We start from the raw sequence: 57,137 nt of genomic DNA on the forward strand, positions 1-57,137 counted from the left end.
AATCCAGTCCACACTCCTCTGCAGTTGCTTTCAATCCTGTGCATTGGAGCCTCCATTCCAGACGGTGGACGCAGCTAGTCAGAATGCTTTCTGCCATACAAGAGCCATTGCTGATATACCAAATCTCCTCAAACCCCTAAGAAAGTAAACGCCTTTCATGCCCTCTTCATGACTGCATCAATAAGTTGGACTAAGATGTTGATGCCCAGGAACTTGCAGCGATTCATCCTTTCCACTTCTGACCCCCACCCCCGCCCCCCGCCCGACCAATGAAGGCTGGTGTATGTTCTCGCAATAACCTCTCCTAGTTACTATTTAGACTGTTGCCAACATGTCAGATTTCCCTCGGTCAACAGAAAATCAGACCATCACGGAAAGATTTGCATTTGCAATCACTGGTACCAGATCAAAGAGAACATCCTAGTAGCAAACACAGCAAGGTCACACACACTGCGATGAGGTAATGCTTTTAAGTTATGCTATCTGTGGGATAAACATTGACCCTGCAGGCTGATAAACAGTCACTGGGGGCTGAAGCCTGCTTTCTGTATCTTAGGTAACCTTTATCAAGCTGTCTCTGACCCTTCATCGAGTACAAATGGAAAGCTTTATTCCAAAGCAGTGCTGAAATACTGCAAAAATCAACTTGTTTAAGTTTGTTTTGTGGTAACTGCATCTGGCTGAGTGTGGATGGAAGGTCATTGACCTATGGTGGAATTTAAATAGTATTCTTGTTCCTCGGGATGTCACAATGTACAATTGTTGTCTATCCATTGGTTCAGATCGCTGCCCTTTGAGTTTCCTCCATCCTGTCTCCTCCTCAAACTCCCATTGTTTTAAATAATGTCATCCATCTTCAAATAATTTATGCATTCATCATGCAGATCTCCAAATCAATTCATCCCATTTCAGAGCTCTTGACTAAATGAAATAAAAATAGCAAACCTCTCTTTCCCAGCTCCGATGCAGTTCCCAGGACTACAACATTAAGCGTTTCACTTTTCACAGGTGATACCTGACCCGATGAGTGGTTCTGGGTTTTGCTGCTGTTATTTCAGATTTCCAGTCCTTGCAGGTTGTAATTTTATTTTCATCAGCCAGCTGTTTCCGAAGAGGGGACAACAAACAAGAATGAGCAGTCATCAGGCAGGGCAGATGCTGCATAGCCTGACAGGTTTTAGAAAGGCTATAAAAGCATCACACACACACCGTTCTGTGCATTGTGTTTACGTGTATATCGGTTTGTGATCACATTGATGCACATGCTCTATACGCGGAGCATATTGGGTGTACTCATCAAAATTAATCATTGTTATTTTCAGGAGTATTTGTGACAGCAAAATATCTTATTAATGTTGCAACAGCCGCGATACTTTCTGTTATATTTGTGACCAGTATATGCTTAAACCTCAAAGATGGAGCATGACTCCTCTTTCTAAGAAAAATTATAAGCTCTACTTTAGGTGTAAAGTTAGTGACCAAAACAAAGTCTGGGCTCTCATATTCGTTGTGCAGCATGCGCTGTCTACCTTAGAGCTTGGCTCAGGGGAACTCGGAAGTCAATGCCTTTCGCCGCCCTGATCATATGGCGAGAGCAGAAGGACCATGTGCGAGACTGCTACTTCTGTCTGACCAGTGTGTTTGCTTTCTCTGCTAAAAACAGGAACTCAGTTGAATACTTCAATCTCCCTTCAGCCATGAGACCTGCGCTGTTTGACAAGTCTTCCCGTACTGCAACTACCAGAGACATGGAGTCTAGAGGAGACGGACGAAGATTTCATGATGCAGGAGCTAGGAATGAAAAACGACACTGATACTGATACAGATTTTGAAACATTTATGTCGAGTGAGCCTCATCTTATAGTCTAATGACATCCTTTCTGTAGCTGGGCGTCCAGAACTGTGCACAATACAGTATGGTCTCACTTTGACTACTACAGTTGTCATATAGACATAGTCATAGTCATAGTCATATTTCATTGATCCCGGGGGAAAATGGTTTTCGTTGCAGATGCACCATAAATAATTAAGTAGTAATAAAACCATAAATACTTAAATAGTAATATGTAAATTATGCCAGGAAATAAGTCCAGCACCAGCCTATTGGCTCAGGGTGTCTGACCCTCCAAGGGAGAAGTTGTAAAGTTTGATGGCCACAGGCAGGAATGACATCCTATGACGCTTTGTGTTGCATCCCGGTGGGATGAGTCTCTGGCTGAATGTACTCCTGTGCCCACCCAGTACATTGTGTAGTGGATGGGAGACATTGTCCAAGATGGCATGTAACTTGGACGGCATCCTCTTTTCAGACACCACCGTGAGAGAGTCCAGTTCCATCCCCACAACATCACTGACCTTACGAATGAGTTTGCTAATTCTGTTGGTGTCTGCTACCCTCAGCCTGCTGCCCCAGCACACAACAGCAAACATGATCGCACTGACCACCACAGACTCGTAGAACAGCCCAAATCCTGCACTCAATTCCGTGACCAATGAGGAAAAATAGACCAGTCACCATCTTCACCATCCTATCTGCGTTGTTACTTTCAGTGAATGATGTTCCTGTATTCCATAGACTTTCTGTTCTGCAATCCTCTCCAAGGGACAAGAATTTACTGTGCCGGTTCTACCCTGGTTGGTCTCATAATTCATCACCTCACATTTATCCAGGTTAACACCTTTTTGCTGTTCCGTGGCCGACGTCGACAGATCATCTTGATCGCACTATACTCTCACATAATCTTCACCGTCCACTCTACCGCCAATGTTGCTGTCATCTGCACACTCAGTAATCACGTTAACAACAATGTCAGAGAAATTGTTAACATCGAAGACAAATGACAGTACCAGCACCGATCCCTGAGAACGTCACTGGACAGAGGCCTCCAATCTGAATAAGAAGCTGCCACGACCACCCTCTGTCTCCTTCACGAACCGTTTGGAAATCTGGTAGTGTGGAGGAAGAAGCTGTTCCTAAAACATTGAGTGTGGGTTCAGGCTCCTGTACCTCTTCCCCAATGGTAGTGAAAAAACGAGGGCAAATCCTGTATGGTCCAGTGGGCAGACCAGACATGGACCTGACATGGGAGGTTTGAAGGGGAAATGTAATCTATTTAATGCCCTGGTAAAGCAGATGGACTTTGAGATTTGATCAACAGAAGACACGGCCTTTTAGATGAGAGTGATAAAAGGCTCTATCATGTCTGCTTCCACCACCGAACCTAGGAGCTCTTCCCACGTACCTACCACTCTGTGTAAAACAAAACAACAAAAAAAAACGCACATCTCCTTTAAGCTTGATGCTATGCTCTCTCGTATTTGACAGTTTTACCCTGTGGGAAACCCAACACCACTTCGTTGATGTCAACGTGCCCGGATTATTACCAGTCTACACAATGCCCACTGGATCACCTTTGTGCTTCTCCTTGGTGAATACTAATGTGAAATGCTTGCTTCGTACCTCACCCATATCGTCATGCTCCAGGCACAAATTCCCTCTTTATCCTTGAGAGGTCTGACTTTCTCGTAAGAAACTGTCTTGTTTTGAATGATTGTATAAAATACCCCAATGATTTCCCGGGAGGGGGGCGAAGATGGCGGCGCGCAGCCACTTCGGTGATGATATCAGTTATGTGTCAAGTAGGGGACCGTGCACAATTCTGATTTGATGCAGAAGGACATGAGAGCACGGAGGAACATCTGGAAAATTTCTGAAATGCCCGCTTCGCTGCCGCTGCTACTGTGTGGTAAACGGAATCTCCGGAGCTGAAGGCCTCGAAATCCTCGGCATTGCATGTTTCAGCGGCCGGGAGAGGTCGAAGGCGCTCGGCAGAGGATGGCGCTCGGGAGGTTCTATTGGAGAAGCTGGTCGGAAGCTCGGAGTTTTGGGACGGATGGACTCAGTGTCGGCTGTGGTCGGGTGCTTCCATGGTATCGGCAAGTTGACGGTGCCTGGAGGTTTATGGCAGGGAGTTTCTCCCTTTTGCCGCCGCTATCGGGGACTCGGGAGTCGATCGACTCGGGACTTTGAGACTTTTTTTTATTGTGCCCATGGTCTGTTCTTCATCAAGTTATGGTATTGCTTTGCACTGCTCTAACTATATGCTATAGTTATGTGGTTCTGTCAGTGCTAGTCTTTGGTCTGTCCTGTTTTCTGTGATATCACTCTGGAGAAACATTATATCGTTTCTTAATGCATGTATGCATTTCTAAATGACGATAAAAGAAGACCGAGTGTTCTCATAATCTAATGACTTATTTATCCTACTCATCAAGGAGCGTTGAGGAGAAGTGTGAGGAGCCAGAAGATGTTATTTACATTGATACCAATGACATCGTCAGGAATGGTGATAAGGTCCTGCAAAGTGAGTTCAGGGTATTAGGTCCGAAGTTAAAAGATCAGGACCTCCAGAATGGTGACCTCAAGATTACTAAACATGCCACGTGCGAGCGGACAAAGTAAAAAGAGAGTGCAGTTTAACACATGGCTAAGGAGATGGTGCAAGATGGAAGGCTTCTGAATTATGAATCATTGTGCTCTTCTCCAGGGCAGGCAGGGCCTGTACAAACAGGACATTTTGTACCTGAACTGGAAGGGACCAATATCCATATGTGAAGATTTCCTAATGGTGCGCTGAGTCGGAGTTAAAAGTAGAGTTATGGGAGGTGGGAACTAGAGTGCTGGAGCAGCAAGTGGAGTGGATCAACATTCCCTCACTTTGTTTTTTACAGGTGCGCGGACCAACCATTGCTCTAAGCAGAAATACGTAACACGACACTTTCAATTAATATTATACAAAAGAAAATTCCGGGGAGAATTTCAGTTACTGCATGGCCATGGACCAGCGCAGCTAAGAGAGAACAGTGGAGTGGATGTGGGGAAAGTCGATGTTAGGCAAAGATAGAAATTGACTGGTTGATGTGCTTGGTGGGGCGAATGTTGGAAATATGACGTTCTGTTCATGAGTGAGACTTGGATGCAGAACGGACAGGACTGGCAGATCACTGTTCTGAGATTATAATGATAGAGGCGAGATAAAGGCACAGGGATAGCATTACTAATCGGAAAATGTCCGGTGAGTCTGTATGTCCCTGTTGTGTAATGACCAGGAGTATATGCAGTACTTCATTTTGGCTGAACTTGTATTTCTATAGTTCCAACAGTACTTCCTGCTCTGGCATTTTGAAATTTCATCCAATGAAGTCAAGTCTCCTTCTTAACTGACCCACGAAACTAAGCACCTATCTTCCGAGATCTGTCCTCATTCTTTCCAGGGTCTCCCTGGCCCTCTGTATTTCTTGTCATTCTACTATTTTTTTGCTATTTATCCCCTGGCCTTCCTTAAATTGTCCTCCTGCATCGCCCGACTTCCCCATGGACATTTACCCTCTAGATTTAAAGAGTTTCCAATTGTCCATCTCTGACCTTCATGAATATTTAAAATCTCAAACATCACTTTTACCTTCCGCCCCTCCAAGAAAATTCAGTCACACAGGACGAATATTATCACAATATTAATTCATATCGTAACAGGAACGATCTGTCAATATTTGAGAATGTCATTCAGCCCCTGTACACACACTGTATACGACGGTGGTTGCGCAGGGTTTGGATTGTGATCTTGTGCATGATGAGCAGGCAGAAGCTGCGAGTTACAGTGACCGGGGTAAAGGAACGCTGAGATCATGAAAACAGCGAGTTCTGGTCATTTGTACCAACTGCCAAAGTACGATGACCCTTCAGGACTCTCCACGAACACGGTGTTGTTCCCTAGTGGGCTGCTCAGGAATTAGGTATACTTGCACTTCCACAGTGAGTTACTCCGCAGGACAGGACACAATGGCAAAACCTCACCTTGTGCGTAATCGCATTTCCAGTAAAATATTCCCACCCAACTGCAGTGGAGCGACTGCACTGCTCCCGGGATCGGTGAGTGACCATTCTGGAATCTATTACTGACTCTGGCCGCTTCTCATCCAGCAGCAAAATATGAATTCTAACCTTGAATTCGGGCTCGGTCTCAGAAGGCCATAACTGTCGTGGATATGCCCTGATCCTCACCACTACAATTCTCTGTCTTCCATCTGCTCTTCCTTCCTGTTATTACCCATACACAGAAAGGACAGCATCAAATGGCCAAACAATGCACCATCCAGCTTGCTTTTTATTCCCACTATCCAACACTAAGTAGGAGGTATTGAAATGGGAAGGAGAAAAGCCAGAGGCGGTGGTAAATGTTGGTACCAACGACATAAGCAGGAAAAGGAAGGAGGTCCTGAAAGCAGAATACAGGGCGTTAAGAAGGAAGTTGAAAAGCAGGAACTCAAAGGTAGTAACCTCGGGATTACTGTCTGTGCCAGGTGACAGTGTGTATAGGAATAGAAGGAGGCAGAGGATAAATGCGTGGCTGAGGGATTGGAGCAGGGGCCAGGGATTCAGACTCTGGATCATTTGGACCACTTCTGGGGCAGGTGTGACCTGAACAAAAACAACGGGTTGCACTTGAATCTCAAGGGAACCAATATCCTGGGGGAGATGTTTGCAAAGGTTATTGGGGAGAGTTTAAACTGGGGTGGGGGGTTGGGGTCTTCCTACCTTCTGTCCAAGACCTAGTTCAGAGTCGATGCCTCCAGAAGACACGGTACATCATTGAAGACCCCTCACACCCTCTCCATGGACTGTTTGTTCTTCTGCCCTCAGGCAAACGTTACAGGAGCATCAAAACTAAAACCACAAGGCTACTAAACAGCTTCCTCCCACAGGCAGTCAGACTGCTAAATAGCTGCTCCACCTGACTCTGCTTTGGACACTTTTAACTTGCACTGGACACTTACAACTTGATTTTAACTGACATGTGGCTGTTGGGTTTTACTATTTATTGTTATGTTTATTATTTAGTGTTGCGTTTGTTATGTTATGATTGCACTGCTCCTGAGAAACGCTACCTCATTCTGCCCTGCAGAGCTGATGTACGGTTAGAATGACAATAAAGTTTTTTTTTTAAAATCTATTAAATCTCTGTATCATTTGAATTGTTAACCGAACTGAAGTGACGGAGGAAAATGAGGTTGCCTCATGAATAGCGAACGCTGGGAGAGAGTAGAAAGCGGAAGATAGGCAGGTGATAGAGAAGGCATTCAGACCCATGGTTTGAGAAGTGACTATTTTAATGTGGGGAGTATTTTGAACAAAGCGGATGAGCTTAAAGCGTGGATCAGCACTTGGAATAATAATGTTGTGGCCATTACAGAGACTTGGATGGTGCAAGGGCACCAAGTGACAGGCTTTGATGTAACAGAAAGGACAGGGAGGGAGTCAAAAGAGGTGGGGGCGTGGCACTGTTGATCGAACATAGCTTCACGGCTGCAGAAAAGGAGGAAGTCATGGAGGAGTTTTTTATGGAGTTTCTGTGGGTGTAAATTAAGAATAGGAAGTGGTCAATAACTGTACTGGGTGTTTTATAGAGAACCCAATAGTAACAGGGACTTCGCGGAGCAGATATGGAGACAGATTCTGGAAAGGAGTAATAATAACACTGTTATTGCGGTGGGAGATTTTAATTTCTAAAATATTGATTGGCATCTATCTAGAGTAAAATGTTTAGATGGGGTTTGATACGTGCATTCTGGAGGGTTTCTTGACACAATATGTAGATAAACCAACAAGAGGAGAGGCTGTTTTGATCTGGGATTGGGAAATGAACCAGGTCAGATGCAGGTCTCTCGGTGGGAGAGCATTTTGGAGAGAGTGATCACAATTCTATCTCCTTTACCATAGCATTGGAGAGGGATAGGAAAGACAAGTTAGGGAAACGTTTACTTGAAGGAAGGGGAAATATGAGGCTATCAGGCAGGAACTTGGAAGCATAAATTGGAAACAGATGTTCTCAGCCAAACGTACGGAATAAATGTGGCAAATATTCAGGGGATATTTATGTCGGGTTCTGCGACGATATGTTCCAATAAGACAGGAAAAGGATGGTAGAGTATAGCAACCGGTGTTTACAAAGGCTGTTGTAAATGTAGTCAAGCAAAAATGAGGAAATGTAGAAATGAAGAGATTACGGAAGGTTTAAAAAGTAGGCTATGATAGAGATCTAGTGGATTCCAAGGCACGCAGAAAGGAGTTTAAGGATGAAATTAGGAGAGCCAGAAGGGGCCATGAGAAGGCTTTGGCGGGCAAGATTAAGGAAAGCCTAAGGCATTCTACGAGTATGTGAAGAGCAAATGGATAAGACGTGAGAGAATAGGACCAATCAAGTGCGACAGTGGAAGAGTGTGTATGGCACCGGAGGATAAGGCAGAGGTACTTAATGAACACTTTGCTTCAATATTCACTAAGAAAAAGGATCTTGGCGATTGTAGGGATGAAAAGCTTGAACATGTAGATATTAAGGAAAACGCTGTGCTGGATCTTTTGGAAAGCATCAAGTTGCATAGGTCACCGGGATCGGACAGGATAGAAAGATAGAAACATAAAAAAAACCTGCAGCACAATACAGGCCCTTCGGCCCACAAAGTTGTGCCGAACATGTCCCTACCTTAGAAATTACTACGCATACCTACAGCCGTCTATTTTTCCAAGCTCCATGTACCTACCCAAAAGTCTCTTAAAAGACTCTATCTTATCCGCTTCCACCACCGTTGTCGTCAACCCATTCCACGCACTCACCATTTTCTGAGTAAAAACCTTACCCCTGACATATCCTCTGTACTTACTCGCTAGCACCTTAAACGTGTGTCCTCTTGTGGCATCCATTTCAGCCCTGGGAAAAAAGCCTCTGACTATCCACACGATCAATGCCTCTCATCATCTTATACAACTCTATCAGGTCACTTCTCATCCTCCGTCGCTCCAGGAGAGAAGGCCGAGTTCACTCAACCTATTCTCATAAGGTATGTTCCTCAATTCAAGCAACATCCTTGTAAGGGTACTATGCACCCTTTCTAAGGCTTCCACATCCTTCCTGTGGTGAGGCGACCAGAACTGAGCACAGTACTGCAAGTGGGGTCTGACCAGGGTCCAATATAGCTGCAACATTACCTCTTGGCTCCTAAATTCAATTCCACGATGTACGCCAGGCTACCGTGGGAAACGAGGGAGGAGATTGTTGAGCCTCTGGCGATGATCTTTGCATCATCAACGAAGAAGGGAGTGGTTCTAGAGGACTGGAGGCTGTTCCCTTATCCAAGAAAGGGAGTAGAGATAGCCCAGGAAATTACAGACCAGTGAGTCTTACTTCAGTGGTTGGTAAATTGATGGAGAAGATACTGAGAGGCAGGATTTAGGAACATTTGGAGAGGCATAATATGATTAGGTATAGTCAGCATGGCTTTGTCAAAGGCAGGTCGTGCCTTACGAACCTGATTGATTTTTTCTTTGAGGATGTGACTAAACACATTGATTAAGGTAGAGCCTAGATGTTTTGTATATGGATTTTAGCAAGGCATTTGATAACGTATCCCATGCAAGGCTTATTGAGAAAGTAAGGAGGCATGGGATCCAAGGGGATATTGCTTTGTGGAAAAAGAACTGGCTTGCCCACAGAACGCAAAGAGTGGTTGTAGACGGATCAAATTCTGCATGGAGGCCGGTGACCAGTGGTGTGCTTTGGAAATCTGTTCTGGGACCCCTACTATTTGTGATTTTTATAAGCGACTTGGATGAGGAAGTGGAGGGACAGGTTAGTAAATTTGCTCATGACACAAAGGTTGGGGGTGTTGTGGATAGTGGCGAGGGCTGTCGGAGGTTACAGCGAGATATTGATAGGATGCACAACTGGGCTGAGAAGTGGCAGATGGATTTCAACCCAGATAAGTGTGAGGCAGTTCATTTTGGTAGGTCTAAAATGATGGTAGAATATAGCATTAATGGTAAGACTCTTGGCAGTGTGGTGGATCAGAGGGATCTTGGAGTGCGAGTCCATAGGACACTCAAAGCTGTTACGCAGGTTGACACTGTGATTAATGAGGCATACGGTGCATTAGCCTTCATCAATCGTGGGATTGAGTTTAAGAGGGGAGATGTAATATTGCAGCTGTATAGTACCTTTGTCAGATCCCACTTGGAGTACTGTGCTCTCTTTTGGTCGCCTCACTATAGGAAGGACGTGGAAAACATGAAAAGGGTGCAGACTGAGATTTTCAAGGATGTAGTCTGGATTGGGAGTAAACCTTATGAGAATAGGTTGAGTGAACTTGGCCTTTTCTCCTCGGGGCGACGGAGGATGAGAGGTGACCTGACAGGGGTTTACGAGATAATACGAGGCATTGATTGTATGGATATTCAGAGGCTTTTTCCCAAGTCTGATATTGGTATCACGAGAGGGCATAGTTTCCAGGTGCTTGGAAGCAGGTACAGAGGAGATGTCAGGGGTATTTTTTTTCTACGCATTGAGTGGTGAGTGCGTGGAATGGGCTGCCGGCTGCGGTGGTGGAGGCGGAAACGATAAGGTCTCTTAGGAGACTCATGGATAGCTATATGGAGCTTAGAAAAATAGAGGGCTATGGGTAAAGCCTTGGTTGCTCTAAGGTAGGGATATGTTCAGCACAACTGTGTAGGCCGAAAGGGTCTTTATTGTGCTGTATGTTTTCTGTGTTTCTATGTTTATGTTGCTGGACTTGGGGGCCTGAAGTACGAGAGAATTGTATACTCTCTGGAACGTAAAGGATTGAGGGGTGATCTGATGCTGGTATATCTGATCATGACAACACTCACAACATGCTGGAGGAACTCAAAAGGTTGGGCCGCATCAGATCATGAGTAGCATGGATAAGGTAAAAGCATAGTTGTTTCCCCAGGAAGGATGACTTTAAAAACAAGAGGGCATCAGTTTAACAACAGAGGTGAGAAGGTTTAAATGTTTAAGAGCTGAGATATTTAATCAGATTACCTTTGTGTTTTAGGATTGCAGATTTTTTTAATGGATCCTGGAGATCTTTCTGTGCCAGCAGAGAGATGGTCCCATTGAGTATTGGTCACGGAGGTATGTAAGGTATCAAGGGATGAGAACTTTGGGACTCGTCAGCACAGAACACAGGATGTTTCAAATCAGTTCTGGGACAGGAGGATGGGTAGTCTAGAAATTATGGCTCATTGCGTTATCACAGACAGCATCTGACAAGTGTGGATGAGAAGAAGTTGCAATGCCTTGAAAAAGTATACAGCCCACAAGCCTTTGTTCACATTATTGTGGATTACAACCAGAGATATTGTTCATTTTCACTGCGAATCTTTATTGGTCAATATTATGCTCTTACTTATACAGTAGAGCACAACAACAGGGAAATTGTAAAACATGAGAAACTTTTTTTTTAGAACTGAGGTATTAGCTGTTTAAAAGTATTCATCCTCTTTGCTCAGCACCTCGTGGAATCACCTCTCACTGCTATCACAGCCAGTAGTTATTTTAGATAACACTCTCTTTGTTTTACACAACATGATGAAGCATGACTTATCCATTCCTCCCTTCAATATTGCTCAAGCTCTTCCGAGTTAGCAGGACAACAATTCTGAGGTGCTGCCAGAGATATCTCGGTTAAGTTCAGGACACTGAGTGGGCGATTCAAGGAAATCAAGTTTTTGTTCATGTGAATCCACTCTATGGTTGCTCTGGCAGTGTGCTTTAGATTATTCCCTTGCTGAAAGACTTACTTCCTCACCAGTTTAAGCATCCTAGCAGGTTTTTTTTTAATTTTATTTTTTATCCAGGCTCTCTCACTATTTGGCAGCATTTATCTTCCATCAATCCTGACTAGATTTCCTTTCTCCGCAGGTGAGAAGTATCCCATAGCATGATGCTAACTCCACCATACTTTACAGTAGGAATGCTATTACCTGGCTGATGCACAGTATTAGATTTACATCACACTTACCGCTTAGAGTTGAGGCCAAAATATTCCACTTTAGTCTCATCAGACCACCAAAACGGAGAGCTGGTCGGATGCTCGAAATTTTCGGACGGACTGAGAGTCTGCCTGTGATCGGGTGCTTCCAGGATGCTGCATCGGCAAGTTTGCAGCGCCGGAAGCTCATGGCAGGGAGAGTTTCCTTCTTCTACCGTCTGCGTGAGATGTTGGGACTTTCGAGAGAATTTGAGACTTTTTTTTACCGTTCTCATGTCTGTTCTTCTATCAAATTACGGTATTGCTTGCACTGTTGTAACAATATGTTATAATTATGTGTTTCTTGTCAGTTTTTCAGTCTTGGTCTGTCTTCTGTTTCTGTGGTATCACACTGGAGGAACATTGCATGCATTACTAAATGACAATAATCTAATCTAATCTAATTTATTCCACATCTTTACAGTAACTTCTAAGTGTCACTTCGCAAACAATATTATTTTTTAAACCAGTGATTTCTTCTTGCTATTCTTCCATTAATAAAATATTTCTTCAGAGATAGAGATTGTGAAATCAGGAAATCCATCTTCAGTTGCAGCCATTGACATCCGCACTTCACTCAGAGTGACTGTTAGAGTCACAGTGGCCTCATTCTTCTCCGGTGACAAAGTTTAGAGGGGGGACCTGACGACCGCAGTGTGGCTTGGTTTCATATATTTAACAATTTTTATTTTTGAGATGGTCTTGTACCCTTCCTCAGATTTGTGCTTCTCTATTATCATTTGCCTGAACTGGCTTGAATGTTCTTTTATCTTCATTTTGGTTTGGTTCGTTGAAAATCTACCATACCTTGGACTTTACAGAGAGATGAGGTGTTGATGCTTTTGAACTTGTTGCAAGCAGGTGATGCTCCAATTTTGTACATCAGCAAATTGGGTGAGTTGTTTAGTTAAAACAGTATATTGCAGCTAAGGAAAGTTAGTGTTATAATTACATTGGACATGGATACGTTTACAGCTTAAAAATATTGGTTTTATTGAAAGGTTTTGGAATTTTTCATTTCATTTTACATAACGAACACTTTTTGTCGATTAGCTCAAAAATCCTACTTCAATATATTGAGAAAATGAGGCAATAACATGTGAAAGTAGCGGTGCAGTCTGAATACTTTTTCAACATACTGTCCCTGCAGGTACATCTACATTAGGGAAATGAGAGCCATTTCAAAGTGAAGTACTGAGAGTTTAGGATCACTGAATCCTTGTCAGCAAGAAGGAGAAGAAAAGCAGGCCCAGGGAACTCAGGATGTCAAGGGGTGTTGATAGATTGACTGATATAGTAATAAGCATGTGGTAGGGAAAGAGCACTGAAGACTGGAGAGGTCACTCAGTAACATCAAGAGTATACAGAGAGGTTGAGCGAAGAAAGCAGAAGGGCAACACAAGTTACAAATTATCAGTGGCAAATAAGATTCAGGAAATGATCAATAATGATAATGGCATGTAACATGATGTAAGGATTCACTGCTAATGTAATGGCTTTTCTGTAATGTTTCACTACTAAGGCTAATGAAATGGTTTCTCTGTAATGTTCACTGCTGAGGTAACGGTTTCTCTGTGGCAGCAATGTTTGGCTTATGGCTGGAGACAACAGGACGGTCGTATGCATGTTAGCTAATCAGGAGGTTGTTGCTCTGTCCTGTGAATCTGGAAGGAGAGTTTTCGTGGTCCTCCCGGGGGAGAGATGAGGAGAGAAGACCCGATGGGAGAGATTTGGTAGACCGCCGGACGAGGTAGATTTGGAGCGAGGGCCCGAAGGGCAGCGACGATCGGAGGAGGTCGATGGTGAACGTTCGACTTATTAGTGAGCTCCAACTTTGCACGGCTGTAGGGTTCTGCCGGGTTTCGGCGGGACTCAATTGCAGACCAATGAATACCATTTCACCAGGATTATTATGGAGCACAAAGGCAACAGTCTTTCAAAAACTGAAAGCAGGCACGAATCCAAAATGGCAGGCAGAGGTCTTACCAGGAAAGACAGTCAGGCGAGGGCAGGCAATCCAGAGCGCACAGGCAAAAATCAGGTCCCCGAGCAGGCAAAATCGGTTGGCAGAAGTCGCAGTGACAGGCTAGAACGACACAGGTGAGAACTGGGATGCACTGGCAGAGAATGCTAGTCAAGGCAGGGTTTAAATGGACAGGGTAATGAGTGAAAATTAGAAACAGGTGGGTGCAAATGAGGAGACAAGCAGGTAATTGGAGGAAGTCCATAAAAGGGGAGGGGCTGGGCCAGAACCCACATGGCCAGGTGAAAGAAAACAGAAATTAAAGACTGTCGTGATCCAAAGCTACTAGCAAAGGCCCTTCGACCCAGTGTTCAGGCCGGATCCTTAAGAGCACCGCCCCCCCAAACGGGCGTCTCCAGACGCCCTTTTTGCTGGTACGGGATGACTCCTATGAAAGTCCTTAATGAGAGAGGGATCCAGGAGATCTCGAGCGGGAACGCAACATCTCTCTTCGGGGCCATAGCCCTCCCAATCAACTAGGTTTTGCAGTCCACGACCTCTGCGTCGAACGTCCAGTAATCGGCGCACAATGAAGGTCTCTGAGCCATCGATGAGACGGGGAGGAGGAGGGGGCTTGCGGGTGGGACAGAGGGGGCTGCAGACAAAGGGCTTAATCCTTGAAACATGGAATGTAGGATGGATTCTGCCAAGGGTAGGGGGTAGTTTTAGACGTACCGCCGAAGGGCTGATCACCTTGGTGATGGGCAAAGGTCCAATGAGCGTGCGCCAGCTTGCGGGAGTCCACCTTCAAGGGAATGTCACGCGAAGGTAACCACACCTTCTGTCCCTGGCGGTAACGGGGGGCCTCGATGCGGTGACGGTCTGCTTGTTGCTTAATTCTGGCTGTAGATTGAAGCAGCGCCTTTCGGGCTCGCCTTCAGGTCCGTGAACATCTCCGGAAAAACGCTTCAGCTGAGGGAACGCCTACTTCCTCCTCCAGAGATGCGAATAAGGGGGGTGATAGCCAAGACAGCACTGGAATGGTGACAAACCCGATGAAGCAGAAGGCAAAGAATTAATGGCGTACTCGACCCAGGGAAGTTGCTGACTCCAAGAGGAAGATTCCTGAGACATCACCCAACGGAGCATCACCTCCATCTGCTGATTAGCCCGCTCGGTCTGGCCATTACTCTGTGGCTGAAACCCAGATGAGAGGTTAACCCTGATCCCGAGTAGTTTGCAAAAGGCCCTCAATAGTCATAGTCATGTTTTATTGATCCCAGGGGGAAATTGGTTTTCGTTACAGTTGCACGATAAATAATAAATATTAATAGAACCATAAATAGTTAAATAGTAATATGTAAATTATGCCAGTAAATTATGAAATAAATCCAGGGACCAGCCTATCGGCACAGGGTGTCTTACCCTCCAGGGGAGGAGTTGTAAAGTTTGATGGCCACAGGCAGGAATGACATCCTATGACGCTCTGTGCTGTATCTCGGTGGAATGAGTCTCTGGCTGAATGTACTCCTGTGCCCACCCAGTACATTATGTAGTGGGTGGGAGACATTGTCCAAGATGGCATGCAACTTGGACAGCATTATCTTTTCAGACACCACCGTCAGAGAGTCCAGTTCCATCCCTACAACATCACTGGCCTTACGAATGAGTTTGTTGATTCTGTTGGTGTCTGCTACCCTCAGCCTGCTGCCCCAGCACACAGCAGCAAACATGATAGCGCTGGCCACCACAGACTCGTAGAACATCCTCAGCATCGTCCGGCAGATGTTAAAGGACCTCAGTCTCCTCAGGAAATAGAGACGGCTCTGACCCTTCTTGTAGGCAGCCTCAGTGTTCTTTGACCAGTCCAGTTTATTGTCAATTTGTATCCCCAGGTATTTGTAATCCTCCACCATGTCCACACTGACCCCTTAGATGGAAACAGGGGTCACCGGTACCTTAACTCTCCTCAGGTCTACCACCAGCTCCTTAGTCTTTTTCACATTAAGCTTCAGATTATTCTGCTCACACCATGTGACAAAGTTTCCTACAGTAGCCCTGTACTCAACCTCATCTCCCTTGCTGATGCATCCAACTATGGCAGAGTCATCCGAAAACTTCTGAAGATGACAAGACTGTGCAGTAGTTGAAGTCCGAGGTGTAAATGGTGAAGGGAAAGGAAGACAAGACAGTCCCCTGTCGAGCCCCAGTGCTGCTGATCACTTTCGGACACACAGTGTTGCAAGCACACGTACTGTGGTCTGTCAATCAGGTAATCGAGTGGGAGGAAAAATTGCAAACCTCTATCAGATACCACTCCAACGGTGAGACCCTGAATACGGAAAACATGCTGAATCACCAGGTTGGCAGTCTCCTTGGCAGAGGGCAGCTTGGGAAGGGGAACTAAGTGGACCGATTTGGAAAAACGATCGGCTATGGTAAGAACAGTAGTGTTACCGTCGGACGGAGGGAGTCCGGCGACAAAGTCTAGTGCAATGTGTGACCAGGACGTTCTAGGAACAGGCAGGGGTTGCAGGAGACCAGTTGGTGGCTGGCTGGAGGTCTTGTTCTGTGCACAGACTGGGCAGACAGAAATGAAGCTCTCTACATCCTTCCTCAGGGATGGCCACCAAAATCTTCGACTGATGAAAGCAGTCGTGCGTGTGATGCCAGGGTGACATGCCAGTCTGGAGGTTTGTCCCCACTGGAGAACCTGGGAGGGGACAGACTGGGGAACATACAATAGATTAGCATGGCAGGCACTAGGAACGGACTCACGCTGTTGGGCAGACTGGACAACAGATTCAATCTCCCACTGTGCTGTGGCGACCAGACATTGCTTGGGGAGAATGGTCGTAACCTCGGGAGCCTTGTCGGTTGTTGGAAACTGCCTGGAGAGCGCGTCAGTCTTGCCGTTCTTAGAGCCAGGACGGTAGGCCAGGGTGAATCTAAAACAGGCAAAAAACAGGGACCACCGAGTCTGGCGGGAGTTGAGGCGTTTGGCTGAACGGATGTATTCCAGGTTCTTGTGATCCGTCCAGACTAGAAAGGAGTCGTCGTTCCCTCAAGCCAATGCCGCCGTTCCTCAAGAGAAAGTCTAACAGCCAATAATTCTCAATTGCCGATGTCATAGTTGCGTTCTGCTGGCGAAATTGTGTGTGGAAAAAAGGGGCTCGGGCGTAGCTCGTCGTCCTCTGCTGAACGCTGTGACAGTAGAGCCCCCACTCCTACATCACAGGCGTCAGTCTCTACAATAAACTGCCGTGTCGTCCTCTGCTGAACGCTGTGACAGTGGAGCCCCCACTCCTACATCAGAGACGTCAGTCTCTACAATAAACTGCCTTGTAGGATGGGGCTGAAAGAGGATAGGTGCCGTGGTGAAACGAGTCTTTAGATCAGAAAAGGCTTTCTCAGCCGTTGCATTCCAGGCGAACTTCGACTTGCAGGAGGTTAGAGCAGTCAGCGGGAAGGTCAGGATGCTGAAATTTCGAATGAATCGGCGAGAGAAGTTGGCAAACCGAAGAAAGCGTTGGACATCTCGTCGAGAGGCGGGTTGTGGCCACTCCCCTACCGCCTTGATCTTCTGAGGGTCCATCTGGAGTCCTCCAGCGCTGATCACATATCCCAGAAACGAAGTTGAACTCCGGTGAAATTCACACTTTTCCGCCTTCACAAATAGCTGATTCTCCAGGAGTCGTTGGAGCACCCGACGGACGTGCTGGATGTGTTCGGAGAGGGACCTAGAAAATATCAAAATGTCATCTAAGTACACAAATCCAAACTGATTTCGCATGTCTCTGAAGACGTCGTTCACCAGGGACTGGAACACAGCAGGACCATTAGAAAGTTCGAAAGGCATTACCAAATACTCGTAGTGCCCAGAGGGCGTATTGAACGCGGTCTTCCACTCATCCCCCTCTCTTATGCGGACCAGATGGTAATCGTTGCGGAGAGCGAGCTTGGAGAAGATAGAAGCACCCTGGAGCAATTCAAATGCAGATGACACAAGAGGAAGAGGGTAGCGGTTCTTAATGGTGACCTCATTGAGACCTCTATAGTCCACGCAAGGACACAGGGTCCCGTCCTTCTTGGCTACAAAGAACCCTGCGCCTGCTGGGGAGGAAGAGGGACGGACAATTCCTGCAGCCAAGGCCTCCTGGATATACTCGTCCACCGCTTCCCTTTCAGGTGGAGACAGGGAATACAGACGGTTCCTAGGTGGCGAGGTACCGGAAGGAGATCTATAGCGCAGTCATAGGGGCGATGTGGGGGTAAGGTGGTGGCCCGAGTCTTGCAGAATACCAGCTTGAGGTCCAGATATTCAAGGGGTACAGAGGACAGATCGGGAAACTCTTCTATAAGCAGAGGAACGGGACTTTGAGTGGAATGAGCATCACGCAGACAATGATTTAGGCAGAAAGGACTCCAGCTTAACACTGTTGTTAGACCAATCAATGTGTGGACCGTGCTGAGCTTGCCGTGGCTGGCCTGACGCAACTTCAGCTTTGGGGAAATCTATTACATGGAAAGCAATACTCTCCTGGTGATTGCCAGAAATGAGGAGAATCACCGGAGCTGTAGAGTGGGTAACCATGGCGAGTTTCACTCCGGTTAAACCGCTGGCCTCCAGGGGTTGCTTCAGACGGGAGAGTGGCATCCCGAGATTGGCCGCAAAATTGGAACTGAAAGTTTCTCTCAACCCCAGAGTCGATAAAAACTGAAACGGTGCGTCTCCTCCCTTCAGCCAGTATAAGAGCAGGTAGCAGGGTTCGAGTGACGGGGAACCGGGGGAAGGAAGTACTGCTCGCCCGTAGTCCCTTCTTTACGAGCGAGCATTGGCTTTTACGGGACAGGTAGATACATAGTGACCAGCCTGATCACAATACAGGCAGGAGTTGGTACTGACTCTTCTCCTTCTTCCCGAAGGAGACAGACGAGTACGATCAATCTGCATGAGCTCCGTTGAGCTGGATGGGGGTGACTGAGAACCTGGGAAAGGAGATCTGGGTGCTGGCTGGGAAGAGGTCAGACGCCCCCTGGTGGTTCTTCGTAACCCCCGGACATCACGCTCCTGCTGACGCTGTTTTTTGCGGCTGTCAATCTTAATGGCCAACTCGACCAGCTTTTGGAAGCCAGCAGGCAGGTCGCGGATGGCTAATTCATCCTTATCCTCTTCGCTAAACCCATAGAGGAACACGTCAGATTGGGCCTCCGAATTCCAGTTGGTAGTGGCGGCTAGTGTGCGGAACTGAATGGCGTAGTCCGAAACAGAACGGTTACCATAAAGAACTCGCAATATCTCCCTTGCTGCCTCTCGCCCCTCCTAGGAACGATCCAAGACCCTTCTCATCTCCTCACAAAAGTCCTGAAACGTATGGCAAAAGGGGGCTCTGCTGTCCCACACAGCCGTACCCCACTCTCTTGCTCTCCCTGACAGCAACGTGATAACATAAGCAATACGGGATCGATCAGTGGGAAAGGTAGTGGGCTGCAGCTCAAAAATCAGCGAGCATTGAGACAGGAAGGATCTGCAGGTGCCTGGTTCACCATTGTAAAGTTCAGGTGGAGGTAAACGGGGCTCTCGGGCTGGTTGGGTTGGAGTCTGTGGGGCTAATGGCGCAGCAAGAGAAGGCGGGTTAGAAGTCAGAGCCAGCTGAATCTGCTGTAGCTGGGAGGCCATTCAGGTCAGAGTGGCGGAGAAGACTTCCATCGACTGGTTGATAGAGGCGAACTTCGTTTCAAGTCTCCCTAACAGCACGCCCTGTCGGGAGAGGGCCTCACGTACCTGTTTGGGGTTCGCTGAGTCCATCTTGGCCAGTGCGTTCTGTCGGGTTTCGGTGGGACTCAAGTGCAGACCAACGAATACTTTTTCACCAGGGTTTATTAGGGAGCACAAAGGCAACAGTCTTTCAAAAACAGATGGCAGGCACGAATCCAAAATGGCAGGCAGAGGTCTTAACCAGGAAAGGCAGTCAGGCGAGGGCAGGCAGTCCAGAGCGCACAGGCAAAAATCAGGTCCAAGAACGGGCAAAATCCAAAACACAGAATCAGGTAAACTCGGTTGGCTGAAGTCGCAATGACAGGCTAGAATGGCACAGGTCAGAACTGGGACGACCTGGCAGAGAATCCTAGTCAAGGCAGGGTTTAAATGACCAGGGTAATGAGTGAAAATTAGAAACAGCTGGGTGCAAATGAGGGGACAAGCAGGTAATTGGATGAAGTCCAAAAAGGAAAGGGGCTGAGCCAGAACGCACATGGCCAGGTGAAAGAAAACAGAAATTAAAGACTGTCGTGATCCAGAGCTACCAGCAGAGGCCCTTCGACCCAGTGTTCAGGCCGGATGCTTAACAATGAGATCCCCCCTCATTGTCCTCAACTCTAGGGAATACAGTCCAAGAGCTGCAAGACATTCCTCATACGTTAACCCTTTCATTCCTGGAATCATTCTCGTGAATCTTCTCTGAACCTTCTCCAATGTCAGCATATCCTTTCTAAAATAAGGAGCCCAAAACTACACACAATACTCCCAAGTGTGCTCTCACGATTGCCTTCTAGAGCCTCAACAACACATCCCTGCTCTTATATTCTATACCTCTCGAAATGAATGCCAACATTGTATTCGCCTTCTTCACCACCGACTCAACCTGGAGGTTAACCTTTAGGGTATCCTGCACAAGGACTCCCAAATCGCTTTGCATCTCTGCATTTTGAATTCTCTCCCACCTAAATAATAGTCTGCCCGTTTATTTCTTCCACCAAAGTACATGGCCATACACTTTCCTACATTGTATTTCATTTGCAACTTCTTTGCCCATTCCCCTAAATTACCCAAGTCTCTCTGCAGGCTGTCTGTTTCTTCAACACTACCCGCTCCTCCACCTACCTTTGTTTCATCGGCAAATTTAACCACAAATCCATTAATCCCACAGTCCAAATCATTGACATACATTGTAAAAAGCAGCTGTCCCAATAGCGGGTCAGTGGAACTCCACTGGTAACCGACAGGCAGCTAGAATAGGATCCCTTTATTCCCACTATGTGTTTTCTGCTGATCAGTCAATGTTCCACCCATGCTAGTAACTCCACTGTAATTCCAAGGGCTCTTATCTTGCTAAGCAGCCTCACGTGTGGCACCTTGTCAAAGGCCTTCAGAAATTCCAAGTACACCACACCCTCTGTTCTATGTTCAATGTTGGAAATATCACAGTCAGGGACCCAGCAATTTTTTCCTTGCATTCCCACCATGTCAGAGGACACACTGGGTCAGACTCTCGGCATTTATTCAGATTTATGTGTTTAAGCTGGCCAGGCTCCTTTGTAGCGCCATTACGTTCCTGGAGATTAATATTCTCCTCCCTGATTTCCCCAGCTTCTCCACAGTAAATACAGATGAGAACTATTTATTTCAGGCTACACCGTCTGCTATGTAGTTATCTCCAACATTGATGACCTCTCCTTTGGCAAGATCTTTTTTGGAATCTCCTTTGGCAGGATTTTGAGGACCTGAGTGACAGGGAAGTTTGAATATGTGAGGACTTAACTCCCTGGAGCTTAGGTGAATGAGGAAAGATTTGATAGAGATATACAAAATGATCAGTGGCGCAGTACATATCGGGGAAATACATGCAGGCTTTTCCACTGTGTTTGGATGAGACTGCAACTACATTTCATAGGTTAAATGTGAAGAGTGAAATATTTAAGGGGAATGTCTTCACAGAAACGAGGAACAGGGAAATTCCCATAGTATGAAATGAGCTGCCAGTGGAAGTAATTCAATTGCAATATTGAAGTTTGGATAACTACATGCATAAGAAGGTTATGGTGACATATTGTCTGCGTAAAGATCAATTTGACAAGGCAGAATAACAGTTCGACATGGACTAGATGGCTGAAATATCTGTTTCTGTGCTTTAATGTGCTATGTCGGGTTGCAGAAATTACCTTCAATTGCACATTGATTGCTTGCTGTTGTTCACGTAGATTTTTTCACGAATTACTATTATATTTGTTTGTTTTGCTGTAAACATTGACAAGAATTTCAAGGTCGTACCTCGTGACATATACGTAGTTCGATGATACATTTACTTGGACTTTTGAACCTGCCCTTCCTGCAGTACCGGGTTCCCAGCAGGAAGGAGAAACTGCTCAGATATTCCGGCTGCTTGTTAACCCCCATCCGCGGATTGAACGCGGCACAGCCATGAACCGAACTTTCTCACATCCATCAGTAGGAATTGCGGAGTTCTGAATTCAAGACATCAACTACGGTTTTACAGAAGCACCAGAATATCACATCAGACACAAATGTAGATGTTGGAAACTTAAATAAATTCCCCACTTTCACTTTAATCACAGGCAAGTCATCAGGTCTCACCAATCTCCCATGGTTCCACACAGACACTGATCATTTAGGGGAACTTTTATCTCCTCAGTTACACTTTTGATCTGAATATCTTTCTAAAATCCTTTCTGGCTCACCTTTACTTTTGCAGGCAACTCTGGGAGTCTGCAGGAGAAGGTGTATTTCCCTGTGCGGCCAGCAGGTGGGGGAATTGCTCAAGTTATTCGCTCTCACACTCGGTTTTCCCCCAGTCGGGACGAAGTGTGTCAACAAATGATAAGTGCGCACTCACTGCTCCCCACTATCCCGCAGGAATTGTGGGGAATTACTCTGGTCCACACCCCCTGTCTCCTTACCAAGGACGGGGCATCACAGACTGAGGGGGTACAAGGTACATAAGTCTGGGAACACAGTGATTCAGCCGCTGCAGAGGAAAAGGTCAACAATAACAACTGACCCTCATCTACAAGCAGAAGGAGGAAAGGGAGGACATTAGAAATTGGAGGCCCATCTCTCTCCTGAATGTGGATTACAAAATCCTGTCCAAGGCTATCGCCAACAGGGTCAAGTCTGCTCTGGGACAGGTGATCCACCCGGACCAAACCTGTGCTGTACCGGGCAGGAAGATCTCGGACAGCCTCACGCTGCTGAGGGACACCATCGCCTACGTGCAGGACAGGGGAGCGGACGCCTGCCTGGTCATCTTGGGCCAGGAGAAAGCCTTCCACAGGATATCGCACACGTACATGGCGGACGTGCTCTCCAAAATGGGATTTGGGGAGGGAATCCGGAATTGGATTAGACTGCTCTACACAGACATCCGTAGTGAAGTCCAGGTCAACGGGTGGGAAACAGACAGCTTCTCCATCAGATCCGAGATCAGTTCGCAGATTGATTCACATCTGCTAACAGCTCGAGCTAGCGTCGGGGGCCAGGCTCAACCGCACGAAGAGCGAAGCCATGCTCTTCGGCAACTGGCCAGACCGATCCAGCCTCCCCTTCACCATCAGGTATGACCACGTGAAGGTTTTAGGGATCTGGTTCGGAGGGGCCGAGGCGTGCAACAAGAACTGGCAGGAGCGGACTGCCAAGGTGAAACGGAAACGGGGACTGTGGGGAGGGCGCTCCCTATCGATAACGGGCAAGAACCCGGTCATCAGGTGTGAGGTGCTCTCAGGGCTGCTGTACTTGGCGCAAGTGTGGCCCGTCACTCACTCCTACATTTCGGAAATCACCCGAGCTGTCTTCAGATTCACCCGGAGATCCAAGATGGAGCGGGTCAGACGGGCCGTCATGCACAAGTCCCTGGACAATAGGGGCAAGAATGTCCCCAATGTCGCCCTCACCCTGATGACCAGCTTCGTGTGAGGCTGCATCAGGTTGTGTGTAGAACCCAGGTATGTGGGCACCAAGTACCACTATGTGCCCAGGTTCTACCTGTCTCCCTGGCTACGAAGAATGGGTCTGGCCCCACGCCCGCCCAACGCCCCAGTCAGCTGCTCGTTGCCGCCATACCTGTCCTTCGTAGAAAAGTATTCCAGGAGAACGCCTTTGACCACAAGGCCATCAGGCAGTGGTCGGCACGTAATGTCCTGCAGGCGCTGCTGGAGAAGAACATGATGGACACAGTGGGGTGTTTCCCTGAGCAGACACTCCAGTTCATCTGGCAAAATGCCTCATCACCAGATCTCACCAACAGGCACCAGGACCTCACCTGGCTGGCGGTGAGAGGGTCCCTCGCAGTCAGATCCCTCCTGTACGCCCGGACCGTCGTCTCCACACCCCACTGCCCACGGGAGGACTGCAGTGAGGAGGAGTCTGTGACCCAACTCCTTGCATACTGTCAGTTCGCAGAGAGGGTGTGGAGGAGGATGGAAGGGCTAGTGTCACGTTTCATCCCCAGCAGCTGCGTAACAGAGGACTCTCTGATCTAGGGGCTGTTCCCGGGGACGCACACGGGGACCAACATCCGGTGCTGATGGCAGATCATCAATTCGGTGAAAGACGCTCTTTGGTCGGCCCGAAACTTGATGATCTACCAGCACATGGAGATGTCCGTGGGAGAATACAGCCGACTGGCACATTCTCGGCTGCAGGAGTACGTGCTGAGGGACGCACTGAAACTCGGTGCAGCCACCGCGAAGGCCCGGTGGGGAAGGACCACAGTATAGGTTTCTCCACCCATGGGAGTGGGAGGGGTCGGGTGGCGGGGAGTATACCCCTCAACAAGGATGTGGTAAGGTGAACAACTGGAGTGCCACGTGGGTGGCCAAAAGTATGGATATGTACTGACGATAATGGAAACGTACGTAAAGGATGGAAAGTTATTGAATGGTTTATTGTATATAATATATTTTTGAATAAAGTATATTCTGAAATTTTAAAAAATCGCCTGTGCATTGGAACTTTGAGTTAATGAACTCGGGCACAGTTCCTCCAGACCAACACCTTTGACTACAAGTCACCAGGAAGGACTCGATGTACCCGGTGCAACACACACAAAATGCTGAAGGAACTCAATAAGTCAGGGAGCATCCATGGAAAAAAGTAGAGTCGACATTTCGGGCAGAGACCCTCCGGTAGGACTGGGAGGAAAAGCTGAGGAGTAGATTTAAAAAGTGGGGGAAGGAGAGAGAAACACACGGTGATAGGAGTAACCTGAAGCAGGAGGGATGAAGTAAAGAGCTGGGAAGTTGATCGGTGAAAGAGATACAGGGCTGGAGAAGAGGGAGTCTGATAGAAGAGACAGTAGGCCATGGAGGAAAGTATATGGGGAGGAGCACCAGACGGAGGCGATGGGCGAGAAAGGAGATAAGATGAGAGAGGGAAACAGGGGATGGGGAATGGTGAAGGACAGGGTGTCGGGGACATTACCAGAAGATCGAGAAATCGATATTGATGCCATTAGGTTGGAGGCTACTTAGACAGAATATAAAGTGCTGTTCCTCCAACCTAATCGTGGATTCATCTCAACTGTGGAGGAGGCCGTGGTAATGCCCCCCACTTCTCCTTCACCATCACATCCCCTTTTCGCAGCGGTGGGCAAGTTGTTGGAGAAGGTCCTGAGAGGCAGGATTTATGAGCATTTGGAGAGACATAATCTGATCAGGGATAGTCTGCCTGGTTTTGTCAAGGGCAGGTCATGCCTTACGAACCTGATGGGATTCATTGGGGATGTAACAAAACACAGTGATGAACGTGGAGCAGTGGATGTAGTGTATATGGATTTCAGTAAGGCATTTGATAAGGGTCCCCATCCGAAGCTCATTCAGAAAGTAATGAGGCATGGGATCCAAGGGGACCTTGCTTTGTGGATCATGAATTGGCTTAACCACAGAAGACAAAGAGTGATTGTGGATAGTTCGTATTCTGCATGGAGGACGAAGACCAGTGGTGTTCTACAGGGATCTGTTCTTGGACCTCTTCTCTTCGTGATTTTTATAAATAACCTGGATGAATAAGTAGAAGGGTAGTTTAGTAAGTTTGTTGATGACACAAAAGTTGCGGATGTTGTGAATAGTCTGGAAGGTTGTCAGAGGTTACAGCGGGACATTGATAGGATGCAGAACTGGGCTGAGAAGTAGCAGATGGAGTTCGATTCAGATAAGAGTGAAATGGTTCATTTCTGTACGTCAAATTTGAAGACAGAATATAATATAAATGGTAAGACTCTTGGCAGTGTGGAGGATCAGCAAGACCTTGGGGTCTGTGTGGATAGGACACTCAAAGATGCTGCGGAGGTTGACAGTGTGGTTAAGAAGGTTCATCGACTGTGGGATTGAGTTCAAGAGCTGTGAGGTAATGTTACAGCTGTATCAGACCTTGGTCAGACCCCACTGAGAATACTGTGGTCAGTTGTGGTCATCTCATGACAGGAATGATGCGGATACTATAGAGAGAGCGCAGAGATTTTCATGGAATTTGCTTGGATTGGAGAGTGTGTCTTATGAGAATAGATTGACTGAATTTGGCCTTTTCTCCTAGGAGCCACGGAGGATGAAAAGTTACCTGATAGAGGTGTATAAGCTGATGAGGGACATTGATCATGGATAGTCAGAGGCCTTACCCAGGGCTGAAATGGCTAACACAAGGGGACATAGTTTTAAGCTGCTTAGAAGTAGGTACAAGGGGATGTCAGGGATAAGTTTTTCACACAGAGAGTGGTGGGTGCGTGGAATGCATTGACAGTGAAGGTGGTAGAGCTAGGTACAATAAGGTCTTTTAAAAATCTCTTAGATTGGTACATGGAGCTTAGAAAAAATAGCGTGCTACGCTGTAGGGAAATTCCAGGCAGCTTCTAGAGTATGTCATATGGGGGGGGGGGCACAACGATGTGGGCCGAAGGGCCTTTAATGTGCTGTAGATTTTCTAAGTTATATACTGGATGAACTCAGCAGGTCAGACTGCATCTATCGAAATGACATTTCGGGCCGAGATCCTTCTTCAGAACTGGAAAGGAAGGGGGAAGTCCCTAGAATAAAATAGGTGGGAGGACGGAAAGGAAGATAGCTGGAAACTGATAGGTGAAGCCAGGTAGGCTGGAAAGACAAAGGGTTGGAGAAGAAGAAATCTGATATGAGAGCAGAATGGTCCATAGGAGAAAGGGAAGGAGGAGGGGATGCAGGGGAGATGATAGTCAGATAGGCGAAGGTAAGAGGTCAGAGTGGGGAATAGATGAAGAGGGGAGGGCGACGGAATTTTTTTCTGGAAGCAGAAATAAAATTCATGCCATCAGGTTGGAGGCTACCCAGACATAATACACGGTGTTTTTCGTTCCAACAAGAGAAGGCCATGGACTGACAGGTTGGATTGGGAATGCCAATTGGAATTAAAATGTTTGGCCACCAGGAAGTTCCATCTTTGGCAGATGGAGCAGAGATGTTTGACAATGCAGTCCCCGGTTTACAACAGGTCACATCAATGTAGAGGAGGCTGTATTGGGAGCGGCAGATCAAATAAATGACCCCAGCAGATGAAGTGTTGCCTCACCTGGAAGGACTTTTTGGGTCTTTGAATGGAGGTGAGGGAGGAGGTGACTAGGGACTTTGGCCGCTTGCATGGGTAAGTATCAAGAGTGAGATTAGTGGGGAAGGAGAATGGACAAGGGAGTCATGGAGGGAGTGATCCCTGCAGAAAGTAGAGAAAGGAGGAGGTAAAGATATGTTTCAGGACACGAGATCAGTGGGGCAGGAGCACCCAGGAGCAGGGTCGGACAACAGGCCAACTGTTGTCTAGCTTTTCAGGATTTCTCCCTTTCAGTTCTGCTTTACTCTGAACCAGGCTCCGCGCTACGGTTTCATTTATATTCAGACCTCTTTTATGTGTTCCTGTTCCCACCCTGACGTGGAAATTGCCGCGATTCCTTCCAGAGAACACTTGCAGCAACGTTATGTTCATTCCCGAGACTGCAGCGCGCCTACTGGACAATCGCGGACTGCAAGGGTTCTGCAGCTCCCGAAAGTGAAAGGATCCTGAACCAGGAAGTACCGAGAGTTAACATGGCTTCGAAACGACAGGTCGAGAGTTTAACCGAGGAGGCAATCTGTCTCCTTTGCGTGGATTTCTTCACCGATCCGGTGTCACTGGAGTGTGGACACAACTTCTGCCGCTCCTGTATCACATGGTGTTGGGAAAGGGAGAAGAGAAACTCCTGCCCGGAATGTAGAGAGGAGTTTGCGGACCGCACCCTCAAGGTCAATCGGGCCTTAGTAAATCTGTCTGAGAAAGCTCGAAAGCGAAACTTGGATCCGAAAAGGAAAGAAAGTAAACTTCGCTGCGAGAAACATAAGAAAGAACTGAAGCTGTTTTGTGAGACCGACGGGAAACTGCTCTGTCTGATCTGTAGAAATACTCGGAAACACAAGTCTCACAACTTCATGCCGATTAAAGAAGCCGTTGAAGTTTACAAGGTAAAAATAACCCGCTTTCGATAGTTTTTTAGTCTGATCACAAAGTGTCATCTTTTTGTCTAATCCATTCACTCTTTGATTCCCAGAATCGGGTTAAATCTTCCATGGACTCGCTCACAAAAAAGAAATCGGACTTTCAGGAAATGGAGCAGCAACAGAAAGAGAAGATTTCCGGAGTTCGGGTGAGGCTTCCTGAGCAGAATTTCCAATATCGTTGTGTAGTTTTGTTCCCTTTAATGCAGAATAGCAGAGTATCGCAGCTCCAGTGTCCTGGGATCGATCCTGACCTCTGGTGCTGTCTGCGTGGAGTTTGCACGTTCTCTGAGTAACCAGTACCTTCTTTTAGCCGACATTCCATGGTTGAACGGTAAATTGGCTACTGTAATTAACCCCGTGAAATGGGGTTGTATGTGAATCAGGTGGGAGTTAATGGGTCAGTGAGGAAGACTGGGTTGCAGGGAAGTGTGACCGAAGATCTGAGAGCCACTTACTTACTGCCTGTTATGCCACTGGCGTTTAGGACAGCAATGAAGGTCCTCCATCTCTGGCAGTGTCCATGTCTTCATTGAACATGTCAGTAGTTACTTCTCGGTTTTCATTACTGTCAGTCATGCAGGTCCTGAGTGGAGACTCAGGAATAACATGGCACTCAGATGTAGAAAGACTCTTCATTGTTTCCGTAACAATTTTGTTTTACCTGTCAGTATTGTTAGCCCTGAGCTGAATCCCTTGACCTGGAGGGCCAGTAGACCACACTTACTCTGGCCTCTACACTTTGACCTGTTTGGCATGGGTGACCCTACCAAGAGTCAAAACATAAAGCCCTGACTCCAGCCATTATAGTTCTTTGGGTCATTGAGGCACACATGCCTCCAAACCCAACGGCAAGTTTGTGGTCCTCTTGGACGATAATGGGTGGATAGACCATCTATTTCATAAGGAAATACATCAGGGCCATAAAATAAATTAGCCTCTCCTTTCATTTGGCAGGAACAGTCACAAAGCGTTCAGTCCCACATCACATCCCAGTTTGCTGAACTGCGCCGGATTATCACCGACAAAGAGCAGCGCGCACTCCGAGATCTTAGGGAAGAAGAGGAGAGGATTCTAAATCCAATGGAGAAAAATCTTCAAGTAATTCAAGAGAATTTAAATTCCATCCAGGAGGAAATCTCAAAGTTACAGGAACAGATGGATCAACAAGACAATATCATATTCCTCATGGTGAGAGATTTCAGTTTGTTTCTGTAAAAGTTCACAGTCACAAAATGATGTATTTTAACTCAGTGTGGGATTTACAAATACTGTAGTTGTAAACTGATTTAAACCAGACAGATGTTTTGACTGTTCCGGATTGTTGTTGTCCCCAAACTGGCCTCTCACAACATCTGTACATCACAGGACGGGCTGCAACCTTCTCGGGAGTGTTCACTCTGATCAGAGCACTGAACCAGTGATCGGTTCTGTGATTCCCACGTATAATATCCCGAGACACAGAGTAACATCCCTTTACATTCACAGACTGTGAGTGTGTCTGGTGCAGCCAGTTTCAATTCAGCTGCTAAAGAGGTTTTTTTTCAAAGTGTTTTACTGTTGTACTCCAGGGATGATCGGTTCCCTCGCCTGGCCCATTTTGTCTTTCATCCTTCACTGGGTGGCTTGACGATCAGCTTAGCAGGGGAAACTCTGGGACGACGATATTCCCAAGAATCTGAAGCCTCGTCCAGTCCAGACGGGGTTTGGAAGGCAGTTGTCCTCCCTGAACAACATTTGTGAATGTAAATTGGCTTTTCCTGTCACATTGAAACATACAGTGAATTGGGCCGTTTGTGTCAATCACCAACACATTCTGTGTGCTCAGGCCAAGAGTCACCACGCTTCTGGCACCAACATAGCACGCCAACAACTTACTGACCCTAACCTACACATCTTTGGAATGTGGGAGGAAACCGGAGCGTCTGGAGGGAACACACACAGTCACAGGCAGAATCTACAAACTCCTTACAGACAGCAGCGGGAATTGATCCCGGACCATTGGCTCTGTAATAGCGTTACTGCTGGGCTACCGTGACACCCAAACTGGGTGAGTTTTTACAACAATCCTGTAAAAATGTCACCGATGCTAGTATTTACTTAAGGCTAGATTTAGTTGATATTACATCCTTAGTCAATGGTGAAAAGGTTCAAAGTCTTGAGTCATATTCTGAAAGAAGAGGCGGAGGACAAGCTTGCTCGCAGTTAGTCTTTACAATGTCTCCTGAGACGGTGATGTGCCTCTCATGTGAGATGTAGCAGTCTTGGGGGAACTCCCCTCTCCCGCAGAGTCACATCTCCCAGAAGTGCACACGGCTGAACCATCTGGAAGACCATATAAGGAATCTGGAGCAGCAGCTGGATTACTTTCGACTCATAGGGGAGAATGAGGCAGTCATAGATGAGAGTTACAGGGAGATAGTCACACCTAGGCTGTTGGAAGCAGGTCATTGGATGACAGTCAGAGGGGGGAAAGCGAAGGTGAGCAGACAGGTAGTGCAGAGCATCCCTGTAGCCATTCCCCTGAATAATAAGTTTACCGTCCTGGATACTGTTGGCGGGGACGACCGACCAGGTGTGAGACACGGTGGCAGGGCCTTCGGCACTGAGTCTGACCGGGTGGTGCAGAAGGGTGGGACGGAGAAGAGGAGAGCTGTCGTCATTGGAGACTCTGTAGTCAGGGGAGCAGACAGGAAATTTTGTGGACGTGAGAAGGACACCCGCATGGTTTGTTGCCTCCCGTGGTCCAGGGTCCGGAATGTCTCTGACCGGGTGACCGACATCTTGGTACGAGAGGGAAAGCAACCAGAAGTCGTGATACATGTAGGGACCAACGACATAGACAGGAAGAGGGATAAGGTCCTGAAGTGTGAGTTTCGGGAACTAGTCAGAAGACTGAAGAACAGGACCTCAAGGGTGACGTTCTCAGGATTGCTGCCAGTGCTATGTGACAGTGATGGTAAGAATTGGAGGAGAAGGCAGTTGAATGCATGGCTGAGGAGTTGGTGCAGGAAGTAGGGTTTTAGATTTTAGTATCATTGGGATCTCTTCTGGGGAAGGTAGGACCTGTACAGATTGGATGGGTTGCACCTGAACACGAAGGGAATAAATATCCTTGCAGGTAGGTTTGCTAGCATGGTTCGGGAGGGTTTAAACTAATTTGCAAGGGGGATGGGACCCGGAGCAATAGAGCAGTGAAAGAAGGGCATGGAATAAAACCAGATCTAACATATAGAGAGACTTTGAGGAAAGAGAAGCAGAATTAAGGGTGTAAAGGTAGTAAGGCAGAAGGGCTGAAGTGTGTGTACCTCAATGCAAGAAGCATCAGGAACAAAAGTGATGAACTGAGAGCTTAGATACATACATGGAATTATGATGTAGTGGCCATTACAGAGACTTGGCTGGCACCAGGGCAGGATTGGATTCTCAATATTCCTGGATTTCAGTGCTTTAAAAGGGATAGAGAGGGGGGGAAAGGGGTGGAACGGTAGCATTACTGGTCAGGGATACTAGTACAGTTACAGAAAGGGTGGGTAATGCAGCGGGATCTTCTTTTGAGTCAGTATGGGTGGAGGTCAGGAACAGGAAAGGAGCAGTTACTCTATTGGGAGTATTCTATAGCCCCCCTGGTAGCAACAGAGATAGAGACGAACAGATTGGGAAGCAGATTTTGGAAAGGTACAAAAATAACAGGGTTGTTATCATGGCTGACTTTAACTTCCCTAATATTGATTGGCACCTGATTAGTTCCAGCGGCTTAGACGGGACAGAGTTTGTTCAGTATGTCCAGGACGGATTCCTGTCACAGTATGTTGACAGGCCGACTAGGGGGAATGCCATCTAGTATTAGGTAATGAACCGTGCCAGGTGACAGATCTATCAACTTGACAGTGGGTGAGCATCTGGAGGACAGTGACCACTGCTCCCTGGCCTTTAGCATTATCATGGCCAAGGATAGAAGCAGAGACGACAGGAAAATTTTTAATTGGGGAAGGGCAAATTATGAGGCTATAAGACCAGAACTTGCGGGTGTGAATTGGGATGTCGTTTTTGCAGGACTATGTACTATGGACATGTGATGGGTGTTTAGGGATCTCTTGCAGGATGTTAGGGATGAATTTGTCCCGGTGAGGAAGATAAAGAATGGTAGGGTGAAGGAACCATGGGTGACAAGTGAGATGGAAAATCTAGTCAGGTGGAAGAAGCCAGCATACATGAGATTTAGGAAGCAAGGATGAAATGGGTCTATTGAGGAATATAGTGAAGCAAGAAAGGAGATTACGAAGGGGCTGAGGAGGGCAAGAAGGGGGCATGAGAAGGCCTTGGCGAGTAGGGTAAAGGAAAACCCCAAGGCATTCTTCAATTATGTGAACAACAAAAGGATGACAGGAGTGAAGGTAGGACCGATTAGAGATAAAGGTGGGAAGATGTGCCTGGAGGCTGTGGAAGTGAGCAAGGCTCTCAATGAATACTTCTCTTTGGTATTCACCAAATAGAGGGAACTTCATGACGGTGAGAACGATATGAGTGAGGTTGATGTTCTGGAGCATGTTGATATTAAGGGAGAGGATGTGTTGGTGTTGTTAAAATACATTAGGACGGATAAGTCCCCGGGGCCTGACGCAATATTGCCCAGGCTGCTCCACGAGGCGAGGGAAGAGATTGCTGAGCCTCTGGTTAGGATCTTTAAGTCCTCGTTGTCCACGGGAATGGTACCAGAGGATTGAAGGGAGGTGAATGTTGTCCGCTTGTTCAAAAAAGGTAGTAGGGATAGTTCGGGTAATTACAGACCAGTGAGCCTTACGTCTGTGATGGGAAGGCTGTTGGAAAAGATTCTTAGAGATAGGATCTATGGGCATTTAGAGAAACCTGGTCTGATCAGGGACAGTCACCATGGCTTTGTGAAGGGCAGATCGTGTCCTGATAGAGTTCTCTGAGGTAGTGACCAGGCATATAGATGAGGGTAGTACAGTGGATGTGATCTACATGGATTTTAGTAAGGCATTTGACAAGGTTCCATAAGGTAGGCTTATTCAGAAAGTCAGAAGGCATGGGATCCAGGGAGGTTTGGCCAGGTGGATTCAGAATTGGCTTGCCTGAAGAAGGCAGAAGGTGGTTGTGGAGGGAGTACATTCAGATTGGAGGGTTGTGACCAGTGGTGTCCCACAAGGATCTATTCTGGGACCTCTGATTTTCGTGATTTTTATTAACGATCTGGATGTGCGGGTAGAAGGATGGGTTGGCAAGTTTGCAGACGACACAAAGGTTGGCGGTGTTGTGAATAGTGTAGAGGATTGTCGAAGATTGCAGAGAGACATTGATAGGATGCAGAAGTGGGCTGAGAAGTGGCAGATGGAGTTCAACTCGGAGAAGTGTGAGGTGGTACACTTTGGAAGGACAAACTCCAACGCAGAGTACAAAGTATATGGTGGGATACTTGGTAAGGTGGAGGAGCAGAGGGATAGGCAGATAGGATAGTTAAGAAAGCTTATGGATTATTAGCTTTCATATATCGAGGGATAGAGTTTAAGAGTCACGGGGTGTTGTTGCAGCTCTATAAAACTCTGGTTAGGCCGCACTTGGAGTACTGTATCCAGTTCTGGTCGCCTCACTATAGGAAGGATATGGGAGCATTGGAAAGGGTACGGAGGAGATTTACCAGGATGCTGCCTGGTTTTGAGAGTATACATTATGATCAGCGATTAAGGGAGCTAGGGCTTTACTCTTTGGAGAGAAGGAGGATGAGAGGAGACATGATAGAGGTATACAAGATATTAAGAGGAATAGATAGAGTGGACAGCCAGCACCTCTTCCCCAGGGCACCACTGCTCAATACAAGAGGACATGGCTTTAAGGTAAGGCGTGGGAAGTTCAAGGGGGATATTAGAGTAAGGTTTTTTACTCAGAGAGTGGTTGGTGCGTGGGATGCACTGCCTAAGTCAGTGGTGGGGGCAAATACACTTGTGAAATTTAAGAGACTACTAGACAGGTATATGGAGGAATTTACGGTGGAGTTTATTTGGGAAGCAGGGTTTAAGGATCGGCACAGCATTGTGGGCCGAAGGGCCTGTACTGTGCTGTACTATTCTATGTTCTATGCAACACTCAACACGCTGGAGGAACTCAGCAGGTCAGGCAGCATCGGTGGAAACGATGAGTCGATGTTTCGGGTCGGAACCCTTCGTCAGGACTGAAGAAAGAAGGAGGGGGAACAATTTGAAGAATGCTTGTAGGTTCAATTGAAAAACCAGTCTTTTGAAAGACAAAGGGGCTGGGCGGGGGGCGAAGCAGGGACGTCATAGGCAGGAAAACAATGGGTAGTAGAAGAAGGAGGCGGAACCATAAGGGAGGTGATAGGCAGCTGGGGGAGGGGCAGAGTGACATAGGGATAGAGGAAGGGAGGCGGAGGGAATTACTGGAAGTTGAATAACTCTATGTTCATACCAAGGGGCTGGAGACTACCTAGACGGTATATGCGGTGTTGCTCCTCCAAACTGAGGTTAGCCTCATCATGGCAGTAGAGGAGGTCATGTATGGACATATCTGAATGGGAGTGGGAAGCAAAGTTGAAGTGCGTGGCTACTGGGAGATCCAGTCTGTTTTGGCGGACGGAGCGGAGCTGCTTGACGAAGCGGTCCCTCAATCTTCGTCGGGTTTCACCGATGTAGAGGAGGCCGCATCGGGAGCACCGGATGCAATCCGTGACCCCAACAGACTCACAAGTGAAGTGTTGCCTCACTAGGAAGGACTGTTTGGAGCCCTGAATGGTGGCAAGGGAGGAAGTGTTGGGACAGGTGTAGCACTTGCGCTTACAGGGTTAAGTGCCGGGTGGGAGATCCGTGGGGATGGACTTGCGGATAAGGGGTCGTGGAGGACCGATCCCTGCGGAAAGCAGAGAAGGGTAGAGAGGGAAAGATGTGTTTAGTGGTGGGGACCTGTTGAAGGTGGCAGAAGTTGCGGAGGATAATGTGCTGGATCCGGAGGCTGGTGGGGTGGTAGGTGAGGACAAGGGGAACTCTGTCCCTGTTGTGGTTGCGGGAGGATGGGGTGAGGGCCGAAGTGCAGGAAATGGAGGAGATGCGGGTGAGGGCATCATTAATGATGGTAGAAGGGAAACCATGATCCTTCAAGAAGGAGGACATTTGAGATGTCCTGGAACGGAAAGCCTCATCCTCGGAGCAGATACGGCAGATTCGGAGGAACTGGGAAAAGGGAATGGCATTTTTGCATGTGGCAGGGTGGGAAGAGGTATAGTCGAGGTAGTTATGAGAGTCAGTGGGCTTGTAGAAGATGTCAGTGGACAGTCTGTCTCCAGAGATAGAGAACGAGAAAGGGGAGAGAAGAGTCCGAGATAGACCAAGTGAATTTGAGGGCTGGGTGGAAGTTAGAAGTAAAGTCAATGAAATTGATGAGTTCAGCATGGGTACAGGAAGCAGCACCAATGTAGTCGTCAATGTACCAAAGGAAAAGTTAGGGAGCAGTACCAGAATAGGTTTGGAGCACAGACTGTTCCACATAACCATCGAAGAGGCAGGCATAGCTAGGGCCAATGCGAGTTCCCATAGCTACACCCTTAGTCTGAAGAAAGTGGGAAAAGCCAAAAGAAAGGTTATTAAGTGTGATAACCAATTTCGCCAACCGGAGGAGGGTAGTGGTGGTGGGGAACTGGTGAGGTCTATTATCCAGGAAGTAGCGGAGGGCTTTGAGGCTTTCTTGATGGGGAATGAAGGTGTATAAGGATTGGACATCCATAGTAAAAATCAAGCGGTTGGGACTGGGGAACTGGAAGTTATTGAAGAGGTGAAGGGCATGGGATGTATCGCGGATGCAGGTGGGGAGGGACTGAACTATGGGTGACAAAATGGAGTCCGAGTAGGCAGATACAAGTTCGGTGGGACAAGAGCAGGCAGAAGCTGGATCCTCCGGAACCCGCACATTATCCTCCGCAACTTCAGCCAACTTCAACAGGACCCCACCACAAAGCACATCTTTCACTCTCCACCCCTCTCCGCTTTCCGCAGGGATCGGTCCCTCCGCTACTTCCTTATCCGCACATCCATCCCCACGGATCTCCCACCCGGCACTTATCCCTGTAAGCGCAAGTGCTACACCTGTCCCGACACCTCCTCTCTTGCCACCATTCAGGGCCCGAAACAATCCTTTCAAGTGAGGCAACACTTCACTTGTGAGTCCGTTGGGGTCATCTGCTGCATCCAGTGCTCCCGGTGCGATCTCCTCTACATCGGTGAAACCCGACACAGATTGGGGAACCGCTTCATCGAGCACCTCCGCTCCGTCCACTACGACAGACAAGATCTCCCGGTTGCCACCCACTTCAACTCTGCTTCCCACTCCCATTCAGATATGTCCGTACATGGCCTCCTCTACTGCTATGATGAGGCTAACCTCAGGTTGGAGGAGCAACACCTCATATACCGTCTAGGTAGTCTCCAGCCCCTTGGTATGAACATGGAATTATCCAACTTCCAGTAATTCTCTCCGCCTCCCTTCCTCTATCCCTATATCACTCTGCCCCCTCCCCCAGCTGCCTATCATCTCCCTCATGGTTCTGCCTCCTTCTTCTACTACCCATTGTTTTCCTGCCTATGACGTCCCTGCTTCCCCTCCCCCACCCCTTTGTCTTTCAAATTACTGGCTTTTCAACTGAACCTACAAACATTCTTCAAATCCTTCCCCCTTCTTTTTTCTTCAGTCCTGACGAAGGGTTCCGGCCCAAAACGTCGACTCATCGTTTCCACTGATGCTGCCTGACCTGCTGAGTTCCTCCAGCGTGTTGTGACTGTTGCTTTGAACACAGCATCTGCAGATTATTTTGTGTTTACTATGTTCTATGTCTCTGTTTGAAACATGGAAAAACATACAGCACAATACAGGCACTTCAGACCACAAAGCTGTGCCGAACATGTCCATACCTTAGAACTACCTAGGCTTTACCCATAGCCCTCTATATTTTTAAGCTCCAGGTAGCCATCCAGCAGTCTCTTAAAAGACCCTATCATTTCGGCCTCCACCACGGCTGCTGGCAGCCCATACCACGCACTCACCACTCTGCGTCAAAAACTTATAGCTAACATTTCCACTGTACCTACTTCCAAGCACCTTAAAACTATGCCCTCTAGTGCTAGCCATTTCAGCCCTGGGGAAAAGCCTCTGACTATCCACACGATCAATGCCTCTCATTATCTTATACACCTCTGTCAGGTCACCTCTCATCCTCCGTCACTCCAAGTAGAAAAGGCCGAGTTCATTCAACCTATTCTCATAAGCCATGCTCCTCAATCCAGGCAACATCCTCGTAAATCTCCTCTGCACCCTTTCTACGGTTTCCCCGTCCTTCCTGTAGTGAGGCGACCAGAATTGAGCACAGAACACTAGGTAGGATCTAACCAGGGTTTGATACAGCTGCAACATTACCTCTCGGCTCTTAAACTCAATGCCACGATTGATGAAGGCCAATGCACCGTATGCCTTCTTAACCACAGAGTTAACCTGCGTAGCAGCTTTGAGTGTCCGATGGACTCAGAGCCCAAGATCCCTCTGATCCTCCACACTGCCAAGAGTCTTCCATTAATGCTATATTCTGCCATCATATTTGATCTACTAAAATGAACCACCTCACAGTTAGCTGGGTTGAACACCATCTGCCACTTCTCATCCCAGTTTTGCATCCTATCAATGTCCCGTTATAACAGCCCTCCACACTATCTACAACACCCCCAACATTTGTATCATCAGCACATTTACTAACACATCCCTCCACGTCCTCATCCAGGTCATTTATAAAAATCACAAAGAGTAGGGGTCCCAGAACAGATCCCTGAGGCACACCGTCCTCTATGCAGAATATGCCCCGTCTACAACCACACTTTGCCTTGTGTGGGCAAGCCAGTTCTGGATCTACAAAACAATGTCCCCTTGGATCCCATACCTCCTTACTTCCTCAATAAGCCTTGCATGTGGTACCTTAACAATGCCCTGCTGAAATCCATATATACTACATCTACGGCTCGATGTTAGTCACATCCTCAAAAAATTCAATCAGGCTCGTAAGGCACAACCTGCCTTTGACAAAGCCATACTGACTATTCCTAATCCTATTACGCCTCTGCAAATGTTCATAAATCCTGCCTCTCAGGATCTTCACCATTAACTTACCAACCACTGAATTAAGACTCTCTGGCCTATAATTTCCTGGGCTATCCCTCCTCCCTTTCTTGAATAAGAGAACAATATCCACAATCCTCCAGAACCTCTCCCGTCCTCATTGATGATGCCAATATCATTGCTAGAGGGTCAGCAATCTCCTTCTTTGCTTCCCAAAATAGCCTGGGGTATCTCCCATCCGGTCCCGGTGACCTATCCAACCTGATGCTTTTCAAAATCTCCAGCATATCCTCTTCCTTAATATTTACATTGACAAGTTTTTCAGTCCACTGCATCATCCCTACAATCGCCAACATCCTTTTCTGTAGTGAATACTGAAGCAAAGTATTCATTAATTACTTCTGCTATCTCCTTCGGTTCCATGCACACTTTTCCAGTTACAATTGATTGGTCCTATTCTCTCACACCTTATCCTCTTGTTCTTCAGATACTTGTAGAATGCCTTGGGGTTTTCTTTAATCCTGTCCGCCAATGCCTACTTATTGCCCCTTCTGGCTCTCTTAATTGCATTCTTAATCTCCTTCCAGCTAGCCTTATAATCTTCTAGATTCCTATCATTACCTAGTTTTTTGAACCTTTTATAGGCTCTTCTTTTCTTCTTGACCAGATTTACAACAGTCTTTGTACACCATGGACCTCCTACCCTACCATCTTTTCCATGTTTCATCGGAACGTACCGACTCAGAACCCCACGCAAATATCCCCTGAACCTTTGCCACATTTCTTGTGTACATTTCCTTGAAAACATCTGTTTCCAATTTATGCTTCCAAGTTCCTGCCTGATAGCTTCATATTTCCTCTTACTCCAATTAAACGTTTCCCTAACTTGTCTGTTCCTATCCCTCTCCAATGCTGTGGTAAAGGAGATAGAATTGTGATCACTATCTCCAAAATTCTCTCCCACCGAGAGACCTGACAACTGACCAGGTGCATTTCCCAATACCAGATCAAGTACAGCCTCTCTTGTTGTAGACTTATCTACATATTGTGTCAAGAAATATTCCTGAACACACCTAACAAACTCTAACCCATCTAAACTCCTCACTCTAGGGAGATGCCAATCAATATTTCGGAAATTAAAATCTCCCACCACAACAAACCTGTTATTATTTCTCCTTTCCAGAATCTGTCTCCCTACCTGCTCCTCAATGTCCCTGTTACTATTGGGTGGTCTATAAAAAACACCCAGTAGAGCTATTGACCCCTTCCTATTCCTAAGTTCCACCCACAGTGACTTCGTAGACAACCTCTCCATGACTTCCTCCTTTTCTGCAGCCGTGACACTATCCCTGATCAACAGTGCCACGCTTTCACCCTTTTTGCCTCCTTCCTTATCCTTTCTGAAATATCTAAAGCCTGGCACCTGAAGTAACCATTCCTTCCCCTGCTCCATCCAAGTTTCTGTACTGCCACAACATCATAGCTCCAAGTGCTGATCCATGCTCTAAGCTCATCTGCTTTATTCATGAAGCTCCTCGCATTAAAAGACATAGCTCAAACCATCGGAATGAGCGCGTCACTTCTCTGTCATCTGCTTATCCTCCCTTTTTCACTGTGTCCAAGCTTTCTCTGTTTGTGATCCAACCTCCCTTTCTTCCGTCTCATCAGTTCGGTTCCCACCCCCCAGCAATTGTAATTTAATCTCTCCCATTAGCCTTAGCAAGCCTTGCCACCGGGATATTGGTCCCCCTGGGATTCAAGTGCAAATAGTCCTTCTTGTACAGGTCCTTCCTGCCCCAAAAGAGGTGCCAATAATCCAGAAATCTGAATCCCTGACCCCTGCGCCTATCCCTCAGCCACGCATTTATCCTCCACCTCATTCTATCCCAAAACTCACTGTCACGTGGCACAGTCAGCAATCCGGAGATTACTCCTTTGAGGTCCTGCTTCTCAACTTCTTTCCCAACTCCCTGTAGTCTGTTTACAGGATATCCTCCCTTTTCCTACCTATGTCATTGGTAGCAATATGTACCACGACCTCTGGCTAGACTCCTTCCCACTTCATGATATCGTGGATGCGAACAGAAACATCCTGGACCCTGGCTCCTGGGAGGCAATCTGCCATCCGCATTTCTTTCCTGTGTTCACAGAATCACCTGTCTGACCCCCTAACTATAAGAGTCCCTTATCACTGCTGCCATCCTCTTCCTTTCCCTACCCTTCTGATCCACAGGGCCAGACTCTGTGACAGAGATGCGACCACTTTTGCTTTCCCCAGGTAGGCCACCTCCCTCAACAGTTCTCAAGCAGGAATACTTATTGTAAAGGGGGACGGCCACTGGGGTTCTCTCTAGTACCTGTTTCTTGCTCTTCCATCTCCTGACTGTTACCCACTTCTCTGTCTCCTGTGGTCCTGGGTGACTACCTGCCTATAGCTCCTCTCTATCACCTCCTCACTCTCCCTGACCAGACGAAGGTCATCGAGCTGCAGCTCCAGTTACCTGACGCAGTCTCTAAGAAGCTACAGCTCGACACACCTGGTGCAGATGTGGTCGTCCAGGAGGTCGGGAGTCTCCAGGACCTCCCACATCTGACACCGAGCACAGAAAACTGGCCTCACACACATACTCTCTCTCTCTTTATTTTAAACAGATAATCTGCCTGGCCTCGACCCTTTATCGCCAAAGCCCCGTTGAGCCAAAGCCTTCCTACTCTGTCTCCCCCTGCTCTGTCACCCACTCTGTAAATCTGTCTTCCTTATAAACGCTGTTCTCACTGGCCGACCTCCACACGTTCGCACAGTCGTGCCCCGTTCAAACTGCTGAAGAAATAACCGTCACCTTTTCAACTCTGCTCGCTCTTAAACTCTTCCTGCTGTTCTCAGTGGCCGACATCCACACGCTTGCGCAGACGTGCCCCGTTCAAAGCGCTGAAGAAATAACCACTGTTATTTACCACCATTAACCACTGTTGATCAGTGGGAACTGAGGTTGAATTCCAGAATGTGACCCTCAGATCAGATTTACCATCTATATCTGGTTTGTATCAGGTTCAGTGTCTTGGAGAATTTTGCACTGTCTTTTTTTTCAGAAATATTCTTCATCAGATTATATCCCACTTTCCATCATGGACAGGTCTTTCAGTCCATTCTCTCCTATCAGTTTCCCAGCTTCACAAGCCTCCTCCCACCTACTCACCACACCCAGCAACAGTGCTCCGAACTCCATGGTCCGTCATGTGTTTATCCTGTTTCTCCATTACATTCAATCTCTGCTACTCTCCTTCAACTCCTGTGGCAGTGAGTTCCACATTCTCTTCATCACATTTCTTGTGGGATTTATTAACGACCAACTGTGTTATATCTTTGATTTTCGGTCTCCACACAAGCAGAAACATTTTCTGTCAAATCCATTCGGAATCTTAAATTCCTCAATTTGATCTTCCCTGACATCATATCCAGATAAAAATACACCACCTGGCCAGTCTCTCCTGTGAATTCCTTCTCTCAATTATGGTATAATTCTCATAAGCGTTCCTTGTACTTTCTCCAATGGTTCAATGTCCCTCTTTTACCGTTCGTGTCAGTGGGAATGAGTTTAGTGGGAATTTTCAGCAGCTTGTAGTAACTTGGCTCAGATTCCTGCTGTCGGGATGCCGATGGTCCGTCTCAATCAATTGAGATCTGTGTTTTATTTATTTTAGGAGGAAGCTTGTCGGAAGAGGAGGTAGGACATGGTCTTTACTGAAACACTGTATGAATCTGTAAAATAGTTCAAATATTACTGATGCTCAGTTTATAACTACATGTATAATATTTACATGATTAGTGATGAAAACGGGACATTGTCAGTGACAGATGGTGCCCTACTTGTTGAAAAATTCGATCACCCCTATTTGCTTGACATAACGTCGGAAGAAGCGATTGACAGCAATAAACAAGGTAAAACGTAAGATCCATTTGTTCTTGTTTATGAGACACAACTAAGTTATAATTAGACACAAAATATGGCTGTAATTATAGGCTGAAAGGAATCTATAGACAATAAGACATAGGAGCAGAATTAGTCTCTTTGGCCAATTGCGTTTGCTCCGCCATTTAATCATGGCTGATCCTTTCTTCCCCTCCTCAGCCCCTCTCCCCGGCCTTCTCCCTGTAACATTTGATGCCACGTCCAATGTGGGCAGCTCATCTGAGAAAGATGTGCTGGCATTGGAGAGGTTCCAGAGGAGGTTCACAAGGGTAATTCCAGGAATGAAAGGGTTATCATACAAGGAACATTTCATGGCTCTGGGTCTGCACTCGCTGAAATTCAGAAGGATGAAGCGGGGATCTCATCGAAACCTTTCGCATGTGGAAACGTCGAGACAGAGTGGATGTGGAAAGGACGTTTCCCATGGTGGGAGAGTCCAGGACAAGAAGGCACAGCCTCAGGATAGAGGGGCGCCCTTTCAAAGCAGAGATGAGGAGAAATTTCTTTAGCCAAAGGGTGGTGGGTTTGTTAAATTTGTTGCCACGTGCAGCTGTGGAGGCCAGGTCACTGGGTGTATTTAAGGCAGAGGCTGATAGGTTCCTGAATGGACATGGTTTCAAAGGTCATGGGGAGAAGGCTGCAAACTGGGGTTGAGGAGGAGATAAAAAAAGGATCAGCCATGATTGAATGGCGGAGCAGAGTTAATGGACAGATGGCTTAATTTTGCTCCTATATCTTATGGGCTTTTAAACTTTCTTATCTGAAGAAACTTTTGTTATCTTTTTTTTTAATACTGTATTTTCAAAATTTTCAAAAAAATAAACAATGACACCAACAATAACATACCAGCTCAAACAAGTGTAAAAATGAAATAAGCAAAAAAAAAAGGGACATTACATTAGAGGGATCCCTAATGTACAAAGTGCTCAGAAATACGAAACATTAAAACTGAAATGAGAGCCGTGAGAAATCAACTGGGGGGAAATGGTTCAGGTAGGCAAGAAATGGACCCCAGATAGCCGAAAATTTTTTAATTGAATTGGTTCTCAAGAACCTAAATTTCTCCATCTGTATGACTGAGGTCATGTCAGCCATCCATCTCCGAAAGGAAGGGGGAGAGAGTGAGTTATCCTTTTTAATATTATTGGCTAAATTAATTTTGTAATCCCTCTTTAGCTTCTTAATGACTTTTTTAGTTGCCTTTTAAAAGCTTGCTAATCCTCTAACTTCCCACTACTGTTTGCTCTGTTTTATGCCCTCTCTTTGGCTTTTATGTTGGCTTTGACTTCTCTTGTTAGCCACATCTTGCCTTTAGAGTAGTTCTTCTGTGGGATGTAGAAACAAAAAGACATAGAAAACCTACAGCACAATACAGGCCCTTCGGCCCACAAAGCTGGCCGAACATGTCCTTACCTTAGAACTACCTAGGCTTATCCATAGCCCTCTATATTTCTAAACTCCATGTATCCAACCAGGAGTCTCTAAACAGACCTCATTGTTTCTACCTCCACCACCGCTGCCAGCAGCCCATTCCATGCACTCACCGCTCTCTGCGTATAAAAAACCAACCGGACATCTCCTCTGTATCTCCTTCCAAGCACCTTAAAACTAGGCCCTCTGGTACGAGCTATTTCAACCCTGGGAAAAAATCCTCTGACTATTCACACGATCCTCTCATTATCTTGTACACCTCTATCAGGTGACCTCTCATCCGCCGTTGCTCCAAGGAGAAAAGGCCGAGTTCGCTCAACCTATTCTCATAAGGCATGCTCCCCAATCCAGGCAACATCCTTTTAAATCTCCTCTGCACCCTTTCTATGATTTCCACGATCTTCCTGTAGTGAGGCGACCAGAATTGAGCACAATACTCCAAGTAGGGTCTGTCCAGGGTCCTATATAGCTGCGACATTATCTCTCGGCTCCTAAACTCAATCCCTCGATTGATGGAGGCCAATGCACTGTATGCCTTCTTAACCAGAGTCAACCTGCGCATCAGCTTTGAGTGTCCTACGGACTCGGACACCAAGATCCCTCTGATCCTCCACACTTCCAATAGTCTTACCAGTAATACTGTATTCTGTCGTCATATTTGACTTGCCAAAATGAACCACTTCACTCTTATCTGGGTTGAACTCCATCTGCCACTTCTCAGCCCAGTTCTGCATCCTATCAATGTCCCGCTGTAACCTCTGACAGGCGTCCACACTATCCACAACACCCTATCCTTTATGTCATCAGCAAATTTACTAACCCATCCCTCCACTTCCTTATCCAGGTCATTTATAAAAATCACAGAAAGTAGGGTTCCCAGAACAAATGCCTGATGCACAGCACTGGTCCCCGACCTTCATGCGGAATACGACCCGTCCAAAACTACAAGTAGATGAACTACAAGTTCAGCTACTTTGTTCCGTATACTGCGTGCATTCAGATACAACACCTTCAGACCTTTTCCAATTTTGTCCGCCTTTTACGTTGCAACTGATCCTGTTGAATACAATTTTGCCCAATCAACAGCCTCTCCTCACTGCACATTGCCTCTGTTTGTAAACCAGCTCCCTCACCTTCAACACTGTTATCCACCTTTCCTACGATACTTCTTGCATTGAAATATACACAGCTCAGGTCACTAGTTGCGCCATGCTCAACCTTTTGATTCCTAACTTTGTATGAGGTTTTACCTCCACAACCTCTCGACTAACTGTTCTGTCACTCTGGTTCCCATCCCTCTACAACTCCAGTTTAAACTCCACCGTGCAGCATTAACAAACCTTCCCACCAGGATATTAGTCCCCTCACATCTTCCCTGGAAGGAGCCCAATGATCCAAAATTCTTATGCTCTCCCTCCTACGCCAACTCCTTAGTCTCATATTAAACTGTATAATCTTGCTTGTTCAGGCCTCACCAGCACGTGGCACAGAGAGCAATCCTGAGATCACAACCCTGGAGGTCCTGCCCTTTAACTCAGCACCTAACGCCTTGAACTCCCTTTGCAGAACCTCGTCACTCATCCTACCCATGTCAGTGGTACCAATATGGACCACGACTTCTGGCTGTTCACCCTCACACTTAAGAATGCTGAGGACTCAATCCGAGATATCCAGACCCTGGCACCCGGAAGGCAACATCCCATCTGGGAATCTCGTTCTCGCCCACAGAGCCTCCTGTCCTTTTCCCCAACTAGCAAATCTCCTGTCACCACAGCATGCCTCTTCTCTCCCTTCCCTTCTGAGTCACAGAGGCAGACTCGGTACCCGGGACCTGACCAGTGTGACTTTCCTCTGTTAGGTCATCTCCCCCGGACAGTATCCAGAGTAATATACCTGTTGTTGAGGGGGATGGCCACAGGGGTGCTGGAAGGACTCTCTGTGGCCCTGAATGGTGGTAAGGGAGGAAGTGTAAGGTGTAAGCCCCAGACAGTCCTTCCAGGTGAGACGACACTTCACCTGTGAGTCAGCTGGGGTGATATACTGCGTCCGGTGCTCCCGATGTGGCCTTCTATATATTGGCGAGACCCGACGCAGACTGGGAGATCGTCTTGCTGAACACCTACGCTCTGTCTGCCAGAGAAAACAGGATCTACCAGTGGCCACACATTTTAATTCCACATCCCATTCCCGTTCTGATATGTCTATCCACGGCTTCCTCTACTGTAAAGATGAAGCCACACTCAGGTTGGAGGAACAACACCTTATATTCCGTCTGGGTAGACTCCAACCTGATGTCATGAACACTGGCTTCTCTCACTTCCGCTAATGCCCCACCTCCCCCTCGTACCCCATCTGTTATTTATTTATATACACACATTCTTTCTCTCTCTCTCCGTTTTCTCCCTCTGTCCGTCTGTCCATACCCCTTGCCCATTCTCTGGGTTCACCCCCCCCCCTCCTTTTCCTTCTCCCTGGGCCTCCTGTCCCATGATCCTCTCATATCCCTTTTGCCAATCACCTGTCCAGCTCTTGGCTCCATCCCTCCCTCTCCTGTCTTCTCCTACCATTTTGGATCTCTCCCTCCTCCTCCCACTTTCAAATCTCTTACTAGCTCTTTCTTCAGTTAGTCCTGACGAAGGGTCTCGGCCCGAAACGTCGACTGTACCTCTTCCTAGAGATGCTGCCTGGCCTGCTGCGTTCACCAGCAACTTTGATGTGTGTTGCTTGAATTTCCAGCATCTGCAGAATTCCTCGTGTTTACGTTTTTAGATGCCTTTTATTTTTTTTTCTCTCTGTGTGAACCCTCAAAGAGCTGAAGCCTGAAGATCACCACTCTGACGATGTCCACTCTGACGATGGCTGCTGTGTTTACCTGTCTTCCTTTAATTTGCTCCTCCTAATCAATCCCAGATGCCGACTGGTCACTTGCTGCCCTGCAGATCCCTTAAAAAACTTTCCCCTCTCACCTTCTCTCTCTGCCTTCTGGTTTTGGACTTCCCTCTTTATGGGAAAAAGACCGTGAGCGTACACCTTACGTCTGCCCCTCATGATTTTATATACCTCGAAAAGGGGTCACCCCTCAGCATCCATCACTCCAGGGAAATAGCCCCAGCTTATCCAGTCTCTCCCAAGCCCTCCAGCCATTGTTACAGCCTCCTGAAGTTTCCTGACCAGTGTAATGACATCTTCCCATAGTCGGGGAACCAGAAATGCACACAATACTCCGTGTGTGGTCTATGGTCAACATCAAAGGCCTTGGTGAAGTTCATGTGGACAATGTCTACCACCCTGTCCTGGTCAATGCTCTCTGTCACCTCTTCAACAAACTGGAATTTGTGAGATGTGATTTTCCATGCACAACGCCGTGCTGACTGTCCCTGACCTGTCCTTGTCTTTCCAAATGCAACAGGCAGGATGCAGGGAGGATGTTTCCCCTGTCTGAGGAGTCGGGGGTCAGGGGTCACTGTCTCAGGATGGGGTGGACCCTCAGAGGATGGTGTATCTGGAATTCTCTGCACAGGAGACTGTCATTCAGTTCATTTAACGTCACAGAGTCATCGTTCTACAGTATTGAAATGGGCCCCTCGGCCCGTCACCTCTGTTCTGACCTATTTACACATCTACACTCACCTCATTGGCCGGTATGAGACCAGTCTCCTTCTGTGCCTTGTCTATTGAAATGTCTGTCTGAGTGTCTCGTAAACACAGTGATTGTATTTTTATTCCATCACCTCCTCTGGCAGCAAGTTCCAACATCAACCACTCACTGTTCAAATAAACTCACCTTTAAACTCTTTCCACCCTCCTCAGACCTGTGACCTCTTGTATTTGATCCCCCTCCTGTGGGAAGAAGATTTCAACCATCACTCAATCTACACCCCTCCTTACCTTATATGTTTCTGTCAGATCACCCCCCCCCAGTCTATTTACCTGCATTTTGCCTGTATCTTGATAAACCTTCCCTGTCACCATTTCTCAACGCCTCTTCTGTGCCAGTTCCACGGGGCCCTCAATTCCCCCATGTTACAGAAGATGATCAACCTCATTTTCCACCACATTACAGAAACAAGTGTGCTGCAGGTCCTGAAATGCAGAAATGTAGATAAATCCCCAGGTCCTGATAAAATGTATCCCAGGACATTGTGGGAAGCTCAGGAGGAAAGTATGGAGCCCATTTTGGAGACATGTGTGTCATCAATAGCTGTGGGTGAGGGGCCAGAAGACTGGAGGGAGACTAGTGTTGAACATTTATTGAAGATCGGCTGTAGGGAAAAGCCTGGGAAGTACAGACCGGTGAGCCTAACGTCAGTGGTGGGTACATTAATGGAGGGGATTCTGAGAGACGGGATCTACATTCATTTGGAAAGGCGAGGACTAATCAGGGATACCCAGCTTGGTTTTCTGCATGGACTGTATGGTAGCATAATGGTTAGCACAACGCTTTACAGTACCAGCGACCTGGGTTCATGTCCCGTCACTGCCTGTAAGGAGTTTGTACGTTCCCCATGACCACGTGGGTTTCTTCCAGGTGCTCCGGTGTCACAGTCCAAACCCGCACCGGTTGGCAGGTTAATTGGTCATTGTAACTTGTCCCGTGGTCAGGCTCGGATTAAATCAGGGGTTGCTGGGTGGTGGGGGTCATTGTAACTTGTCCCATGGTCAGGCTCGGATTAAATCAGGGGTTGCTGGGTGGTGGGGGTCGTTGTAACTTGTCCCATGGTCAGGCTCAGATTAAATCAGGGGTTGCGGGTGGTGGGGGTCAAAGGGCCGGAAGGGCCTATTCCGTGCTGTATCTCAATAAATAAATTACAGCTGATGAAAGTGCAGTAGACATCGTCTCCATGGAGTTTAGCGAGGGATTTGACGAGGTAGCGGAGAGTTAGATCACATGGGATAGAGTACGATCTGGAATAGGATACAGAATTGTCTGGGTGGAGTCCAGTGACCAGCGGTTGTGCTGCAGGGATCGGTGCTGGGTCCACTGATTTTCATCATTCATATGAATGATTCGGAGAGGATGTAGGTGACATGTTTAAAACGCAAACACAACGAAATCTGCAGATGCTGGACATTCAAGCAACACACGCAAAAAGTGCTGGTGAACGCAGCAGGCCAGGCAGCATCAACAGGAAGAGGTACAGTCGACGATTTCGGCCGGGACCCTTCGTCAGGGCTAACTGAAAGAAGAGATAGTAAGAGATTTGAAAGTAGGAGGGAGAGGGGGAGATCCAAAATGATAGGAGAAGACAGGAGGGGAGGGGTGAATCTAAGAGCTGGAAAGTTGATTGGCAAAAGCGATACCAGACTGGAGAAGGGAGATAATCATAGGACAGGAAGCCTGGGGAGAGACAGAAGCGGGGAGGGGAGCCCGGAGGGTGGACAGCAGGCAAGGAGTTATAGTGAGAGGGACAGAGGGAGAAAAGAGAGAAAGAGAAAATAAAGGGGGAGGGAAATAAACAAACAAACAAATAAATAAATAAATAAATAAATAGATAAATAAATAAGGGATGGGTTGTGAAGGGGAGGAGGGGCATTAACGGAAGTTAGAGAAGTCAATATTCATGCCATCAGGTTGGACAGTGAAGAGGTTATTTATTTATTTAGGTACAGTGTGAAACAGGCCGTCCCAGACCAATGAACTGCTCCAGCCAGCACCCCAACTATTTAAAACTAGCCTAATCACGGGGCAATGTACAATGACCATTTAACCTACAAACCGCTATGTCTTTGTACCAGCGTCACAGAGTGATAGAAACTAACAGCACAGGCCCTTCAGCCCACCTGGTCTGTACCGAAACATTTAAACTACCTGCTCCCATCTACCTGCACCGGGACCATCGTCCTCCAACTGCTACCATCCATGTACCTGTCCAAACTTCTCTTTAATGTTTAAATCGAGCTTGCATGCACCACTGTTACTGCAGCTTGTTCACAGTCTCACGACCCTGTGAATGAAGCAGTTTCTCATCATGTTCCCCTTAAACTTTTCATCTTTCACCTTTAACCCATGACCTCTGGTTGTAATCCTACACAACCTCCGTGGAAAAAGCCTGCTTGCATTTACCCTATCTCTACCCCTCATAATTTTGTCCACCTCTATCAAATCTCCCCTCAGTCTTCTATGTTACAGGAATAAAGTCCTAAACTATTTAATCTTTCCTTATGACTCAGGTCCTCCAGTCCCAGCTACATCCCTGTAAATTTTCTCTGCACTCTTTCAAACTTGTTTAAATTTTTCCTGTAGGTACGTGACCGAAACTGTATACAATATTCCAAATTAGGCCTCACCAGGTCTCAACGTAACATCCCATCTCCTGTATTCAATGCTTTGATTTATGAAGGCCAATGTGACAAATGCTTCTTTTTACCCTATCTACCTGTAGCACTACTTCCAATGAATTATGGACCTGTGTTCCCAGATCTGCTGTAGAACAGAGTCCTCAGTGCCCGACCATTCACTGTGTAAGACCTACACGGGGGTCCTCCCAAAGTGCAACAGCTCACACTTCTCTGCATTAAATTCCAGCTGCTACTTTTCAGCCCATTTTTCCAGCTGCTCCAGACCCCACTGCAAGTAATGATGGTCTTCCTCGCTCTCTACTCTCCCCAATCTGAGGGATGAATCAGGAGCACGAGGTAATGGGGAGAACGTACAAATTCCTTCCAGATGGTGTCGGAATTGATCTCTGAACTCCAGAACGCCCCAAGGTGGCATAGTATTGTGTTTTCCGCTACATAACCCTGTTGCTCATGGTTTATCCAAGATTACAACGAGATCTTGATTAATTGGGTCTCTGGGCCATTGGATGGAAATTGATTTTAATTCAGAGATGAGGGTGTTGCATTTTGGAAGGGAGACCAGGACAGGATTACACAGGAATCATTGGGGCCCTGGAGAGTGTTGTGGAACAGAGAGACCAGGAGGTGATTGCCTTCATCAGTCAGAATACTGAGTACAGGAGCTGAGACGTCACGTTATGAGTGTACAAGACATTGGGAAGGCCAGATTTGGAGCAGAGTAACACACAGAAAATGCTGGAGGAAATCAGCAGATCAAGCAACAGCTATAGATATGAATAAACAGTTGAAGTTTTGGGTCAAGGTTTTATGTGTGTTGCTTTGGATTTCCAGCATCTGCAGACTTTCTTGTCTTTATGATTTGGATCACACTGTCCAGTGCTGATGATCTTTCTACAGGAAGAATTGGAGTATTGTGTGCAGTTTTGGTCCCCTAATCTGAGGAAAGACATCCTTGCCATAGAGGGAGTACAAAGAAGGTTCACCAGATTGATTCCTGGGATGGCAGGACTTTCATATGAAGAAAGACTGGATGAACTGGGCTTGTACTCGTGGGAATTTAGAAGATTGAGGGGGGATCTGATTGAAACGTATAACATCCTAAAGGGATTGGACAGGCTAGATGCAGGATGATTGTTCCCGATGTTGGGGAAGTCCAGAACGAGGGGTCACAGTTTGAGGATAGAGGGGAAGCCTTTTAGGACCGAGATTAGGAAAAACTTCTTCACACAGAGAGTGGTGAATCTGTGGAATTCTCTGCCACAGGAAACAGTTGAGGCCAGTTCATTGGCCATATTTAAGAGGGAGTTAGATATGGCCCTTGTGGCTACGGGGGTCAGGGGCTATGGAGGGAAGGCTGGGGCGGTGTTCTGAGTTGGAAGATCAGCCATGATCATAATAAATGGCGGTGCAGGCTCGAAGAGCCAAATGCCCTACTCCTCCACCTATTTTCTATGTTTCTATGTTTCTATGTCATTAAACTGAGAGGGTATGAAACAGATTTACAAGCATGTTAATGGGACTGGAGGGTTTGGGTTATAAGGAGAGGCTTTATATTTTGGGACTTTTTCCTAGAGCTCAGGAGGCTGCGAAGGGGAATTGTAGAGGTGGGTACAGTTACAATGATTTAAAAGACATCCAGACGGGTATGTGGATGGGAAAGGGTTAAAGAAATAATGGGCAAATACAGGCAAACACGAGGAATTCTGCAGATGCTGGAAACTCAAGCAAACACATCAAATTGCTGGTGAACTTTGCCTCCAACTTTCACCCTGCCCTCAAGATTACCTGGTCCATTTCCGACACCTCCCTCCCCTTTCTGGATCTTTCTGTCTCTATCTCTGGAGACAACTTATCTACTGATGTTTACCATAAGCCTACTGACTTTCATAGCTATCTGGACCATTCCTCTTCTCACCCTGTCTCTTGAAAAAATGTCATCTCCTTCTCGCAATTCTTCCGTCTCCGCCGCATCTGCTCTCAGGATGAGGCTTTTCATTCCAGGCCGAGGGAGATGTCTTCCTCTTTTAAAGAAAGGAGCTTCCCTTCCTCCACCATCAACTCTGCTCTCAAACGCATCTCCCCCATTTCACGCACATCTGCTTTCACTCCATCCTTCCGCCACCCCACTAGGAATAGGGTTCCCCTGGTCCTCACCTACCACCCCACCAGCCTCCGGGTCCAACATATTATTCTCCGTAACTTCCGCCACCTCCAACGGGATCCCACCACTAAGAACATCATTCCCTCCCCCCCCCCTCTGCTTTCTGCAGGGATCGCTCCCTACGCGACTCCCTTGTCCATTCGTTCCCCCCCCCCCCCCGCCCATCCCTCCCCACTGATCTCCCTCCTGGCACTTATCCTTGTAAGCGGAACAAGTGCTACACGTGCCCTTACACTTCCTCCCTTACCACAATCCAGGGCCCCAGACAGTCCTTCCAGGTGAGGTGACACTTCACCTATGAGTCGGCTTGGGTGATATATTGCGTCCGGTGCTCCCGATGTGGCGAGACCCGGCGCAGACTGGGAGATCGTTTTGCTGAACACCTACGCTCTGTCCACCACAGAAAGCAGGATCTCCCAGTGGCCGCACATTTTAGTTCCACATCCCATTCCCATTCTGACATATCTATCCACGGCCTCCTCTACTGTAAAGATGAAGCCACACTCAGGTTGGAGGAACAACCCCTTATATGCCGTCTAGATAGCCTCCAACCTGATGGCATGAACATTGATTTCTCAAACTTCCACTAATGCCCCACCTCCCCCTCGTATCTCATCTGTTATTTATATACACACATTCTTTGTCTCACTCTCGTTTTTCGCCCTCTGTCCCTCTGACTATACCCCTTGCCTATCCTCTGGGTTTCCCCGTGCCCCCGCCCGTTTCCTTCTCCCTGGGCCTCCTGTCCCATGATTCTCTCATATCCCGTTTGCCAATCACCTGTCCAGCTCTTGGCTCCATCCTTCCCCCTCCTGTCTTCTCCTATCATTTTGGATCACCCCTCCCCCTCCCACTTTCAAATCTCTTACTAGCTCTTCATTCAGTTAGTCCTGACGAAGGGTCTCGGCCTGAAACGTCGAGTGTACCTCTTCCTAGAGATGCTGCCTGGCCTGCTGCGCTCACCAAATACAGGCAAATGGAACTAGTACATTAAAGTGAGTTGGTCAGCAGGAATGAATTTTGTTTTACCTCCTCTTTAAATGCCTCCGGTGTTTACTCACCCCATCCTCATTGGATCCAGTTGTTGCTCCAGTCCTTCCTCATACCCGTTTCCACTGCTATCTCCCGTCTTTCTTTCCAATCTTGAGGAAAGGTCTCGGCTTGAAATTTCCCTTAACACATGCTGCTTGACCTGCTGAGATCCTCCAGAATTTTGTATGTGTTGATCGGGAAAAATCCGCTCTCCATGTCGAGGATAAACCTCGGGAAGATGCTGGTTGTCCATCCGCTGTGTTTGGGTAAAATCCTGGGAAAGGGTCCTGTCGACCACCCGACTGAGACTGAGGCGCCGCGGCCTCTCCCCCGGTCCTTGGGTCGCGCTGCCCGAGTCTGCCCCCGATCCCCTGGGACTCTCTAATTCTCTGCTTCTCCCCCCAGTCTCTGTCACCCTGGATGTGGAAACGGCGTATCCGCTGCTCGAGGTGTCTGAGGATCGGAAGAGTGTGAGACCGACCGGGACCTGGAGGGATCTCCCTGACACCGGGAAGTGGTTCACATACTGGGCTTGTGTGCTGGGATCGGAGGGATTCACATCGGGGAGACATTACTGGGAGGTGGAGGTGACGGGGAATCGGTGCTGGAGTCTGGGAGTCGCCGCAGAGTCTGTGAAGAGGAAGGGATTGTTCACACTGAGTCCGGAGACCGGATTCTGGATCATCGGGCGGATTAATGACGTGATGAAGGTTTACACCTCCACTGTATCCTGTCTCCCTGCCGGTCCCATCCCCGGGAGGGTGGGAGTTTATCTCAGTTACGAGTCCGGGAGAGTTTCATTTTACAACGCGGAGACCAAGTCCCATCTCCACACCTTCACTGAAAATAAATTCACGGAGAAACTTTATCCTTTCTTCGGGCCTTGGGCTGCAAACCAGTGGCTGAGAATCTGCTCCGGTTCCGCTCCGGGTCTGTAAACGGGTCGGGTCTCGGGACCGGCGTCAGGAGTAAGTCAGTGTAAATATAAATGTGCGGAGAGTGAAATAAACACGATGTGAGAATTATCAATCCATTAATTTTAACTCGTTCACCGCGTCCGTCAACAGAACAGAAACACCGCGGATTCAGCAACAGCCGCGGGCGGCGGGTCCTGAGCTCCCCGGCTCCCCCGGCTGCTAAAGTCCACCGGGACTGACAGGATAACTGGGACAAGTGGTGGTGGTGCTGACTGGGAGAGGGAGGTCACGGTGAATCTTGGTAACACGGTACATGTACTATTGGTAACACACGAAGCGCCGGAGTCTCCCAAAGTGTTAGGTAACATATGTGGAGGGAAATGGGTGATGGGTGGATCCAGGTGAGGGGTAATAGATGAGGGAGGGGTGGAAATGTGTCAGAAACTGGGAGGTGAAAGGCGTCAGTGACAAAGGGCTGAAGATTTTGGAATCTGACAGGAGGGGATACTGGTGCCTGGAATAGAGAGAAGGAGCTGGGGAGGAGTGTGTGGGTGATGGGCAGATGGAGATGGTGGGGGGGGGGGGGAGAGGGGGAAGTGATAGGGTGATGGGGCCGGTGATCAGGAGGAGAGAGACAATTACATAGTAAATGTGACAGCGAAGGACTACCAGAAGTTTGAGGATTCAATGTTGATGCTGTCAGGTTGACGATTACCCTGATGGAACATGGGGAGCTGTTCCTATAATTTATGAGACAAATAGAGCCGGGATCTCTACGTTAAATCAGATGTTCATTTTGGGACACAGTTCCACTCAGGAAATGCAGGAAAAACACAGCAGGTTGGTCAGGATCTGTGGAGAGACGAAAAGGCTTCATGTTCCACGTCGGTGACCTCTCCCGGAATTGATTCAAACACTGCCTGCTCTGTTGTGGGTTTCAAGTAATTTCTGTTTGGTTTTAGTTCTTCCAGCATCTGATTGAAGAAAAAATGGGAGTGCAGTGTAATTTCCTCCGGAAGGGGGATGAAGAAGAAGGAATGTGCTCGGAGAGGGGAGTGGACCATTAGAGAAATCGATGCTCAGGTTGGATCTACCCAGAGAGGTACGGTGAAGGGTAGAGAGACGTGGACATGATATTTTGGAGCCGGAAGTGTGACACCACATGCAGGCTGATCCCAGCACCATCCTCGGGCAGACTGTGTTGGTCATTGACGCAATGGAGATATGTAAATGGTGAAGCCCCCTGTGTGTACTTGTGTGTGGTGGAGACAGAGAGAGAGTCTGAGACTTGCTCCAGGCTCCCCAGGTAGATGCAGGGATGATATTTCTGGTAACGGGGGTGTCAGGATGAGGAGGCACGGTGAGGGGACGACCATTCAGAGGTGAATAAATGTATTTACCCAGCTCATAATCTAACAGGGCTCTGCACATTTACACATCAACTATGTTGAAGATAGACATGGATAGAGTTTTGGATACAAAGTTTGATCCAGATTCTCCTGAAGTCCTTGAGCCCCGGTAACATTCCTGTGACTCTTGTCTGCACACATTCCAGCTGAATCTCATCCTTTCTATACCTCGGTGACCAGAACTGCACCCAGTACACTGAGTGTGGTCTCACCAATGTCTTGTACAGCTGTAACATGACAAACCATCTTATGTACTTAATGCCCTGATCGATGAAGGCCAGCGTACCATACACCTTCTTCACTACACTGTCTACCTGAGTCTCTACTCTCAGGAACTATGTACTTGTTCCCCTGGGTATTTCTATTCTACAATACTCCCCAGGGCCCTGACATTCACTGTCTACATTCTGTCCTGGTTTTAAGTTCTTGAAATGCGTCACTTTGCACATTTTTGTGTTAAATTCTTTCTGCCATTCCTTTGCCCAGATTCCCAGTTGATTGAGGTCCTGTTGTAACTTTAGACAGACTTCACTGTCCACCACATGACCAGTTTCAGTTTCTATGCCTGTTCCTGGGCTGTCCTGTTCTACGTTCGATGTTCCCCGTTTAGAAGAATGAGAGGAGATCTCAGGGAAACACAAAACTCTTTCAGGGCTCAACAGACAGGATGCAGGGAGGACGTCTCCCCTGTCTGAGGAGTTGAGGGTCAGGGGTCACTGTCTCAGGATGGAGTGAACCCTCAGTGACTTCACACGCTCCGGATCTTTTCAATGATTTCAAGTTCCCTGGCCCCAATCATCTTATTTTCACTATGGATGTCCAGTCCCTGTACACCTCCATCCACCAGCAGGAATGCCTCAAAGCTCTCTGTTTCTTTCTGGACACTCGTCCCAACCAGTTCCCGTCCACCACCACTCTCCTCCATCTAGCGAAACTTGTCCTCACTCTCAATAATTTCTGTAATTTCCACCATCTCCAACTGGATCCCAGCACCAAGCACATCTTTCCCTCTCCCCCACTTTCTGCTTTCAGCAGGGATCACTCCCTACACGACTCTCTTATCCATTTGTTCCATCCCACAGAACCTCCTCCTGGCACTTCCAGGTGAGGCGACACTTCACCTTTGTATCAGGTGGGATCATATACTGTGTTCGGTTCTCCTGGTGTGGCCTTCGGTATATCAGTGAGATCCGACGTAGATTGGGAGTCAGCTTCATCAGGCACCAGAGAAATTGGATCTCCCAGTAGCCACCCATTTTAAATCCACTGCCTATTCCCATATGTCCACCCAGGGCCTCCTCTACTGTCGCGATGAGGCCACTCTCAGTTGGAGGAGCAATATCTTATATTCCGTCTGAGTAGCCTCCTACCTAATGGCATGAATGTCGATTTATCGAACTTCCAGTAAAGGCCGCCCCTCCTTCACCATTCCCCGTGCCCTTTTCCCTCTCCCACGTAATCTCCTTGCCTGCCCATCGCCTCCCTCTGGTGCTCCTCCCACTTTTCTTCCATGGACTTCTGTTCTCTCCTGTAGGACTCACCCTTCTGCAGTTCCGTATCTCTTTCACACAATCACCTTCCCAGCTTCCGGTTTCACCGATCACCTCGTGTTCTCCCCCCCCACCCCGCCACCTTTCAACTGTGATCCTACATCTTTTTTTC

General features: G+C 47.4%; 1 protein-coding gene across 1 annotated transcript; it reads left to right on the top strand.

The window, feature by feature from the left end:
• Positions 1–27,676: 27,676 nt before the first annotated feature.
• LOC140198293 (nuclear factor 7, brain-like) lies at positions 27,677–54,171 on the top strand. Its single transcript, XM_072259359.1, has 6 exons — positions 27,677–28,096; positions 28,183–28,278; positions 29,087–29,320; positions 41,957–41,979; positions 42,082–42,194; positions 53,555–54,171. The coding sequence occupies exons 1-6, from the start codon at positions 27,686–27,688 to the stop codon at positions 54,085–54,087; spliced, it is 1,410 nt and encodes a 469-aa protein (XP_072115460.1). The 5' UTR covers positions 27,677–27,685; the 3' UTR covers positions 54,088–54,171.
• Positions 54,172–57,137: the final 2,966 nt, after the last annotated feature.

The sequence above is a fragment of the Mobula birostris genome, chromosome 5 (assembly GCF_030028105.1).
Source record: "Mobula birostris isolate sMobBir1 chromosome 5, sMobBir1.hap1, whole genome shotgun sequence".
Classification (NCBI taxonomy): Eukaryota; Metazoa; Chordata; class Chondrichthyes; order Myliobatiformes; family Myliobatidae; genus Mobula; species Mobula birostris.

Excerpts from the sequence above, each read along its gene's own strand:
- LOC140198293 (XM_072259359.1), top strand. The coding sequence starts at position 27,686 with ATGGCTTCGAAACGACAGGTCGAGAGTTTAACCGAGGAGGCAATCTGT. Across the intron at positions 28,279-29,086 it reads AGAAGATTTCCGGAGTTCGG|GAACAGTCACAAAGCGTTCA; the intron begins GTGAGGCTTCCT and ends TTCATTTGGCAG. Across the intron at positions 41,980-42,081 it reads GAAGCTTGTCGGAAGAGGAG|TGATGAAAACGGGACATTGT; the intron begins GTAGGACATGGT and ends TTACATGATTAG.